Here is a 72,089-nt window from a genome sequence, read left to right as displayed (position 1 = left end):
TTTCTTCCCCCATCTCTCGTTCTTTCGTCCCTCCAGGCAATGAGGTTATAGATTTGGACAGGTGTGAATACTGATGATGAATAGTAACGTAGTTAGTCTGAATGGAGAGCTGAGAACAATGGAGCAGGAGCTGGCTTTAAATTATGACCATGGCATGAGGATCAGCCATCCCCAAGGCACGTTATGAGGCGTAATTTGGTGTAATGGGTGAAATAAATGGCAAAAACTAGAGTGTATATCTTGTCGTGTTGATCTGTTTATTTTTGTATGTCTCACCCATATTGTAGTACTACATATGGTGCCCATCTTAGTGTCAGAGGGCCCATTTTCTAAATAATGGGCCTTCTGACAATGGGTGCCTCCCCTACATATTACTTACATCATGTGTTTAGATGAACAAAAGCATCAGACACATGTATGAGACCAACACAGCAGACTCAATTACAGCAATGTCAGAACATACAGGAAAGAAAAGGAAAATGCACTTTTGGTAACACATGTAATGACATCCAGTTCATTACAAACATCATGAATAGGTGCCATAAATAGGAGAGTAAGTAGTCACATGTAATAGAGTTTTATTATTAATAATTGTAAAGTCTTAGTTTAGTGATTTATAGAGGACATACTTGTTTAATTGTAAAGTGTTTTTATAGGTCTCAAAGTGTTAAATATTTCTAGAATATCAATTCCATGTTTTCAGAGGTCTTCATGAATTGTTAAGTCCTTTTTGCACATGATTTGTATTTACCTGTAGACCTCCGCTAAATGTGATGATGTGATGTTAACACATGTAAATCTAATATGTCTGTCAATGTACTTCCTACGAATAGTAAAAACACAGAGATCCTGTAGTTCTATTGAATCTCAGTGATTGGTGAAATGTTCAACATTTTTTGCTTGCTCCACACAGTTATTTAGCTTATTTTGTGGCCAAGGACTAGAGAGGCTGCGCTGGTGATGTTAAACCAGAAGTTTCCCATGTGTTTTGATGGAAATCCAAGGGGATCATAACACAATATAGCATGGGTGTTCACTGAATGACAAAACTTAAATTCTTCAGAAAAAGATGATGAGATGGATGACATGATTTTCTGTCCTTCCACAGGTATCTGTTAGATATTATCCTGGTTTTGACATTAGAATAAAATGAGTAAATTTGAACAAAAACATACTTGACTTATCCTGTGTGAATGCATTGCATGAAATACTGATGTGGGTATTTGATTTATTAATGTCTAAATCATCAGAAATCACAGGTTAATCCCATGGAACTAAGATGTTATTTTAACATGTTTTGATTAAAACTATAATTTAAATGTAATGATTAAAATATGGTTATAATTATACATTTAATGTTTGTTAAGTGTTAACTTATTGTCTCTAAAGCATTAATTTATGAATTAACCCAGTATTTGGAAAGTGGCAAAGTTTAAAGGTTTAAAAAAAAAAAAAAACACTAACAAATTAGTTTAACATATAAATTCATTATTTTTCTGAATTGTTTAATCCTTGAGAGGGTTGGGGAAACAATTACAGCTTCCAAGAGGCAAAGGTAGACATCGCCAGTTCATGACAGCATCATCATCATCTGATGTCAACACATGAACAACATTTACTCTCACATTCACACCTATGGACATTTAGACCAGGTAAGTTTATGTCATTGGACAGAGGGCAGAAACTGGAGACAACCCACAGACAGAGAGAGAACATTCAAGGTAAATTTTAAATAAATATAACAAAGACGTAAGTAAAACTATAACAGACTCAAACACCTCTGCAGCAGCAGATTAATTCCATACAACATCATCACCAGGGGCCTCATGTATAAAGACTTGCGTGGATTTCATACTGAAACCTGGCGTACACCCAAATCCAGAAAAGTCCGAACGCACAAAAAAATCCAGATGTATAAAACTGTGGGTACACCCGAATCCAAGTACACTTCCTTTATACATTCCAATCGGCGAGGAATTGAGCGCATATGTTGAACTACCTGACTCCTCCCTCTCCACGACCACATTTAAATATGCAAATTAGTATAAAGAGGGTCCGCAGGTGGGATTCCCTCTGGGATTCCCCTGTCTGCAGGATCAGACGATGACGTCAAGGTGGACGAGAAGCGGAGGCCGAAACAGGCGGAAGAAGAAAAGAGACGAACTCAGACCGTTTGAGGAAAGAGTCGCCGATATTGTGACACTTTTCTTACAGGGCTGACGCGGATCACCCCCAAGATAAATATATATTTAGTATTTGTGTAACTCACACATTAGTTCATTCTACGGGTCATACACAGTCTGATCACAGCCAAACAGAATAAAGGTTCATGCGTAATCATGTCAGGATATCAAAGAGGACATCAATGACTTTGACTCATGTTTAATTACTCAAATTATTATTTTCCAACAATGAGACAGAAGACACAGTATCATCCTCCTGTCACAAAGGCTTCTGTTGACTCCTCGGCGTTAGCTGGTCCTCCGGTCTGCCACAGCCCACTGCTGATGCCTGTCCAACCGGCATGGGTCCGTGCTGACCCGAGTCACAAGAGGACAACATGAGAACAATCAGCGGAGTCAATGAGCGACTGGACCGACGAATAAATGTTCTCACAGACATGAACACTATATTCATCAACCAATGAATTTTGTGTCCTTGTCTCTTTATGTGGTTGTTGCTTAATGTCCTCCCGAGCAGGATTGGCATTGATGGGTCCAGGTTTTGTCTGGTTCTGGTGGTGGATGTGCTGCTCTGGCAGTAGGATGATGTGCCGGTGTGTTCATTGTTCTTCTGTGTATCTCTGATGTGCACATCAATCGGAGGAATGACCTTTTTCACATTATTAACAGTATCTCAGTGTCACCTCTAAGTGTCGCCAATGGTTCCAAAGCACTAGAAACGTGCATACGGCAGTTATGGAGTTGGCGTGAAGGGCCGCACATTTCCACGGTCATTTCACTCTTTATACATCTGAACGTGAGCGTGGAAAAGGACGTACGCCAGGTTTTTGTGCGTACGCACGCTTTATACATGAGGCCCCAGGACCACAGATGAGGCTGTTTTCATGCACATAATGATATTTAGGATAATTCACTTCAGATTTGTATGTTTCACCCTGGAAGACAATGGTCCATCTATACATTTGTTAAAATATAAAAGAAACCTGTGGTTAAAACCTTGAGATATCATCATCTATATGAATTCAACTGTGTCTTTGACCTTTGAACTTTCAAGGTCAAAGTTTTGTGGTACTGGGTTTTGGAATTTACAGGGATGTGTATGATTTTTACTTGAAAAAAACATGCACAATAAATAAAATTAGAAAATGTAGGTGGTGTTAATCTCATTTGATGAGGATATAACATTGTACATTTCAAAAACCTTCCTAACACTGTTCATTGCTGAGTCGATGCATTACGCTTCACTTGATGTCTGTTGAACACCTGCAGCTTCCAGAATGCTAAAAAACATTTAATACAAATTTATTCTGATGGACTGTATTTCTGTTTTTTTTTGTTTTTTTTTTTACATTATAGCTATTGCATTTCACTCAGGAGTCTTAAAATATTTATGATTTATATATTTCAGTGTGTACTGTTATAGGATTTTAACTAGATTAGAAGCTAATAACCCGATAGATATGTAGAATTAATGCTTTTAAAATAAAGCAAATAATCTCAGATAAACACAACCAATAAAATGTTAACAGTGAACAAATTACCTCCAAAACATTTGAATCAGCTGTTATTTATTAGCAAAGTCAAAATTCAATTAGCAGAGGTCGACCATTCAGCTCTAACTCAAACTACATAACCTCAGAATGGGGGTGTTGAGGGGAGTTTGGTTTTCTGCACATGATGAAGCGTTACATGGTCTGGTTCTGCAGCCGTTCTGTTCTTCAACACCAAACCCCTCCCTGTGACCTTTGACCCCCCCAGAGGTCAAAGAACGAGATGCCCCATTGTCGGGAGGTCCACATATTTCACACCTCAACAGACGAGAGTGGGCTTTGAAGGCTAGCGTTTCCAAATTGCCACTGGTGTTTGTCCATGACAGGGTTTAAATCATTCCGATAAGGAAACCGAGGTTTTCTGACTCCAAATGCAGTTGGAAAGAAACTGGAGACAAGTCACATTGCTCCTCAAAAACAGTCTGCAATGGTTCCAGGTCACTCCAACTCATTAAATACTCCTGAGTTATGAAGTATCACCGATTACATTTACATGCACTAAATAGTCAGGGTTTTTGTGTCTTTTTGTCCATTTTTCCCTTTAATTCATTTAAACCATAATGACTCACTCATCCAGATGTTTGACTGTAGGTTTTCTATATTTCTTCTGATCAGAAATATGGACTTTTCTTTGGATTCATCCATTCTACCAGAGAGAAAACCTACCAATTTTTTTTTTTTTTTTCCAGTTGCATCTGAACCAAAATTCTGAGTTAAGAAGATGAAGGTTTCACTAGATTAGATTAGATTTGACTTTATTGATCCCACAACAGGGAAATTCAATGGTCAAGGCAGCAGCAGAATAAACTGCAAGAAAAAAGTGCACATGCATAGATAGTGCAAAAAAAAGATATTGCAAAAGCAAACAATATAAAATAAGAATAACAGTAATAAAAAACTATACAGACTATACATATTTCATATTCTATAACATATTCTTTCAGTCACAGCATCATCACTTGGAGACATCTCAGACATTTATAAATCAAAATCAACTATGTATGTGTGCAGAAATGTTTCTTTCTATATGAACTGTAATGTAATATTGTAAGCTGTGCATGATCAGAGTCATCTTAAACTGAAAATCATCATTATCATGATAACCAGTGGGATATTTGGGTTCACGTTCCACCTCTGTGACATGTTAAATGATCTGCAGGAGAGAATTCACACGATACAACCGTACAGTGAAACTGAAACTTAAGATGCTTTACTAATTCACCCCCACCCCCAGAACCAGGCCCGAATGACACCCTGGTGTTTGCTCTGCCGCTAGATTCACAAGCGTCACTAAGTAGTATATCAAACGAGACATTCCTGCAAATGAATTGCATGCTGTGTGGACAAATGTTGTAGCATATTGGAGGGATTCCCCCCCCCCCCTTTTGAAGAAATGGAAGCTTTGCAAGTGTTACAAGTGGCCCTAGTGTCATCTTTTTGCGTGAAATATAGCCATACTTTGGAGCATTTCTGCCTTAACACCATGTTGGTTATGTTTTAAATCAAAACAATGCAGCATACGTGTGACATCATCACACATGCGCAAAAGGCAAAATTGATGAGCAGAATCTTTAAGCAGGCAGGTTAACAATTCCAAGAAACTGAGCTACTGGGAACCAGTTCTCAAAAAGAACCAGTTCTTGATTCCTATACCTACATGTGGGTGACTCAGATCACCCCTAATGTAAATATATATTTGTATTTGTGTAACTCACAAATTTGTTCATTATATAGGTCATACAATAGTCTGATCACAGCCAAACAAGATAAAGGTTCATGCGTAATCATGCCAGGATATCAAAGAGGAAATCAAAGACTTTGACTCATGTTTAATTACTCAATTGATTATTTTCCAACAGACAATGAGGCAGGAGAAGATGGTGAGACGCAGTCCCACTGGGACAGTCTAAAATGCTAAAGGTCAGTGATCAGTCATCACCAAATTATGTATGGACATCTCTAATCATTTCCACTTTCACCTCTCCAAAAATCAAAACGATGAGATAGGTGATGATTGATTGCAGTTTTCGGTCATTAAGCCATGTTAAGCTTTTTCTCTATAATGTGCACCTACAACAAGGAAAAATCTTAACATGGACAGCATCCGTAATTCTGGGGGTTTTGTTTCGATTTCTGGAGAGGTGAAAGTGGACATGATTAGAGATGTAAATGCATAATTTGGTGAAGATTGATCGCAGTTTTTGGGCATGAAGCTATGTTAAGCTTTTATACGAAAAAAAAACCTGGAACAGCCGCTGATTCCAGTCTGACCAGTCACATCTTCACCCGTGCTCACCCAAGTCACAAGAGGACATCGTGAGGGCAATCGGCCAGGGGCACAGAATTGCGTAGGGACACTAGGGACACGTCCCTACCAATATCCATCCACTACTGTGTAGTCACTATCAATACTACCGCTGTCTACAGTGTTTAGTCAATGATTATGGCACACAAAGGGTTAACAGTCACTGCTAGAAGTCCCGCCTCTAACGTAAATATCGCTCTCTGATTGACTCTTTGGTTTTGCTAACGTACATGCGATTGGCCGTCCCCACTGTCACTCCATCTACTTGTAAAAGGAGCCTGCTAGTTGGACTGCTAACGTAAGTTGTCAATATGTTTGGCATTTGTTCTGCCTGAGTAAAGTTAGCTAGACGGATTTGAATATCAGTGGTGTCGTTTACATGTACATGTGTTTGTTTGTGTGCATGCACGCGCCCGTGTGTCTGTGCTTGGTAATTAGGATTTGAAGAATGTCAAAGAAAAGAAAACTGGACAGAAGACACTTCTTTCAGAGTCAAAGTGTAAGTTAGTTCAAGGGTATAGAACTGTAGGGGCTCAACAACACAGATATTGAGTAAAAGACAATATATAATGCCAAACAAACTTTTTTAAAGTTATTTTACTTATCATTTTAATATATTTCTATGGAAGAGAGCAACTGCTTAAAAAACACAAATAAAGAAAATTTGTGGGGAAAATACAATGAAACCTCAGACTGTAAATGTGATTCTAGATATGATTTTATCCATATTTTAAATTACATGTAATAATTCACAGTAAAAGCCTTTTTTTGCTCAGGCAATAACTGTACCATCAAACTTTACAATCACTGCATCCCTAATCTGTTCATATGTCATGCATCAACATATTTATGTCAAGTGATAAACAGTAAAGAGGCAGGAGGAGGTAGAGGAGGAGAAGAAGAAGGAGGTAGAAGAGGAAAAGGAGGGGGTAGAGGAGGAGGCTGGAAATTCACAGGTGAGGTTAAATAATAATGGGTATGTTAGTCATGTGAAGAACATTGCAGAATGCATTAAATTCTTGTATTGTCTTTAGATATTCAGATATGCATTAGAAACATGTCAACTGCTGATTTTTTTTACTGACTATGATTGTCCATTTGATCAGCTCTACATGATGTGAAATTATGATTGCAAATGCAAAACATCAACTTGCTGCCTTCGAGCACATTTGTGTTCCCACCAATGTCAAAATCAAACCTACTACCTTGCAAATCCTAACCCTAACCCAGTGAATATATGCGTAATCTACTGGTACTGAGGATATTTACATCTAGTTAATATCAAGCACTTTACAGAGCTACAACTACTGTGGACGAGCAGGGTACAACTTCATTCTTGTAAATTACGATATTTTTCCCACCTGTTCTTAAATTTTGATATTATTCTTGTAATATTATGGCTTTATTGTCAGAATGTGACAACTTTAATCTCATAAACGAATGACATTTTTGTTAAATTATGATTTTTTTATAACTACGACTTTATTCTCATAACATTGTGATTCTTTTTGTATTCGACTTTATTATCACAAAATTACGGGTTTTATATCGATATTTTATGGCTGTATACTCGTAGTGACAAGCGTTTTTATTTTTTGATGTGGCCCTAATACACTGTTGTAGCTTTGTGCTGGAGTACCCCCCTATTTGGAAAAACTAGGTTAGCCTTAGTTTAAGTTAGTTTACAAATCATGTACGAGCACAAGATTCATAATCACAAAATGAAGACAAAAACCATGAAAGGTCGGATCATGAAATGAGGAGCTTTACTAAGAAGTATCATTTGCCAAAACAATATGTAATTTAAGGTATGATTTTACCCAGGGGTGTAGAATTGTGTAGGGACGCTAGGGACACGTCCCTACCAATATCCAGCCACTACTGTTTTGTCCCTACCAATACAACTGCTGTCCGAAGTGTTTAGTCAACGATTATGGCACACAAAGGGTTAATAGTCGGTCTCTGCTAGAAGTTCCGCCTCTAACCTACTTATCACTCTCCAGTTGGCTCTGTGGTTTTGCTATCGTACATGTGATTGGCTGTCCCCGCTGTTACTCAATCTACTTGTAAAAGCTACAGTTACCCGCTAGTTGGACAGGACAGGAAAAAAAAAAGTTGTATCAGACAGGAGGCAGTCCATATGTATCTCCAACCGCTTAACGTAAGTTGTCAACATGTTTGCATTTGTTCTGCCTGGGTCACATCAGCTAGACGGATTTGAATATCAGAGGTGTCATTTACATTTGTACATACAGTATGTCTGTTTGCCTGCATGCGTGTGTGCGTATGCTTGTCCGTGCGTGCAGGGCCGGTTCGTGGCATAGGTCGATGACTGATAACATGATAATTTCTCATTAAGTGTCTTAAAAATAAAGAAATGAAAGGAAAAAAAAAAACAAAACAACAATCCCCCTGTAATTTCTCAGATGAGCTCTCCCAGACCGGTGCTCACTGTGTGTGTGAGTGACATAGACAGAACGGAGCTGAATGACAGTCAGACAGGTGTAGAACTAAGCATCTAGGTAAAGGCTGGAGAGTTTATCACCATGAAAAGGCCTTCCAAGGCCTTAGCTGCACAGTTTAAAAGAGGAGGCAGAAAAATAATCCAATTATAGACGTATGGAACCTTTTATAATGTTAAATGTTTGATGTTATTAGTAACAGCTAGCTGAATTGAAATGAAACAAAGTTGGCGGTAACATTTTATAATAAGTACACACTTTCGAGCATTACTTAAGCATTAACAAATACTGAATTCATCATTTATAAAGCATATTTCTGACATTAATAGTCATTAGTAGATGGTTTATAAGAACAGTTATAAATGTTTTAGTCATCATTCATAAGCACATTAGTTAAGCATTAACAAATACTGAATTCATCATTTATAGCGCATATTTCTGACATGAATATTCATTAGTAGATGGTTTATAAGCACAGTTATAATTGATTTACTAATCATTCATAAGCACATTTGTTAAGCGTTAACAAATACTGAATTCATCATTTATAAAGCATATTTCTGACATGAATATTCATTAGTACATGGTTTATAAGCACAGTTATAAATGATTTACTAATCATTCATAAGCACATCTACAGTGTGCTTAATGACTGTATTTTCTAAAATTAAGGATTCAGCATTTAAAAATTTAGTCCTGCATCACTTACCATCCAGTTATGATGTGCATTTATGCTCGCACATACACTATTCAGACATGTAGTAATGGTTAGTGAATATGTTAGTAGGTATTTTATACTAACTCACAAATTCATTTTCCAATAGATGTCCTATAAACAGTTATTAATACAGGAATCCATTATTTCAGGTAGTTATAAAGCACTTACTACTCATTAATTAAGTATATGGTGTGAGCTCATCTAAAGTGTGCACTATCTATGCCCTCTAAAGCATTTACAGATGAGATCTAAAGATTGGCAATGTCTAAAAACTCACAAAAGTCTGTTATTCTAACAAAGCAAAGACACAGCACATGGGATTATCAAACAAACTGTATTAATATTTATTGTAATTTCTCACAAAACATGGCTCAATAAAAACTCGCCAACACCAACAGCAGATCAGAGTTTTAAGTACCAAATACAAAAAGTACTACGTAAATAAAATCTTTAATTAAAAAAGTATATTTTTCAGTATCAAAAAATAGTCAGAAAATATGTCAGTGTTATATTTCAACATCATTCTAAACCTCAGAAGTCTCACTATTATGAAACAGATAAAATAAACTAAACACGTGATAAAACAATACAAATTAAATCTTTATGAAAAACTGAAATAAAATCTTCCAAGATGTCAAAATTCAACAATGAACTTCTTTTTCTGTCTTTTAAACATTTCGGATCAGTGATCTAACATTATAACTATCGGTGTTTCAGGGGAAGCAGCTTTCCTTACCTTGCAGGATTCAACTTTGTCTAAATTTCCTGGATCTTCCTGCACTGAAGTGGCACACTGGGCAGCAAACTCACTGAGTTTCACCTGAGGATTGTATTTCTTAAGGAGTTCCTCATAGTTGCAGGGTGCAGCAATGAACAGCTCCGCAATTGGAGCTGTGACAACAACCGTGTTCCGGTCCACCCCAACATGCTTGAAAGCAGAAGACATGGTCTCTCCTCAACTGAACAGCCTGAGAATTTTTTTGTACCGGGACACCACCTGATACGGATTTTGGACTGCAATTCAGAGGACCAAGAATTACTGTTATCCATAGTAAAATGGTTGCCTTTGCTCACATTTGCATGTTAAAACAAACAAACAAACACAAATATTTTTGGTTAACGCGACCTCTGAACAGGATGTCATCATAGAATCACCAGTTGAATTATTTTGTGTGCATAAACGATGAGCAGATTCACCTGACTGAAGAAACTTATTGATGAGGAAAGCTCGAAAAGAAACGCCCTGATATTGATAAAGTGGCTTCAGAGGAGGAAACTGCTAAAAAGAAAAGTCACATGCATAATATGCCATCAGGACATGAAACTGAAAAGGAGAACGAACAGTGGAGATCAATATGCTCGGTAAGAATATGTAATAAATAGGTAACTTTAAATGAATGTGCAGTTATGTGTTGAATTGTGTGCAGGTCTGGGTCAGATTACTGTGAGATGAAATCAGGCTACACAATACAAATTAAATGCAATTAATGTACAACAAAATCTAATCTAAATCCTTCTGGATCAACCATTGAAAATATTGCACAATTTACCTGCAGCTGTACTGTACAGTTTTATAATTTTAAAACTGACCTATTTTAAATATACAGTAACATTTTTTTTAGTAATCTTTATAACTGACTACAGTATAATTAAAATTTGATTCTGATTATGCCATCTCAGTTGCATTTACTGTTATTACTACTACTGTGTTTACATTACTACCCAAACCTGTGTGTGTAAATAAGTGAGATATTAGTAGAGTACATCATATTGTACAAAGTCATGTCCTCAGTATTGTTATGGAAATGTTCAACTGATAACCCACACACAAAGAGGAGGAGAGAAAGTTAGAGTTAAAATAAATAAATGCATTTATTGAGAAGTCAGTCACAGAGAAACTCTGTAAGTGAAGTCTGATTAAACAAGAGAAAACTAAAGATTATATAGAACCAAATCCAACCCCCTCAAACTATGATGTCATTCCTTACGTACATCATACCACTCCCTACTACTCCTTCTCTGCTCCGTGAAGAGGTCATGATGACCTCTTCACTCTAACCTTGCTTGGATCATATCTGGAGTGCAGGCGCCATCCTCTATCTACACATTCAGACATTTAGGTGTTTGGGTTTTAACTCAAGGCAAGAACTCCGTTCCTGGGTTGGGGGTGTTACAGAGTGGTAAACATCACACATAATGAATAATGACTCAGCATTAAAAGAAGATGTACTAACAGTATAAAATATAAAGAGTATAAAATATAAAAAGTAAATTTTTCCACCACATTTCCTCCCTTTTGATTATTCAACCGAATCAATTATGCAAAAACATAAAATTTACGTACGAGTATCAATAAATGATTATAAATGATTATCAACCCATAGACAACCTAATTAAGCCATATTTCTCCAGATATAAATTATATGTAGCCAAATTTCCAGACTTTGTTTCTTTTTTCTTTTTAGATCAGGTTTGACATTGGAGGACAAATAGCAAAATCCTATGGAAAAAAAAATACTATAAACATCCACCCATGATCTATCTGCTTTTGGACATCAGTCAGACACGTTGCTTTCTTCATACACCATCAAATCATCATCAAGATCATCTAAGTCATCAAAATCATAATTATCATCGTCATCATCAATCACTTCATGCTATACCATACTAAAAGTAATGATGCAACAGGATAATACAAGGAGTAATACAAACACACCAAAAATCACAACAATAATTTTCATCAACATTGCCTTCCATCCCCCAGACAGCAGCCAGCCCCAAAAATCCCAGCCTGTTGTAGTGTATGCAGTGTTTTCCTCATGTAGGACTCGTCTAAGGTGATCAAGCTGATTGTGGAAACATCAGGTACATAGGTACAACACTAAGCCAATAAGATGACAGACACCTCCCTTTTTGGCCAATAGGAGATCTAAAGCTGCCCTATTCTGTAATGCGACAGTGTAAAGAGCTTTCATCTCACTGGTCATTAAACCCCTGTTCAACAGACGCAGTGAGATTCTCTAGCTCCACAGAAAGTTCTTCTATGTACGAGGCTAAACAAGCAGGGCAGTACATGGGAATAATACTGATTACAAACTTATGGCCACCTGAAATCCGATCCCGTTTTACACAGGTGTGAGGCGGTGACATACCTGGGCTGATGGTCAATTTGGAGATAGCTGGAACCAAATAAGAGAGGTGACATGTACCTGCCCATCATGCTGGGAGATACAAATAAGAATGTTGACCACACGTCCACACCATATCTGTAGGACAGCCATACCCATAATCAGAAGGAGTTAGAGCTACGGTGGCATTATATGTGGTAGTAAAAATAAAATAAAATAAAATAAAAATATGAGGTCTTAGCATCATAATGTGTCAGTGGGGATGGTGTACCTAGTAATGCCGTGAGATTGTAAAGGACTATAACTGGAGAAAAGTAAATTTATCAGCCCTGTTTTCACAATTTGCTAACCCGCATGCTACCTTGAAAGTAATGTTACACCCAGATGTGTGTCCCAAATTATACTGTGTGTTCTGTGACTGGGGAATGGAAGCACAACTGTGAAATGAAAAAAAGATTAGACAGATCTCTGAGCCGAAAAACAACATTTTTCTGTACCATAGTAGTATTAGTGTCTCTAGAGAAATTTCTTGGATTTCTGAAGGAAGGTCACATTGGGTCTCAACCCCAGCCAGGGGTACGCCGTGACAGACGGCCACTGTCCACTTTATCATTGTCAATAGTGTGTGATTGATCGAGAGAGGATAAGGAGCGAACAGAGTATCTTCATGTGAGCTGTGTGGCATCAAACTACACACATAGCACGATTGATTAGTGACACGTCGTGTCAGATCACGTGTCACTCGCCACCATGTGTTCATCAATCAATAAGGTGGAGGTCACGTCCGTGACGTCCCCGAAGCTCCTCTGACCCTGGCTGTCCTACGACAGACCAGGGCGCAACAGGAATGTGATGCGGTGGTGAAGGATCAGATACCTGATAGAATGTGTCCATGTACCACATGTACAGGCACAGGAGGGTGATGCAGATGATAGCTGACCCTTTGATCACCTCCATCGTCGTCGAATCAGTGTATGTGTGGGGCAGGGGGTCTTCAGTCACTCGCCAGTGACCAGGCAAAGGATAAGTGTATATGAGACGTCACTGGGGTCGTTACCACCGCTAGGTTTCAACCAGTGAGTCTTGTGAGTGTGGGTGCGTGATACAGCTGTGTCCAGCTCCGGTGTCCAGTCGTCCAGTCTACGCTGTCGATCGATGCTCCGGCCCGTCCTTGGCTGCAGCAGTCGGCGGTTCTCCCAGAAACCGCTTACAGTGGATCGCGTGGATCCACATGGCACGTTCAGCAACCTTGACCGCTGTGTGCGTTGTCAGGAGCACCTGGAAAGCCCTCGCCACCTGCGCTGTTTCCAGTGCTTTCGTCTGAAGTCCCGAACCAGGATCCAATCCCCCGGCTGCAGCGGATGGAGCAGCCCCTCTGCAGGAACCGGTAATGCTGATTTCACCAGGACCTGTACTTGAGAGAGTTCAGAGGAGAGTTTCCTACACTAAGACATGTCATGCTCCAACAATGATGTCAACCCGGTTGGTTGGGGGGCCTGGAGACCTGTATATGGGGGTCTCCCAAACATAATCTCAAAAGGACTCAGCCCACTTCGACTCCTACGTCTCATTCTCATTTGCATGAGAACCAGAGGTAGGGCCTTGACCCAGTTAAGGCCTGTTTCCTCACAACATTTAGCCAGTTTTGATTTTAGGGTGCTATTTTCCCTTTCAACAGCACCCCCTGATTGTGGATGGTATGCACAGTGTGTTTTGAGGTCAAAACCTAGCATTTCTCCTAACTCAGTTAGTGCTGTGTTCACAAAGTGGGACCCATTGTCTGATGAGATCCTCTTTGGGATCCCCCAACAAAAACAAAACAAAATGTCAGTTACCAAAGCCTTAGCCACTGCAAAGCTGTCTGCATGTTTTACAGGAAACATTTATCTAACATTCCTCCCTTAGACACATGATCTACGCCATGTGTCAGCTTAGCAAACCAAGGGAAGAAATGTTTGGGCAGACAAGGTCGTCCATCAGCTGCCCCAGGTGAAACAAAAGACACAAGCCTGTGAAGAAGGACAACAAAGGAGAAGGTCGTCAACATACTGTAAAGGAGCAACACCTGGTGGGAGGTCAAGGTGGGACAGCGAGTCGGCCAAAATCGAATTGTAAATGGTTGGGGCCTCGCAATACCCCTGAGACATGCGCGTCCATGTGTACATTTTGTTTTTGAACTGAAACACGAACCAATACTGGCTATCTGCATGCACAAGCACGGATGTGCATGCGTTCGAAAGGTCAATAACAGAAAAGTGAGATGCAGACGGCGGAATTTGTGACAAAATCGTATGTGGATTTGGGACCGTGGGTATGCGTGGAACCATGGCTTTGTTTACCGCCTGTAGGTCTTGTATGAACTTCCATGTGTCTGGGTCAGGAGGGGTTCGCACTTTTTTTCACAGGAAAAATTGGGGTCCTGACCGGTGAATCAGGACATGGAACTATAATTCCCACATTCAAATAAGCTTCGAACTCGGACTGTTTTTGACATGGCCTGTAATCAGATCGCGGGGTAATGATGACCAGTGGGCAGTTCCGGACGAGACCCACATCATGTGGACCAGTAGCCCAGACACCAGGTGGGATATCAGCCAGTTCGGGTGGCACGGAGACGGGTGAGAGGCCTGTGGGAGATGTAGACATACAGGTGAGCTGAGCGCTTCATCATTTAACAACTGTACAGTTTTCTGACAGTGAAACACTGATATCATGCTCTGTCTGTATACCCCCAGTCGGGGAGCGAACATGATGGCAGGGTCAGAGGTGGGACACAAATCTGACACCTGCAAGGCCTTTTTCACAAACGGGCCCACGTCTTTCCAATCTGTATGGCATGGTTTGGAAAGAGCAATGCGTGGTGCAGCACCAAGCCTGTAAAAAGAATGTTGGTTATCAGTCAGTGACACAGACAATGCACAAAAAAATATGAATCCCAAAACATGTAACCAGTTGTGAGCTTATCAGACTCTGTGTGGAAAAACTTTTCCTCATATGTGGGGTCAGGGCCTCCAGGACTGAAATGAGAGGCACAATATAAATCATTTGGGGGTGAGACATAAGCGCCAGGCTGAAGTCTGCTGTCACTTAGCTCGACCCATTTTTCTGTAATTTGGGGGGAACAGACTTTCCACGGGTATACATAATCTGGTCACCCAGCAGCATACCTAACCATTGTGTGTGCGTACACAGAATGTGAGTGGAGATCTGTGCCTGCGACTGTGTTTCGTTGAGTTATCGTTAACCCCTCTGGACCCGATTCAAGTTTTACCCCCAATTTGCACATCAAATCCCGCCCACCCAAATTAATGGGACAGACGGGTGAGAGTAAAAAAGAATGTTAGAAAGTACATTCCTGTGAAACACATGTCAACGGAACAGTAAAGCTCTCTCTGTCCTGTTTACCACTAGCCGACACAGAAATAATAGTTTTTCCTCTCAAGTTTAGTGTAGGTGTTAAGTCTACATGTCTGATCACAGAGTATGTAGCTTCACTATCTACTAAAAACAATAACTTAAACCTGCTTATAGTAAGATCAACCACAGGGAGCTTCTGATAGGAGTCAGTACACAGCTGAGCATGTGTGTGTGTGTGTGTGTGTGTGTGTGTGTGTGTGTGTCACCTCCTCCTCCCTTGGGCAGTGCAGCAGAAGCTGTAGTGGGTGTGGAATCCGTGTCTGGAGACCCGCCCTCCAGGGCCGCGAGCCAATCCCCTGCCCCGTTCCCTCCACGTGGCTGTCTCCGCCCCGCCTTCTCTGTGGGCAGTCCCTTTTCCCATGTCCTGGTTGGCCACAGAGGTGGGCCACCCCTCCACATGTCGGACCACCCCTTTCCGGGTGTAGGTGGGCCTCGACTGTTCTCCGGTCCCCTCCCCCGCCCACGCTGTTCCCCGGGGGGGGGGCGGGGTCGGGCGGACCAGTCCGGAGTGTCTGATGAAAGTGACCCCTGCCCTGCGTATGGAATCTTCCACTGTCTCATCAGGCCTCTGTTTCAGGTTTCTCCATGCAGACAGAAAGCCTCAGGTGGGAAAAAACGTCCGGCAGAGGCTAGGGGTCATCTGTGCAGCCAGAAGCCGCCTGAGTTCGGACCCGGTGGGTCTGTGTTCATTGCAGAAAGTCCCTCGGATGGATCAGGTAGATGTTTCAGTGAATGTCCATGCCCTGAACACCACAACAGGACTGTCTGGTCCGCTGACTTGCACCATGGGCATTTGTGCAGCTGTGCCAGAAGTCAGTCCTCCCCCCTGCCTGCAGCATCAGCAGCGGGGGTGGAGTCGGGTTGTGTGGAGTCCGGCTCCGGTGGTGGAGCAGGCCGGGGGTCAGCAGACCTGGGGGGCCTGCTGGGGCCCGTTGACGTTTGGCCGGTTCTGGAATTACGGCTGAGTGTTCCGGGAGGGGGGGCGGGTTCTTGCAGCGTCTTTTTGGGCAGGCGTCCAGACCTGGACACCAACTTCGCTGCCTGCACAGAAACACAAGGGGGGGCACATGGTATATGGTGAAGTGGCGGAGCTCAAGCTCCTTGACAATCGAAAATATAACTGTTTAATCTGTATAATCTGTTTTATATCTGTTTTTATAACCAGCAGCATAATTTACCAGATCTTACAGACGTAGCACAGACGTCGCACAAAAATACAAGGGAAGTATAAAGTTATGAATACAAAGAAGTGGTTTAAATATTCTAACAAATTAGGCATAAAAGGGAAAAAACACAGCTAGATGGTGTCATCTACGGTTACAAATGCCTCAGTTTGTTTTTGCCTCATTCAGCTTCCTTCAACCACATCTCAAAACATTTGTTACAAGTTTCCTATTGTTTAAATTCCCTGACCTTGTTTTTTCTCTCTTAGCCTCCCTTTAACTCATTCAGTTTTTGCACACTCAAAGTTGGCGTTTTAGAAAAAATACCCATGTTTACCCAGTAATCAGCACATTCAAGCACAATTTCCCCATATTTTCTTTTTACCCATGGGTTTTGGAATAGGGGCCTCTCTGTCCACACCCCCGTCACTGTGCCCTGGCCGGTTTCCCATTTTTACACTTAGAACGTCTTCTAAGTGGTTTTTGTTCCTTGGCGAACAAAATACTAAAAAACCCTGATTTTTCTTTTCAGTTGTCAGCGAAAAAATCACCTAAAACGCTTTCAAGTTTGTTATAAACTTTACTCTACTGTATTTACATACAGTAGCAACCTTATACGATTTTTCTTTTTGGTTGAAGGCAGGTGAAAAAATCTCCCAAAAACGCCTGTACTCTATTGCATTTGCATACAATAGCAACCTTATACGATTTTCTTTTTGGTTGATGGCGCAAAAATCTCCCAAAAACGCCTGTACTCTATTGTATTTGTATACAATAGCAACCCGACTCAGGTCTATATATATATATCTATATATATATATCTATATATATATATATATATATATATATATATATATATATATATATATACTTTTTTTAATTTTTTTTTTTTTTTATTTATTTTTTATATATATAAACCCGAATCGCACGCCACTATTGTTTCAGTGACGTGCCCAGTGACGTGAGTTTGGAACACAGAGAGTACCAGCCAGACACACCCCAAACTGTAACTTTCTCACCATGTGTGGCGTTGAACTCAGTTCTGATTCCAGTGGTGAGATGGGCGGGGCTCGGGGCCAGTCCCCCGTCTGCGGTGTCGTTTTACCACGGGGCTACAGCCGCTTTTTGGCCCGTAGGATGATCAGTCCACCAACCTCCGTTCCCCGCCCGACAGCACACATGGAATCCTGCCGACAACGCCAATTTGTTATGGAAATGTTCAACTGATAACCCACACACAAAGAGGAGGAGAGAAAGTTAGAGTTAAAATAAATAAATGCATTTATTGAGAAGTCAATCACAGAGAAACTCTGTAAGTGAAGTCTGATTAAACAAGAGAAAACTAAAGATTATATAGAACCAAATCCAACCCCCTCAAACTATGATGTCATTCCTTACGTACATCATACCACTCCCTACTACTCCTTCTCTGCTCCGTGAAGAGGTCATGATGACCTCTTCACTCTAACCTTGCTTGGATCATATCTGGAGTGCAGGCGCCATCCTCTATCTACACATTCAGACATTTAGGTGTTTGGGTTTTAACTCAAGGCAAGAACTCCGTTCCTGGGTTGGGGGTGTTACAGAGTGGTAAACATCACACATAATGAATAATGACTCAGCATTAAAAGAAGATGTACTAACAGTATAAAATATAAAGAGTATAAAATATAAAAAGTACATTTTTCCACCACAGTATACAGTATTTTATGTAACTGTTCTTTTTAGGACCTGTCGTCAAGCAGCACATATGGGAAAGGAAAAATAAATATCTGTCAGGCACAAGTCAATCTTCAGTCATTCAAAGGTCTCTCTCAGCAACTGGATGCAGTTCATGGGCAAGCACAGTTATAAATGATTTACTACATAATAACACAGACTCACAATATTGCTGCTCTCTCTAATTACATATAACATACAATATACAAAATAATGCATAACCTGTTTTATCAGTGATCTTAGAGACACATAAACGTTCCCTTTTTTGTCTTTCAAGATTTTTTCAGGGTCTCTGGTTACGACAGATTGATATGATGGATGACACAATTGCAGCGAGTTCAGCAACTCTAACTAAAATGGCAAAAAAAATTAAGGGATGTCTGCGTCACAGCAGTTGAAAGGATGAGAAGGCATAGAGGCCAGCTGATTAGTAGAAGAAGGGAGTGTGTTGTGATTGATGAGTGCCATTTTCGGCACAAAAGAAAGGTGTGTTACAGTAGTAGTGACTTTAAATTAGTGTCAAATAGTCAAACAAGTTATTGTTAATACAATGAACATCTGTGTTTGTTGTTCTGTTTCTGCATCAGTATGGGAGAGGAAGAATGGCTGGCGGACGGAAAAGAAAGAAGAGGGTCTTTGGGATGTTGGGTGTGAGGCATCATCAAGGACGAAGAAAGCCTATTCTGCATCTTGTGGAGAGAAGATCTTGAAGACATCTAGTCCCTTTGATTGCCCATCATGTGAGGCCTGGATCTTCAGTTATCAGTGACGAGTGGCGTGCTTATCGCGTACTCTCTGCTCTAGGATATAACCATCACACTGTCAACCACAGCAGATGGTATGTAGATCCCCAAACTGGTGCCCATACTCAACATCTGGAGGGCCTGGAGATCCTATAAGGAGCAGATCTGGAGGCTTAGGGGAAATCGCAATGACAGTTTGCTTTTTGACCACCTTTCTCTGATTGAGTGGAATGAATTGCTTGCAAAGAAACACCGTGATGGTGCATCTGGGAGACTGATTCATGACATTTCCAGAAAGTACAAGTAGTCATATGCAGTCACTGTGGCCATTGTTAAAAAGTTTACCTTTCTATGAGAGATGGCTGTGACAGCTCAGTGTGTCCTGTATTGCAGAACATGACCGTTATGGAGGAGGCAGCATCATGGTGTGGGGAGGCATCGCCTATGGCAACCGTACTCGTCTCTACGTGGTCCCTGGGGAGCAATGCAATACAGGGGTCGGCAAATCTCTCTCCTGGTCGCCTCCAGACTCTCACACGTCCATCATTGTGGTCAAGGGAGAATCTGCTCTCATCTGTGAACAGAACTCGGCGCCATTGCTGTTGGGTCCATCTGACATGCTCCTGAGCCCAGTTGAGACGGATTCTTTTGTGAGCAGGGGTGAGTGGGACACACTGAGCTGGCCTTCTGGCATGCATATTGGCTCGGTGAAGTCGGTTACAGATTGTTTGAGTGGAAACAATCACTCCAGTTGCTGCAGCGAAGTCATTATTGAGGCGACGTGCACTGTGAAAGCGGTTGCGGAGGCTGAGATCCGTCAAGTAGCGATCATCTCTAGGGGTTGTTGCAACTGGTCGGCCACTGCGGGCTCTCTTGGAGTATAGCCCTGTCTCTCGGTGTCTTTGGTTTGCTCTGCTGATGACACTGTGTGACACACCCATCATTTCGGCTACTCTTCGCTGACTGAGGCCAGCTTCCAGCATCCCTAGGGCTCTGGCAACTTCTGGTTCACTCAGGTGGCGTCTCGGCATTGCTGTTGTCACCACGTTGTCTGATTGTGGAGACTAAAGACAGAAAATGCTTTTGCACCCACTTTTGTACCACTTCACGTAGTCAGCTGATACCCCTATAGGCCCAGTTTTCAGGATGTGCGATGATGCCAGAGACATTATGCAACAATTGAATCCAAACATGTGTGAAATTGATTACAGTGTGTTTGAGGACATCCAGGACAGTTGTATTGGGGTATTTCCAGAAGTAGAATACCTCATATAAAAAACTTATACACAAATTAAAAAGTGGTCCTTAACTTTTTTTTGAGTAGTGTATATATACTTATTTATTTTTACAAAACCATATTTTAAACTATTTCTTGATTATGCATTGAGCAGCCTCTGCAAGTTAAGTTTCTTTAAATCATTATTACACAAAGTAAAAGCCCATTTTCTAACAGTTTTCAGTATTGACTTTTTCCCCCCATGTAGCCAGCAAACACGTCTTGGTGCCTTGATGAACTGGTTAGCTTAGCAACTTTTACTTTCTGGGCTGCAAAGTTAGCCTAACTATTGCCCATGCTACATGTTAACATGGTATAATGCATGTGTGTGTTCATATCTCGCCTAGGGCACCAAAATGGCTAGAACCGGCCCTGCGTGCGTGCTTGGTAATTAGGATTTGACGAATGTCAAAGACAAGAAAACTGGATATAAGACACTTCTTTAGGAGTCAAAGTTTAAGTTAGTTCAAGGGTATAGAACTGTAGAGGCTCATCAATACAGATGTTGAAATAAAGACACTATTTAATCCCAAACAGATACACTTTCTTAAAGTTATTTTTTACTTATTTTCATATATTTTTCTGGAAGACAACTGTTTAAAAAACACAAATAGAGAAAATTTGTAGGGAAAATACAATCAAACCTCAGATTCTACAAGGGTTGGACAAAATAATGGAAACACCTTCACCTCAAGATGATAATGCCCCAATCCATACAGCTAGAATTGTTAAAGAATGGCATGAGGAACATTCTAATGAAGTTGAGCATCTTGTATGGCCAGCACAGTCCCCAGACCTCAACATTATTGAGCATTTATGGTCAGTTTTAGAGATTCAAGTAAGGCGTCGATTTCCACCGCCATCGTCTCTAAAAGAGTTGGAGGGTATTCTAACTGAAGAATGGCTTAAAATTCCTTTGGAAACAACTCACAAGTTGTACACTGTAAAAAGAGTTTAGTTGAACCAACTTAAAAAAAGTGTTTCAATTGGTAACAACTAATAAAATAAGTATTTTCAACTTATATTTTTTGGTTGAACCAAACTTATATTTTTAGTCAGATTAAAGCTAAATATTCATTCAATGTTTACTAATGTATTACCGTCTTTTAACTTAAAAAGATATATAAAATCTAATTAACATTTTCAGAAAGTTATACTTATAACTCAGCTGTATTCTAAAGTTAAATTTTACACAAAAACAACTTACTATTTTGGACTTTTTTCTAACAAAACCATTGTGCATTCTAATGTGCATTTATACTTTAGTTCAACTTAATATTTTGCAATTTCCCCACTCTACATTCTAATTTAAACTTTTACATTAGATCACCTTGTTTTTTAACATTCATCTGCCAAATATACAATAGATAAGTTTATATACCATTTCCTACTAAATAATAGTATTTACAGAAAATAAGCATGAAAAGTGCTCTAAACCAGTGGTTCTCAAACTCTGGTACGTGTGCCACTAGTGGTATTTGGGCTTCTTCAGGTGGTACTTTGAGTCATTTCCATTTTGGACCATTATTTTGAAATTTTTGGGCATTCTGATTTATTTTGATCTAGCACCGAAAAAAAGATTGTACTTGGTGTGGAGTTTGAGAACCACAGTTCTAAAAAGTATAAACTTGTTTGTAAGTGTACTAATCATGTGAAGACGTAAGATAAAGGTCGTAGCTGCTGCAAATTGTTTATTTGTAACAGTAACATCAAATTATCTCACAGCAGAACATTTCAATTTACAGTGTACAGTTGTACAGCCTCCATGACTATAATCACATGCAAGAGTTGCAGTTCAGTTCAGATTGCCCTGTGCCAGCAATAAACGATCCAATCTAAAGAAGAGAGAAAAAAAACAAAACAGGAGACTTCTGTCCTGTTACGTTCTGGAGGATTATAAAGTGCTTCTTTTTTCAAACTTCTTAAACACTTTCAGCTTTATAAAACTTTTAAACTTTTAAAACACTGAATGCACCAAGATGTAGACAAGCTTAAGATGAACCATTAATCTGCATTTAGCAATTTCTAAAGAGGATATGCACTTTTGAGGGCATTTTATAAAAAATCTAGCTCCATAAACAGTGAAAGCACAGTTCCAGCAGGTAGCAAAAAGAAAACAAAAACAAACAAACAAAAAAAAAAATGGAAACTTTTATTCTGTTATATTCTGAAGGATTATAAAGTGCTTCTTTTCTCAAACTTTTTAAACACTGTCAACTTTATAAAACGTTTTTTAACACTGAATGCAAAAATATGTACATAGGCTTAAGATGACCATTAATCTGCACTTTGCAGTTTTCCTAAGAGTGTATGAACTTTTGGGGACATTTTCTGAGAATCTAGCTCCATAAAAACTTTCTGGAAAACCTCGAAAGTGTAACGGAGGCTTTTAGGGTAGGCAAGATTGAGAATGTAGATCAAGCCGAGCAGCAGGGCACAAGCAGATGGGACAGAGCTGAGTCCATTTAAGACTGTTACGCCTTCGATAACGATACCAATGTCCTCCGGAGGAAGTTCGACACATCCTTCTTGTCGAATGGAAAATACCGCCATGGTCACCTGCTCCAAATCAACCTGAAGGTCGTCTTCCCGACTGTCCTATAGAGAGCAGAAAACAATAGTGTTAGTCTTATGACATGCATTGGTATCCTACCAGTTGGAATTTAAACTTAACCCCTAAGTTTACATTGGGTCAATGCTTTTGAAAAAAATAACACTTTGGAGAAAAGAAAAAGTTACACGCTGTCATTGCTCCCAACCCCACCCTCCACCTGGACACTAGGTGTCCCTGTGTTTCTCTCTTTTTGAAAATGGGACAAAGCAGAGGTGGGTACATTTATGTTTTTTCAAACTATCAATACTTTCAATACTTTTGCATTCATTTTTTTTTTTTTTTTTTTTTTTTTTAAAGGAACAGTTCCACAGCACTGAGTTACATTTTGTGTTAATGCACTTTTCAGTCTCAACACTTAAATAAATGTCAAATGGCATTTGGTTTATGAATTTCGACATAGCTGTTTGCTTTTAACACATTTTAAGGTACATATATTACTTTTTATTGTAACTTGCTGTATCGGCCCCTGGACATTGCAATATGAATCAGATCGTGACAAAACTGTATCGTCCCAGCCCTACTGAACACATGGAGAAATGCTATTACTACAAAAATGAAAACAGTAATTTAAAGTACTACAAAATAGATATTTCAAAAAAACACTATTCTGACTAAAATACTAACACTTGCCATCAATACCAGGAATCACCAACAATTACTTTGTCTGACATTATGTGACATTTGCTCCAGCTTTTGCATGAGTGGATATTAAGATTTAACTTAACTGGCCAGTGACAAGTTGCCCGCCACATAGGCCACAGCAGTAAGCGTCATTTCCTTTCTAGTGTTTTTTACATTTCTATGGGCACCTTCAGAAACCCCCAGTGTCAAAAGTTTTGTCAAGTGCACTGCACAGAGGCCACACACACATAGAAAACAAGTCATGAGCGCGCAGATCAGAAGGACACACTAGCGCGTCTGTTCTATTGGAGCTTGTATTGAATCTGTTCGTCTGTGTGTGTGTGGTTTAAGTGTGTGTGAAAAAACCTGAACTGCTCGTATATGCATTTCTTTGTAACATTTAACCCTCATTCAAGCGCCATACAAAACGGCCTATTTCTGTTTTTATCCCCTCCCCATTTGTTGTTGCACATTGAAGCTTCACTTTGAAACCCTGTTAAGATCAATCAATGCACAAAGAACTTTTTCCCTTTTTCCACTGGTCTTAAATGTTTGATTGGAACTGTAGGTTCAAAGCAGGTTTTCCTCTGTTGAAGCTATAATTGATGATTTTTTTTTTTCAATAATTGGTGGAAACACTTTGTTTTTCTCACAAAAGTGCAAAAATGATTATTATATTAAAGTAATAAGTTAAAAAATAAAGTTAGTTTCGGCTGGATCACGCAAGTGATTGGTTCTCCAAAATGTCAATCATTGAGTCAACCTGCTACAAATTGCCATCGTACGTCCTCATGTCATGTTTGGCGTTTTGGCATGCACACGTTGGTCCAGAAATGGTGCCAGCGCAGCCAGTGCGGTCCCTGAGCGCCGCTATGGTCCATTGTTGGGTGATACTGTAAAAATAAGTGAGTGAGGTCGGTAACAGAGAAGGTGAACGGAGCTCTGTTTGCTGAGGAAAGCATGAGCTCGCGCCTCAGGGCCCACGCACACACGCCGACCCGGAAAAACAGAGCAGGTAGGAGGGTTCCGAAACAAACTTTATTTTTTAACTTGTTTTTTAAATATAATAATCACTTATGCAGTTTTCTAGGTGAGAAAAAAGTGCTGCCACCAGTTTTGGAAAAAAAAAAAAGTAAATTATACCTTTTAACTATTGCAGATAGGAACTAATTCTGTGGCAAAGGCAAGGCAAATTTATTTATAGAGCACAATTCATACATAAGGCAATTCAAAGTGCTGTACAGTTACATAAAAACACAAGAGGCAGGCTGTGAGGAAAAAAATGTTACCTACCACAAACTCCTTGACAAGATCACAAGTATCCTCCCCAAGAACAATGATAAGAGCCTTTAGGAGACATTCTCTCTTCAGATTGATGTCTTCGGCCTGGAGTATAAATATAAGAATTAATATCAAGCAGCTATATTCGTCTTGTGGGCTCATATTTGGACGAGAAAGTCCACCACGACTGCCTCTTACTAGGACAGACTAAGGCTGACTCAGTGCAGCTAAAAAACATGACTAAAATTGCACCAAAAAAAGTCACTTAGTATGTGCACCGCTTAAATCAGGACTGAATCAGGACTAAAGCAGCTAATTACCCGATTAAACGTGTGTAGGATGGGAGAGATTTTGTCCCCTGCAGTTCCTCTCTTGGATCTTGCCAATGCCAACAGTCTGCTGGAGTAGTGGTCAAGTTGTTCAAAAATCTTGGACTCGAGAGGGAGGGCCACAACCCTGTGGAACTCTTCATTAACCTGAGGCAAAAGGTGTGTTAACGTACAAATTTGACAACTGCCAAACTAAGCGGTTATAAAAGACATTACCTCTCGTTGACTGAAAAGGGCAGGCAATCTGTCCTTGAAGTCTCCAATCCTAGGCTGCTGGTCAACCACTTCTTGTCGTCTATAGGCAAATGTTCGGGCCATTTTGTCACGGACAACTTGATCATTGTTTCGTTTCTGCATTTCCATCAATATATCAAGTCTTTCTCTTTCAAGAGAAGTGCTTGTCTCTCCTAGAGGTAACGTCGGGTAAAAGTTGGCCTCTGCCCTTCTTGCTCATTTCATCTTCCTGGCAGCAGATGTGTCATCTTTGGACTTGGCATTAATGGACAACTCAGGACATCCAAGAACTTTCAGCTGAGTTCTGTAATTCCCCATTTTGTATTTAAGTCTCTGCTTCCATCCGTAAGCACCATTAAATGACCCAGGTTCTTTCAAGCAAGGATGTTTTTCAATCAGCGCTATTGCCACTTCACTGAAATGAGCATCTGTTGGGTAAGGGGTGTACTTGTAAATGTCCTCAGTGAGAACATTCAAGATGTCAGACTTCGGCTTTGTGTTTAGGGTTAACACTTTGTTATAGGCCTGGTATGCCAAATTTCCTCTTGCCAACTGAAGTTCTGTGTCATATGAAAACTGTCTTATGAGAAACTTTCTTGGCCACTGCTCTTTACGGGTCGTACTGGACTCGGGAGATGAGAAAAGGTAGGTGTCATTTGATGCCACAGAGCTACTCTCATCTGATTCACGTGAGGTACCTGGTGTAGCAACATCGGCAACCGTGATGACAAGTGGCGTTATTTCCAGTTTTATAACCTTGATTGTTCCCATATCCGTCAGGTCATTAGTTGAACTCAGATTGAAAAAATCATTACCAAAGTCTTTATCCATGTACTGCAGACGAATGTCAGTCAGTCCAAAGGTGTTCTGAACCACATCAATCAGTTCCTCAACGGACTTGGGAATTCCATTTTGAAGAGTCAATTTCTCAATATTGTTGTCACCAAGGATGACTTTCAGTCATGCAGGTTTGGAAGTCTGCATCGCCATGGAAATCTGAAAAGAATTGATGCAAAAAGATATTGCAAAAGTACAGTGAACTGACATGACATTTATAACCAGTCACAATGTGTGTGTGTGTGTAAGAAAAACCTAATGTCTTCATGTGATGATCAAGCCATTCATGCAGGACATCAAAATGATTGGTGTAATAAAAAACATTTAAAAAAAAAAAAGCTATTTATATATTTAATAAATTGCTGAATCAATTCATTGTCTTCTTGTTGCACAATGTGGCTAAGCCACGTCCACTAACCCGAGTGTGCGAGTTAGAGCTGAACAATTAATTGAAATGTAATCAAAATAGAGATCTCAAATTGGGTCAATTTCAATTGTCACGGGCTTAAAAATTGTCAGTTTGCTGATCATTTTTTGTCTTTTACTTAAGTGAGGGTCATTTTAATAAAAATTTGCAAATAGCATTGTGTAATATCACAAAAAATATATATACACAATTGTAATTGAATAAACTGTTCACCTGTACTTTGTAACCATTACATACAGAACAGAGCAAGTTTAAAGCAAAAGTTTCCCAAACTTTTCAGGCAACAATCCTCACTTAAAACTGATTACTAGTCCAACCCAATAAATATATTTATACTGGATACTAAATTTACTGGCATTGTGAGCAACACTTTGAGAACTCCTGGATAGGGATGTCATGATTTTAAATTTTTGAGTCACGATTATTGTGAGAGAAAATATTGCGATTTTACGATTATTGACATTTAAGAAATTGAGATTTTCTCAAAATTAAACATCTTATACAAATACTTTTAAAAAAAAATTTTATTTTAATTGACAACTCTGTTGAAATTTCTGCCTATATTTTATATTCATGCATTTACCCCTCAAGTAGAACATAAAATAAAATACTGATTTTTAAATAAAACAATAACTTGCCCATATTAAACCTATTGGAAGCAAATGGGTGTGAATGCTTTCCAAAGATATTTTAACAAGGCTCACCTTTTTTGCTTTGTTCTCTCTTAGTGTTACTATACTTTTGAATAAAAGAGTGTACTAAACATATAGCAAATGATCCTGAAGTGGCCAAACAGCTGATTTCCTAAGTTTCAGTTTAACTTTTACCGTTCATGGGTGACATAAGAGCACATGTTTCTGAGACTTCTCCTGGACAACGTTAGAATACAATTTGCCTCTACATCTTGGATTACCGAACCTTGTATGAACTTCCTGTGTTTTTGAGGGCTGCCCTGCTCTCTCCTCCACGTCTGCTTTCAGTGAGTGACAAAAACACACACGCTCATGACAAAACAGCAATTACCGTGGGCTCTAAAGATTGCTACGATTATCCCACGGTGGGCTTTTATAACCACGATTATTGTAAAACCGGTTAATCTTGACATCCCTACTCCTGGGGTATAAATGATGTCTAAAAGATTCTACAATTGAAATAAAAATGTAACAATCCATTTTGAGTTTCATACCCTTTAAACATGAATGTATCGTTTTAATGAGACAAGATGCATTCCTCCAACTCTGTAGTCTGCCAGTGGATATGGATCCAAGAGTTCTTCTAGCTCTAGCAGTTCAAGTTCCTTGAGTGGAGACCTTTTTAGATCAAATGATCGAAAATGTTCAATATACCATCCACTCATCCTTTTGACAATGAAAAATAAAGTGTTTTGAAGTATGGCCATCTCAGTGATCTCACAGAAGTCAGGGAGTCCTCCTATTGCACCATGGACAAGGATCATTCCACACTGGTATCTAGCTCCATTGCATGTCACAGTTTTTGCAAATGGAACAGTGTCTACATGTATAGACTTTTATCTGAGAAACAGCAAGATGCTATTGTTCAAAATGTCTGCCCGAACATTGGAAACTTTAGACACGACTATTGAAGGTTTCAAATTCAAACCGGACTGCAAGTTGTGGGCCATGTGAAGCTGATGTTTTCCTGCTAGCGACAGGAGAATGTTCTTGAAACATTTGATGTTCCTTGTTACCCTCTTGAAAAAACTGTGTTTTGACTCGAAGCGCATTGACCACAAAGCAACTAATGGTCCAAACTGCCGGATCAGGTGTGGGTAGTGTTCAAGATAATGATGTTTGGGCTTCAGATTATGCTCAGGAAAGACTTCTTTGAATAGCACTCTGTGTTCTGAAATCTTGAATTGTAGATAGGAAATTGATTCCTCGGTTTGAATGGGACACACAATAATTTCAATAATGTCCTTCAGGTCCATAAGAAGTTGCCATGCTGGCTCTTCAGGGGGTACTCTTTGTCCAATCAGCAAAGGCAAAAACCTTATTAGTGCCCAATTCTCATGAGCGTTGCCTCCAACTGTCTTTTTTGATGTAAATGTTTGAGGCACAGGATGAGGTTTGTTAGTCTTGTCCGACCACTTGAAGCTGAATGATGAGATAGCTTCATTGAGTACCACAAGTGTGAAGTACTTCTTTTTAATGAAAAGTCCAAGGCACAATGCTAACTCTAACGGAAGTATTCCTTCAAAAATATCATGAGCAAGGTCTGGGGGAAAGGATCTCGTGATATCAAAATATGACAGCCGTTTAGGGAAAACACAGTTTGATTTGACACCACAATATTGTGGAAGTTCACCCTCCTCTCTTCTCTTCAGGTGATCTGCATGAATGCTTTCATTTCGTAAAGTGAATTCACCACTTCGAACCTCTGTAGTTTGAATTTCAGATGTTTTTGCAGTGCAAAACCTGCAAATGTGATCACCTACAAAATTTTCAACAAAGCCTGCAATGCCGTGTGCGGCAAGGTTGTCGGCAACAACACACTGAACTGTACCCCTTATAGTTTTACCCAGCTTTGACACGTATAAACCACTTTCCTCCAACACTACAAGATCACTAATTAAAGGCTCCAACACTTTTTCATAACCATACAACTTTAGATCATTTGTTTTAATTAAACAGCTAAATATATGGAGGATAATGCAGAGTTAACACTGGGGCGCAGATTGCCAAGAGTCCAATACAAACCACAGATTTTGTGGGGTTTTTTTGACGTCCCAAGGGGATTACATATTTCGAAGTCATCAACATACAATATTAGTGATACGCTTTCCTCTTTAGACAGAAGCCTATTTTCTTTAAATAAGGTACCATCAAAATATGATTTGTAAATGCCCACAGTACTGTCTCTATGCAAATTTTCCAAATTTGTAGTTTGATTCAAAATCTCTTGACAATCTAGGATATGTTGCAGTGTCTTCAAAATTGGTATGTATTGGAAAGACCGTCTCTTCTTTGAATCAAGGCAAAATTCAACAGGTTCAACTACACTAAAATGTCTTCTGAAATAAGTTTTTTGCCTCCAAGCAGTAGACAGAGGTCCGTTGGTTGTTATGGCTCTCAGAATAGGATTTTGACAGCAAAAAGCTGTCACTAAAGTTTCTACAAGGGAATTGTCAAACTCACAGTTATTTTGTTGTAGTATCTGAACAACTGTATTTCTTGTGATTGGTTGGGACAAATCCTCAATCAAGTAGCTGAGCTCTTGCAGGAGCTCATCAATAGCTGTGTTTGATATCAAAAATACACTTTCTAACTTGAGAAGAACAGCAGCTAATTTGTGCTCCAGATTCTTTTCCAGGTGTTGAGAATCATCACTGTTTGATAAAACGTTCAAATCCTCTTGACAGTCAATATCGCTTTCCACATCTGACAGCTTTCCATCTAATTCTTCAGGATTTTCATGTATTTGAACAATGCCTGGTTTAAAATCACAAGCATTACTTGAATGTTTTCTGTATTTATGAGTTTTGTACCGTTCATAGACGTTTGTTTTGTATTCACAGTTTCTGAAGATGCACGTGAGAGTTTCACTGTTTTTGAGGTGGGCAAATATGTGCTTGAAAAAATCCGCTGGTATAGATTCCTGATTGCAACCACAAATGGGACATATGAATGTTGAGATGTTTTCTTGCAATTTAAAGGTGGAGTGATTTCGTGACAGGTGGCTCAAAAGGCTATTCCATGTTTTGAATCTGCACACACAATCAGGGTAAGTGCAGGGATAAGAGTAGCCTCGTCCGTAATGTCCATGCAAAAGTTTGTAGTGCTTCAGTAGCAGTGATCTTCTTTGACAGGTGTGGTTACAGTCTTTACATTTCCACATTCAATGTCCACTTAAAAAAAAAAAAAGAAAAGAAAAAAGTGGAACCCATTGTACTAACAACACATTGATTAATTTAATTCTACAAGAGTTAAAGTAGCAGATTAAATAACTCACCTCAGATATTCCTGTCCAAAGTCCTCGAAGATATGATGTTGAAGCAACTTCTTTACCGCTGCATAATTGTTTTGCAGGGTCAATATCAATAACACATTATCTGTAAGAGAAAGAAAATTTAAATATGCACACCATGACTTTATGTGTTTTATCAAACAGCCTTTGGTTAAATATGTGTGAAAATCAGATGTGGGGTCATGCCATCAGATTTACATATGCAAAATTAAGTTATGTGCAAATAGAAATGAAAAAAAAAGTATTTCCAAGTGGAATAAAATAAATGCACAATGTCAGGTGTGTTTAAATTAGGCAATGTAAAAATAAAATCGGCTAAAACTAAATCTAAAATTAGTAGTAAGTAGTAAAATTACTTCATTAATCCTTAATACTTAGCCAATAATACCAACTAAATGTCAATTTATAAAATTAACTTTACATTTACTTTACTCACTTTAAAGCACTGCGAAATAATACATATAGTGAAATAAATTAGCAAACAAATTAATAAATCTGCACATAAGATGAGCTTTACTTTGTTTTCATTAATTACATGTGCCTCAGTTATGTTTAGTGTGATTTTTCTTCCTATACTATTTTTTAAGTAATTAAACATGTGCAAATTTTTATAACACATCTGATGTTGATCACAAAAATGATTGGAGCAATAATATCTTAATAGAATGAACACCCAGGCAGAGCCTCCTTTCAGACTGCGGCGAGAGCAGTGAAACCTTCCTTCTTCCCCGTCTCACACACATCCGGTCTGACTTTCATTACTCCCCTGACTGGATATAGATGTGAAATGCTTTGTTTTTTTTCCCTCCATGCGTTCCTATGTTAGTGCTCTCCTTTCAACGCGGATATTGATAAGTAGCGGCAACAAACAGTGAAACCCAGTGAATTACACACGAAAGCCATCTCATTGAAACTTTCAGGGCTGTGTTTTAGGTAATTGAGTCGGAGCACAGACTCTGTCATGGCGACAGGTGCCCGTCCGTCTGCTCCACCCCGATGACTGCAGCTAAGCGGGGATTGGGGAACACTTTTTATACACAAAGTCGTCGAGAATAAGTAAATTATTATTCTGTGGAATACAGCCAACAGGCCTCTGTGGTAAAATTATCTGACATGTATAGAAAAAAGGTAATCTCACTGGAAATATATTGCATTTGAAATAGTGCTGTGGGATATATAGAATATACTCGATATATCGATATATGTTCCACTGAGATGTATGAGGCGACCATCAAGTACAAACTGTAGCTAAATGTTTTAAGACGTTGGGATGTAATTCTCTCAGGAGTTTCGCTCCTCTGGCTCTCTCCTGGGCCAAAGCTAAGCACAGAGTACGTCAGGGGCTGGGTTATCGTGTCCCGATCAGCAGCGTTTCCCACCGCAAATTGGGACATACAAGCGTGTAAATGTGTAATTTTTCGCCAGGACATCCCTGGTCCGATCGCACATGTATTGGAATGATTCCCGGGACACACAGAAGTTTTGCAAAGACTGCTGCCCGCTGAAATCCGGTACTATTGTGTCCCACCAGTAGCATGATCGCAGATGTGCCCAGGCAACAGGCGACTTGTGTGATCACGCTAGTAGCGAGACACAATACAGGATTTCAGCGCAAAACAGTGTGTGTAAAACTCACAGAACTGCCCGGTCAACAGGCGACATCCTCCTCACAATCAGCTCTAAAACCATATATAAACATAAGCATAGTTATTATCATCAGCTTACTGCGTTTGTTTAACTGCTATGTAATCGATGGTAGCGTAGTCGTTTTACGGTGACCAATGGCGTGGCTCCATCTTGCCTCCTTGTCAGTGGAAACGCAATCAGGTTCTTAGGATGAACCAGATTTGAACCAACTAAGCACCGAACTAGCAATAGCTCCGAAGTCGCAATAGCTCTGAACTAGCACTAGCTCCGAAGTAGCAATACCTCCGAACTCGTAGTAGCTCCGAACTAGCATTAGCTCCGAGTGCCGCAAAACCGTAGCCACCAAAGGTAGCAGTGCCACAAATTTGTTTCACGAGATACATATCGTGCAGCTCTAATTTGAAACCTAAATCAGGTTGGTTTATTGTCTGGGGAGAGCGCCAGCATCGTTAATGCAGCGACATAAAATGCATAAAATAAACCAATTTAGAACGCGGTAGCAAGATATCCATTTATCCACACAACCTTTCACAGTGCAAAGAAAACAGCAAGTCGTCTAGAATAAAAGTTATACTATTTTAACAAACTCACCTACGTTGTTTATGTTCAAACTGACCGCTCCGGTAATGGCGTCTCTTCAGCTGCAGAGTGAAGTGGGGGAGGGAAGGAATACAGAGGAAAGAGGAGGCAAAACACGGTGCATTATGGGTGTTGGAGTTTTCCAACTCAATGCATGGCCGTTTTAAACGGCAGAATCCTTGAATTAATGCCTAACTTCTTAAAATTATAAATGCGATATCAAAACTCTGTTTTTTATAACATAAAAGAATGTAGAATTTTGATATGTTAAAGGAAAAACTTACCAAAATATGTAAAAAACCGATGATATTCACAAGTAGGGTTTCAGAGGGCGTGGAGATAATGCGTCACACACTTGGCGCACATTTGACTGCGTCACACCACATGCTGGGAAAGAACTTAATTTTGAACTTTGGATCAAAGTAATAAATTACTTTGGTATTAAGTCAAGCATTTTTAAGTTGTTTGAAACCACATATTACCTTTGCAGTCAGAACATGAGAAATTTACTTTGCCTTTGTGTAAGTTTGTACCTTGCTTCAACTGGGGCCTAAATACGCTTTTTACAGTGTATGAATCAATACCTCGGAGAATTGAGGCTGTAATTGCCGCACAAGGTGGACCTACACCATATTAAATTATATTTTGTTGATTTTTTTAAGGTGTTTCCATTATTTTGTCCAACCCCTGTAGATACTCATGGGATTTTATCCATATTTTTGGGGCATAAATTGCAATAATAATAATAATTGAAAGTAAAAGCCTTTTTTGCTCAGGCAGTAACTGTACCATCGAACTCTACGATCATTGTATCCCTAATCTGTTCATATGTCATGCATCAACATTTATGTCAGGTGACAGACAGTAAAGAGGCAGGAGGAGGAGAAGCTGGAGGAGGTAGAGGAGGAGACACTGTAAATTCACAGGTGAGGTTAAATAATGATGGCTATGTTAGTCATTAGAATAAAATTGCAGAATGCATTAAATTCTTGTATTGTCTGTAGATATACAGATATGCATTCTAAACATGTCAGTTACGGAATTTTCTTCTGACTTTGATTGTTTGCTTGTTTGATCAGCTCTACATGACGTGAAATAATGATCACGAATGCAAAAAAACATCAACTTTCAGGAGTGCTGCCTTGGACCACTTTTTTGTCCCCACCAATGGCAGAATCAAACCTATTCCCATCTTCACATGTACAACAGAATAGCGTGTTGCTTTTACCCTCCATTATACTTATTGAGAGTGAGCCATGTCAGCCACTGAACTGAAAAGTGAAAGGGAAAAATAAATAAATGAATAAATACAGGGGCTGAAAGTGGGTCAAGTGGAACCTGCTGGGGACACATCAGATGTGTGTGTGGGGGGGTGCCTCAGGTTTTGTCCTTACAGGCACAAGTTGACCCTGCAGCATGTAACTCCAATTACAACCATGTGTAGCCATGTGAGCCCCCCCCACAAAAACCAGATGTGCACCCACTCAGGTGTCACTCACATTGTAATGTATTGAGCTGTCGGCTTGATTCATAGCCAAGTATTTGACAATCTACACTGACAACGCTGAAAGCCAACTGTCTGCCTCACTACTAATGCCACAAGTCAAATTACTGTACTTCTGACTGAGCAAATACATTATTTAGGACCATGTAACGACTTCATAACTCTGCTCCCATTTATGGTATGTGGAGCACTGACTCAACGTATATGTACTCAACAAAAAAAGCGCTCCAGGGATGAGCAAGTAATGCATTTAATATGTTCAATTTACTTGGAATAAAACGAAAAGGACAGTGGTGGGATTACAAGTTGTATAGAAAAAGCCAACAAAAACTAAACCCTTGCACTAGCATTTCTGCTGGCATCAATACATCCACATGTACCTAAGTAATAAAATAGACTGAGGGTTTATAGTGTAGTCTGACTGAAGGATAAATGTTAACTTAAGGAGATTTGCACTTACTTGTATACATAGAATGTGTGTGTGGAGTCTGTAGCCCCTTTGACACAGCACTTCTGCTCTGGGAATATTTCACCTTTATTCCACAACGACATCTGTGTAAACGAAGGGGTGGGATCATTTGGTCCCACCTCTGTCACAGCTCTGTAGTGTTTCTGAAGGTAGTAAGAGTAGTTCCCCAACCAAAATGGGATGTTTTGATGACATATTGCATGTGCGACCCCCCCACACCAGGGTAATTTAAAAATGAGTGCGAGCCGTGTACAGTAAACAAACATATCAACGTGAACAGAAACATGTCGAACTGGGGAGACGCCGAGATCCGCGAGCTGTTGTCACTTTGGGTGGAGGACTCAATCAATCAGTTAATCAATCAATCCTATCCACCTGCCCTCCCACCCATCCCACCCACCCCACGTACTGGACCTTGGATAAATTTATATACAGCCTGACATAATACACTTACATATTAAAATATATAAACCCCTTTCAAACACATACAGACACATACACACACACACACACATATTGTATGTATGTAGATATTTACACATGCATATTTTGTAAGTTCACATACACTTAAATACATGTATAAGGGGAAAGACAATTAAAAAATAAATGAAGTAAAAATAAATAAATACAACAAAACAAAAAGGTACACAGGTATTGGAGTTACACAGATATGTTGGTAGTTTCCATACCTTCTACAAAGCTCATAAATGGCTGCCGATCTCATAACACTTTACATAAAGAGCCGGTCAAAATCAGACTCTCAGGCCAATTTATAGAACCCAACAGAATCCTACAGTAGCAAACACTTGTGACTGGTGACAGTGGCGAGGCAAAACTTCCTTGTAACAACCAGAAACCTCAAGCAGACCCTGACTCCTGGAGGATGGTCATCTGCCTTGACCAGTTGGGGTTAAAGATAGAGGGTAAAGGAAGAGAAAAAGAGAGAGAGGGGGAGAAAGGGAGACACATGGATGCAAAGAATGCACAGCAAACTGAACTTGAACTGTTAAAAAAGTAGAACAGCTGGCGCTAGTATAATTTCCAGTAGCTAGAACAGATGTCCATAACTGTTAATACAACTACTACTACAACTACTTCTACAAATACACGTATTAACAGTAGATATACTACTACTGTAACTGTTACTACAAATGATGGAAACTGCTACCATCTATGTAACTATATAATAGACACTATCACAACTATATGGATAAGTAAGCAATGACGATGAAGGCAGGAGAGAAGAGGGACCACAGCAGCATATCCAGGGATGATCCATGGAAAATCTGTGAGGCAATAAAGCACAGAGACTCCGGGGAAGAAGTCAATTCAGTAACACGTATTTGCTGGGGCATACGTAGTTGAGAGGATTTGGAGGGAGAAGGTCAGAGAATAGGAGGAGCAGAGGAGGGCAGAGAGGAGGAGGAGGAGCAGAGAGGAGGAGGAGGAGCAGAGAGGAGATCAGTGTATGATGAGTCTCCCAGCAGTCTAAGCCTATAGCAGCATAACTAAAAGCAGCCTGAGCCACCCTAACTATAGGATTCATCAAAAAGGAAAGTTTTTAGCCTACTCTTATACATAGAGAGGGTGTCTGTCTCTCAGACCAAGGCAGGGAGGGGGTTCCACAATTGTGGGGCTTGATAGCTGAAGGCTCTAGCTCCCATCCTTCTTTTGGAGATTCTAGGGACCACCAGAAAACCTGCATGTTGGGAGCATAGTGCTCTAGATCCATACTCCAAGTGTGGTCCCCCAGGTGGTCTGCGAGAAGATGTCATAAAAAAGTCACCTTTATATCAGTCTTTCTCAAAGCAAAGCAAAGCAAAAACCAAAGCAAAGTTACTAGTACAGATAATTGTTTGCTAAATGAAAAACAAATTAAATGCAGCCTAAATAAGTCTAAGCATTGTTGTGGAAATGTTCAACAGACCACTCACTCAAAGAAGAGGAGAGAAAGTTAGAGTTGAAATAAATGATCATTTATTTGAGAAGTCATTTACAGAGAAACTCTGTTTATGAGTCTGATTAAACATGGGAAAAACTAAAGATTATATAGAACCTGGTCCATCCCCTTCTACCTATTACATCACCCTATACGTGCATTGTACCACTCCATACAACTCCCTCTCTGTTCCATGAAGAGGTCACTGTGACCTCTTCACCCTAACCTTGCCTGGATCCTATCTAGAGTGTAGGCGCCATCATCTTATCTACACATCCAGACATTTAGGCGTTTGGGTTTTAAATCAAGGCAAGAACTCCCTTCCCGGGTCAGGGTGTCATGCAGTTGTAAATGTCACACACAAAGAACATATGGCATGAATAATGCACCATGTCATGACAGCAGTAAAGAAGTAAATTTTCCACCACAGCGAAGACTTTTATCAAATTTGTCTATGGAAACCCACGTTTTGTGTCACCATCTCTGTAAAATTAAGTTACCTCGGTTGCTTATTGTCATATCAAAGACCTCTCGTGACTTGTGAAATGTGGTGGAAATGAAGTAGAATAGCTAACTAATCAGAAATGAAGAGTGAAACAAGATGAAGAGTGACTTGAACAGTTCTAAAATACGACAATAGATCAGTGACTGAAGAGAAAAGCTCGAGAAACCATGACCATAGTTAGCAACAAGGTGCAAAGCCATTCTGTTAGCATTGAGCTGTTAGCACCATCTGTAATATACTGCAGACTTAATTTGTAAAACACAAAATACAATAATATTGTAGTATAGGCTGTTTAGAAAGTGGGGTTTTTCTAGGGCTGGAGTGGGAAACTGGCTGGCTGGTTAGATGGTCTGTGATTTTTTTTTTTTTTTTTTTTTTTTTTTAATGATAAAGTGGTCACTGATATGAATAAGTTTGAGAACCCCTGTTCTAGATGGATTGTATAAAACTAAAAGCTCTTTCAGATAAGTAGGTGCCTGGCCACAAAGGGCTTTGTAAATGAGCAGAAGTATTGTAAAGCCTATCCTAGCTTTTAGAGGGAGCCAGTGCAGAGCAGTCAACACAGGAGAAATATGGTCTCTGAAACTGGTTCTAGTCAGTACACCAGCAGCACCATTCTGGACAGGAATGGAGAAAAGTGACTCATAATAATCTAGGCTGGATGTAATAAAAAGTTTTCTGCAACAGTCTGTTTTGAAACATGCTTAATTTTAGCTTTATTATGCAGATGACAAAAGGCAGTTCTAGAAATCTGTTTTATGTGTGAGTTAAAGGATAGACCCTGATTGAAATGCCTAGACTGGGATCCCAGGTAACACCATCCATGGTGACTACTTTGCTGGATACTATCCCTAAGAGCTTTTTGGCCAAGCACAATGACTTCAATTTTGTTTGAGTTTAACAGCAGAAAGTTATTGGTCATCCAATCTTTAATGTCTTTAATGCACTCCTGTAGTGTAGTTATCTGATTGACTTCATCAGGTTTAATAGTGTGAAGTGTAAGGATGAAGTGTCGTGCCCAAGGACACAACAGCACATGACTAGGAATTCAAACATCGAACCCTTCGGTTATTGGACAACTTGCTCTACTTCCTGAGCCACAGCTGCCTCAAATATTTAGAAAAATGTATTGCCTTTGATGTAACACAGATCATGTTTAGCTGAAAGGCTACAACATGTGATTTGTGGGATAGTAAAAGTGAACATAGGGGAGCACAGGTTTATTATCAGTTGCGCAAAGTAAAGTTCAGAAGGAGAGAGCTGAGCATAACATAGACAAGGGAAGGGGGTGAACAATAATAGGTAATTTCTTAAGTCAAAGATGTGTGCCGACCTAAAGATGACCAGTTACCAATCTTCAAAAACAATACATAGCAGCAAAGCAGGAGTATAACTGTGTGGGTTTGGATTATTAGTCCTGTAATTTCACTCTGTGGTGGATATGAAGTGTGTTTAAAACCAGGCCACTGCCAGATGGAAAATGTTATGTAACTTTCGGCCCAACGTTTCTCTCTTCTCTCCGTTCTTCTGGTCTATTTAAGAGTTGTTGTGGATGTTTCAAGTCATTACCTCTTGAGTCAAATAAAACATTTAATCACACTCGTAAACTCTACAGTCATCAGCAATGGACAACTGAAGGTGATGTCCAATATTCAATGAAAACACAACCTGCTGGATTTTTTTTTTTTTTTTTTGGTCTCAGTTTTTATGTAATATAGTATTTAACATGATCTATGGACAAATCAGGTATACAGCCTCCCATAACTGTTAGTGTTTTACCTTTACTGTATGTGATGTTTGTTTTACAAGGATACCTGGTCAGTCCTCAGCTGCACCAACAGTAGCAGCAGATACATGTATAAAAGAAGGAAGAAAAAAAGACAATATACTGATTCAAAAGAGTCCAGGCTCTGAAATGTCCCTAAAACACTAAAGTTGAAGTTTTGGTTTTCATTTCTATGAAATGGAAAGGGTCTTTTTTTATGACCTGCCCACACTAACACAGAGGTTTTTCTAAACAGTGTTTTCTTCTTCTGACCATGCAACCTCTATTTTACAAAATATATCTGTCCATTTTACTATTGTCCAATGTCTGGACACTGGACAATGTCTGGATAATACTGTCCATATTTGTCACCGTCCCACCTGTGGACGCCGTGGATAATACTGTCCACAGTTGTTTTTTCCAACCTGTGGACCCTGTAGATAATACTGATCCTAGTTTTTTGTCATCCAACCTATGGACACTGTGGGTAATACTGTCCATAGTTGTCATCGTCCAACCTGTGGATGCCATAGATAATGCTGTCCATAGTGGTCATCGTCCAAACTCTAGATGCCATGTCTAATACTGTCCATAGTTTTTGTTGTCCAACCTGTGGACACCGTGTCTAATACTGTCCATAGTATTGTTATTATTATTTTAGTTTTTAATTTTTTGTTTACATGACTGGAGGATTCAGTTAAACACAAATATCAAAATATGTCGGGCATGATGAACGGATGACTCATGATCTCTGACTTTTTACTATTTGTGCATCAAATATAATTTGCCTTTGGAATGACCTGCAAAACTAAAGACATCCTCCACTGAAGTTGTAAAAGTATTATAAAACTAGAAAAAAAACAAATGAAAATAATACGAGTGAGTTCATTTAAAGCCTGACTGGTTGTAACTGAGTTTTAATTTCTGTTATAAATTCCTGTTTTCACTTTATTTCAAAGGAGTATTTATAAAAGCTGAAAAAAGATAAGATGGAATAAAGATTGACTTAAAAATAAAAAAACAACAACATTGTGACATTAACCAAAACAAAAAAGAATTTTACCAGCAATTATGTTACATTAGAATTTCCAAAAAGTAAAAAAAAAACTTGTTTCTGTTTTCTATTTTCTAGTTCTAGATAGTTTTCCCTATTTTTTGAACAAAAATATTTTAAGAAAAAATAAATATATCTATGGTCTTTTGAGGCTTTTATTATAGTTGTAAGAGAAGTAGTCAAGTGAAATGTTCTTAATCCATTAGTTTTACCTGTATATTAATACAATTTAGTTGTATTTTAAAGGTGCCCAGCCACACAAAACCATTTTTACTTATATTTTTTGAAATATGTTAAGTCCATTGGTGTTCATGTAGTGTAGTGAATTTGAAACTGAACCACCACCTCCTCTGTCTGCTATTGTCACTGAAAAGAAATAAGGTCAGGTCAATTAGAAAAACTGGTCAGTGTGACGCGTTAATGTCTGAGCTCATTACCATTCGTGAGCTCGCCCGGGTGAGACCACGCCCACAGAATTCATCTAGCTCAGTGATAGTTTCTGTATACAGCAAGCTGGGGCTGTCATTGGCTAGCTGTTTGTCAGTCAGAGTTTATGATTAGCATGTTGAATATTCATGAGAACTGGCGCAAATTGAGCTGAGTCTTTCAGCACACTTTCTATATCATGTTAGAATGGCTTGAAACTTATTAATCATTTTTATTTTTACTTACAAAATCACAACAACAAGAATCTACAAGTCATCAGAAATAAAAAAAAGCAATATGCAAAAACCAAACCAAACAAACAAACAAAAAAAAAGACAGTAGCCACGAGGAAAAAAAAAAAAAATGATAGATGACATGGCTTGATAAAATAGCTAGAAATTTGGATACCAAGGCATTTTTTCTGCAAAAAATATTACAGAGTCCATGGATAGAACTTCAGACATAACCACAAAAGTAGTGAAATACACGTGGCAGGGCACCTTTAAGAGTGTTTGGCTTCTTTCTAGTACAGATGTGTTTCCACTAAACATAGAAAATGGAAAGAGTGGATTGATAAAACATCAACAACAAAGTGCAATACTAACCACCATTACTAACAGATGAAAACACTGAGGACAAGTCCTTGGTAATGCAACAGATTTATGTCCAGACATGTATTAAGAAAAGCTTGTTATGGGAAAAAAAAAAAAAAAAAAATACTCTGCTCATTTGTCCTCAAAATAAGAAATGGTCATTCAGATGATCAGTGTCTTTTTAGTGTAATTTTAATTGGAGCTCCAGGTACAGATTGTACAGAGGCAAGCCGTAGTGTAATTTTAATTGGAGCTCCAGGTACAGATCGTACAGAGGCAAGCCATCTGCATGAGTGTACAAGAAATTACACTGGGTCTTTTTCTCTTACATGAAAACTAATAAAAAAAAAGTTGTGTCAGGCTGGTGTCTGGGAGTACAGGAAAGAGATAAGGTGGTCATGATAAATGTCTGTGAGAATGCACCTCTCCTCCACACAGGTGTCCATGTGTCCTTCATCATTCGACAAAACACAAAGTACAATATGACCATTTTGTCTAACAAGTCTAGCCAGTCTCATATAATACAAATTCAAACAATCTTATACGAAATATGTAATATATGTGAACTTGCCATTACAAGCTTAAAGGGCCTTAAAGGTTACTGAGATGATGGGTCAGTCACACATCACTTACCTGCCGGTGTGGTTCAACATCCAGCAGATCAGACGTCATAATCAGATGTGATGTGAGACAGACAGCGGGACAGACAGAAGGCTACACAAACTGTCAGTCCATCTGTCTGTTCATCTCTGTCTGTCTGTCCGTTTCTCTGTCTGTCCATCTGTCTCCAGCTGTGTCTATTCATCTGTCTGTGTACCCATCTGTCTGTCTGTTCTCCCTTAAGTTTTTATTAATCTACGTCCTTTTTTCCTCTTTGCCTACTTAATCAGCCACAGCCTTCCTTCTCTCCACTCTACTCCAGACCCAAGGCATAAGTTGTATAAAAATTTTCTTTGCGAGTGTCAGCTGATGTAGTTCAGGTGTGTGTATGAGTGTGTGTATGACCCTGTTGCATAATCCATCTGCAGCAGGTTACAACAGAACAGGCTTCAGCTCTGTTCACACCTGTGCCAAGCACCAGCTCTTTTTATGCCTGTTTTAGGCTCAATTAATTATTGGTTCTTGAAATGGCTTCAAGCTTTCTGCAGAAACATAGAAAACATCAGGCCTTTAATACATTTTTAGGGGATTGTGTTGTAATTCATGACATTTAATTACATGCAAAGGACAATATGATCCACAATCATTCCTTAAGTTCACTGCGGCTGTTTAATAAAGTGATTAGCTGTCAAGCATTAAAATAACCTCCAACTATTTTCATTGTCAGTGAGTTTGTCTGAGTCATTTTGGTCAACGTATACATTTACATGGAAAACAACAAACCTTTTAAGGATGTCTTCTTGGGTCTTGGAAAACACGGGAAACACCATTTCCTGGCATAGATCAAAAAAATTAATCAAGGAATTAATCAAAAGATCTACAGTTAAAAATAATCATTCATTGTAGACCTGTCAGAGCCCATTCTGTTCTATTAATGACTTTAAATATTAGAAAAGACAATGGAAATTGTAAAATTCCAACTGTTTTTATACTCGCTTTAGACAATTTCATGCAGCGAACACATCTGACTGAATATTTCTTTTAGGTATGAAAGCATGGATATACAGTATGAGGAGACCAAATTTAGCCTCATTTTGTTTTTATCTTTTATATTCACTTATCAACCTGTACTTCTTGTGCTTTGATTATTTCTCATGTTAGATGCTCTTTTAACTCTCCTACCTCTTTACTGGTTTTGCTTTGTGGTCGAGAGGGAATGAATTTGTACAGAAGTGTAAAAGAACATTGAAATCCTCCTGGAATGTTATAGTATGCAGAACGTTAGAACATTAGCCCAGAGTCCTGTGCAGTCCTGTACAGTTGGAACTCTGTCCTGATCATCAGACATGTTGAATTGTGTTTTGCCTCAGATGTGTCTTAACTTTTCTATTGTCATTCTGGATCCAGAACTTGTTCTGGAGTGCACAAGTGTTACTGAGGGTTCCTGTGTGGAATGTGAACCATGTAGAAGCATGTTGGATTTTTAAGACTCAAGTGAAAGTGGGTGGAGGGTGGGGTGAGGTTCCATTTTTCATCTGCTGTAGCACATTCCTTCTCCCTGTTTGTTGCATAATATGGTGTCTCAAATGAAAACACAGTTTGCCTTGCAGTGTTGATTTACTGTGACTATGGAAACCATATGGCACCACTACTGAAGCTGTTTGTTTGGTGGCATTGTCAGGATGCACAGATGGGACTCATCTCTGGGAGCACCGTGGCTTTAACATGTGAGAATGAAAAGCAGAGGTGGAGGTCACAGCTGAGGAACTGAAGTGTCTGCTAACAAGCCAGAAATGGACATGAGGCTGACAGTGTTATCTGGAATTGCCAGGGGTGAATTCAGAAAAACTTAAACACTATGACTGTTACTGGACAGATGGACTGTTGTCTGAACCCGTGACCTCAGAATGTCACAACTTCAAGAGTACAGCTCAACACGTAAATGCTGATATAGGTAAAATAGTCACAAGAAGGAAAAAGACAATAAAAGCCATTAATCGACTATTATTACCAACCCCTTTGTCCTTGAGGAGAATAACAATGTTAGAATTTAGGCTGTTCCCATGTGTCTTTTTCAGTTATAAAGTATAACAGATTCCCAAACTTTGGGTATGAGCAGATAACTGATGTGAAACCAGTGTTTTATGAATAAACAGCGTATGTCATTGTGGAAGAGACTGGCTGAAACATCAGACTTTATGTTAAGTACTGCTCTCTAACTTGTCACCAATAGAGGGTATGCACATGACATCACCGCTAGCGGAAGTCACAGTGGTTACGCCCACTGAGTGGCAGAAAGAGGGAGATGAGTGGCAGCTTTGGCTTCAGTACTGTCGAAACTTCTGAACAATATTTAATAAAAAAAATGGGGAAGAGCTGTTGTGCGATTGATTGTATGAACAGGTTTGAAAAGCAGTCGGAGCTATCGTTTTACAGTCACCGAAAGCAATAGAAAAGAGACGTAAATGGATCCACAAATCCAGGCAACCAAACCTAGATGTGTGGTTCCTGTTTCATGTCAGGTAACATTAATTTATACTGCATTTTTGGGTAAAATCAAGGGAGTAGGTTTGATTCTGACATTGGTGGGGACACAAAAGTGCTCCAAGGCAGCACTACTAAAAGTTGATGTTTTTTGGCATTTGCAATCATAATTTCACGTCATGTAGAGCTGGTCAAAGAAGCAAACAGTCATAGTCAGTCGGTTCTAGCCATTTTGCCCCCCCCCCCCCCCTTAAAAAAACACACACATGTGATAGGTTGTAGTAACATTATGTGCCTTATAAAGGATTGCAGCGATTCAGTCTATTACAAGATTAAGATGTAAAAACAGTAAAATAGCTAAAATGTTTGCAATAAATATTAATTCATATTAATTCACATAAGTCTTAAAACAATAGGAATTTAGTTAAAATGTTCATGTTATAATAATATCTTTGCCATTTCAGATGAGGTAATCTGATCCACTTAGCATGCCTGAAACGATCTGGGTTGATTAGTTGTGTCTTTATTCACCTCTAGAGGGCTCGCGCCGTTTCTCCTCATTGCATTAAAGTGCACACTGAGGAAAAGCAACGCTAAATCACTCGTGTGATTATATCTCCCCTGTTTTCAGGTAATTGTGGTCAGCTGTGATTATAATGTGAAATGTACTTTACTGAAGCATAAAACTGTGTTTGTTATAGTTTTTGCAATGCTAAAATAAGTTTTATTGTTGTTAACTGTAGCTGAACGTTGTCATGCAGTGCGTCATGAGTGCACGCCGCCATCTTATGTCCGAACACGTTTGTGGCGCTAATATATAAGGCTAAAGCTACATAAGTTTTGATTTTGTATTACGTAACCATAATTTTATTTGTTATATGTCACTATTGGCATTGCATTAAAGTGCACACTGAGGAAAAGCAACGCTAAATCACTCGTGTGATTATATCTCCCCTGTTTTCAGGGGTGCAACATTTTGAGGCACCGCTGGGATTGCTGCTTAGATGTCCGGTGTCCATAGTCTGTGCATCGTAGTCCAAGCCAGCTAAATCCCCCCAATACGACTCAGGTAGACTACAGTGAGGACAACATTGCTGTTCAAGGAGTACTGGCAGCTGTGGCAGAGCATGCGTTTCCTGAGGCCAGACTGAGATCGTCAGGGACTGCAAAGACCACCCAGCCCAGTGTCACCTGTGTCTGCAGAAGTTCCTTCTGTCTGCTGCCATCATGTCAACATCAGAAGAACTACGAGAAGCAATTGTGGGTGAAATGCACACCCTGTGCAAAGAAGACTTAGTGACAATTTGTGACTTTCTCAGCATATCAGACAAAATAAATGTGAGTGTAAAAACACGTTTATCATTGCTGACACACATTTTGAACTATCTTGAAAGAGAAGAAATATTAGAATTAGAGGATGAAGGAATGGCTGAACTGTTGTCACTTAAAGACAAAATAACTTCCATAGTAAAAGGCACTGATGGTGAAACTGTAACACCTGAACAAAATGTGAATAAACAAGACAATCAAGGGCACACAGATGAACCAAGAACTGTAACACAACTGACAACAGAGACAGTGAATGCACCCAACAGCACTGTGCCTAGTGCTCCACATCAGTTACCTAACCATCGTATGAGTAACCTGCATATGTCAAATGTGCACCAGCAAGCAAGCCCTTATTGGCAGAAAGACTTGAAGATATCAGGCCAAATTGGCGAACCAGGCCAAAAAGATAAACTGACATTTTCCAGTCTAGCTCATCAGATTGAGAATGGACTAAGCAGAGGTTACTCAGAGCTTGACATTGTAGATGCTGTCATCAGAGCCATCTTACCAGGTCTACAACTACGCAGCTACTTGGAAGGAAAGGCCCAGCTTACCCTCCCCATGCTATGCCGCATCCTACGCTCTCATTTTCAGGAGAAGAGTGCCACTGAGCTCTACAAGCAACTTGCTTCAGAGGTACAGCAACCTAAAGAGACTGCCCAAAGCTTCCTTATGAGAGTTCTAGACTTAAAGCAAAAAGTCCTTTTTGCATCCCAAGAATCAGATTCAGGGTTTAAATATGATCCAGCTCTAGTCCAGCGCATGTCTTTGCACACTATACTCACAGGCTTGCAGTGTGACAGTGTCAGAATAGATATGCAGCCCCTCTTGTTAGACTCTGAGACCCCTGATGAACTCCTTTTAGAAAGATTAAACATAGCTTGCGCTAATGAGACAGAAAGGAGTAAGAAAAGGTGTTTAGCCTCACGGTCTGCTACAAGTGTGAGTACAGTTCAGTCAGAAAATACATCACCTGCAAAGAATACAGTAAAAGAAGTAAAGGCTAAAATACCACCTGAACTGTTAACTGAGCTAGCAGAGCTTAAGACAGGTGTAGCATCCCTTAAAGGTCTCAGTGCAGAGATAGCTCAGATCAAAGAGAAGTTACAGCAGCCAGTGTCCAGTCTGCAACTGCATGCCCAGCCACCAGTCATGCAGCAGGAAAGGGGCCAGCAGCAGCAGTATTATGGCTACCAGACCCCTCATCAAAGACCACCGCCCCCTCACTATCCGGTGCAATACTACTCCGGTCGCCCAGCTCATCGTGAGAGGAGATGCCACGTCTGCCAGCAAACTGGAGCCAACGAGCGTTGCACACACTGCTACCTCTGCGGGAGCAGAGAACATTTCCAGGCTGGATGTAAAGTAAGAGGTAACAAACCACCAAATGACAGACATTTAAACAGGCAATGGTTACCACTGAGGGACGAGTGTTAACCATCACAGACATGTCCCAACAGTGTGCAAATTGTAAAAAAATGAATCCAGATAAGACTCTGAGACAATGTTCAGCTTGTAAAAAGACACTTTACTGCACAAGAGCATGTCAGAAACAACACTGGACTGAACATAAGAAACAATGCACTGAGCTAAAGAATAAAAGTAAAAATGAGACTGTCCATGCACCACTGCCATCAGCCCAGGTAAACACCCCACACAGTGTCACCTCACTAGTGGGCAGGCAGTGTCTTGTTGAGTGTCATCTGGGTGGTCACAGACTCCAGGCCCTGTGGGATTCAGGCTCGCAAGTATCAATCGTTGATGAGAAATGGAAAGAGGACTATTTGCCGCACACACAGCTAAGAGATGTTAAAGAGATGATGGACTCACCTTCGCAGCTGACCCTAACTGCAGCAAATGGGACCAACATGCCTTACCTCGGATGAATTGAGACAACTTTCCAACTTGTTTCCAAACCTGATGAAACTGAGCAACTGATCATTCCTATGCTGGTGATGAAAGGTCAGCACCTGTCACATCCCATTATAGGTTATAATGTCATTGAATACATCTTGAATAAAACTGAAAAAGCAAACCAATACAACACAGTTAGAAAAGCATTCCCCAGCCTTAAAAGACACAAGGTGAAAGCTTTTATACAGGCTGTAAGTACAGACACAGTAGATGAGTTTGAAGTCAAAACAAAGAAAGACTGTATTACTGTACCTAAGCGAAGTCACATGCAAGTAGCGTGCCGCATAGCCACACAGCCATTTAAACAGGACATGACCATGTTATTTGAGCCACATTTAAATCCTCAATGGCCAGATAACCTAGAGTTTTTTGACACTTTGGTTAAGATTAAAAGGGGTTCTGTACCAGTCATAACTATAGATGTTTCCAATCCAACTGACCATGATATTGTCCTTTTAGGTCGTACAGTAGTTGGTACAGTTCAGACTATAACAGCTGTGTTACCTGCTCAGATATTTGAGAAAGCCACACCTGCAGCTACTGTTAACCACATAAGCACACAAGTCCCATGTAGTTCCAGTGAAAAATGGGACCCACCTGTAGATCTCAGCCACCTTGATGAAGAGCAGAGAGAAGTAGTCAAACAAATGCTCAGAGAAGAATGTCAGTCTTTCTCTACAACAGATAATGACATAGGCTGCATAGAAAAGCTGAAAATGACAATTTCACTTAAAGACAACGAACCAGTTAAACGTACATATATGTCAGTGCCACGCCCACTTTATCAGGAGATGAAAAGTTACTTGCATGATCTAATAGCTCAAGGCTGGGTTAGAAAATCAACTTCATCATACTCCTCACCAGTTGTGTGCGTTAGAAAAAAGGATGGTACGTTGAGATTGTGCATAGATTACAGAGACTTAAACAGAAAGACCCATCCTGACCGCCAGCCCATACCTCGTGTCCAGGACATTATGGACAGCTTAGGTGGCAATTCCTGGTTTTCCCTTTTAGACCAGGGGAAAGCATACCACCAGGGGTTCATGTCAGAGGAAAGTCGTGTACTCACCGCCTTCGTGACCCCCCTGGGGTTTGTATGAATGGATACGAATCCCCTTTGGACTAATGAATGCCCCTGCAGCCTTTCAACGCTGTATGGAAGAGTGCTTGGAGGGACTGCGCGACAACATCTGCATCCCTTACCTGGACGACACATTGGTCTACAGCAAGACATTCAAAGACCATGTGGAGGATGTTAGAAAAGTACTCCAACGCTTGAGAGACTTTGGCATAAAACTTAAGCCCACTAAGTGTGACATATTTAAACCTGAAGTGCGCTACCTAGGCAGAATAGTGTCAGCAGAGGGCAGTAGAGTTGATCCTGCAGATTTTGAAGCAGTCAGAGCACTTAAAGATATCAGACCACAAAATGTTGGCCAGCTCAGAAAAATGTTAGGCCTTCTTTCATACTACAGACAATACATAAAGGACTTTTCCAGAAAAGCAAGCTCTCTGTATGAACTGTTACAAACAGACAAAGATGCTGAGAACCCTCACACCAAAAAAGGGACAAGAATAAAATCAAAGAAAGTGAGTCAAGTTGTGCCCTCAACAAAACAAATAGAGTGGACTAACAAGCATCAAAGTGCACTGGATGACCTAATAGACTGTTTGCTCCATCCACCAGTGCTTGGATTTCCAGATTTTACACAGCCATTCATTGTACACACTGACGCTTCACACAAAGGACTAGGTGCAGTGCTGTACCAAAGACAAGACGGTAAACTGCGAGTTATTGCTTATGGCTCGCGTACATTAACAGCAGCTGAAAAGAACTACCACTTCCACGCAGGCAAGCTAGAGTTTTTAGCTTTGAAGTGGGCTATCACAGACAAATTCAGAGACTATTTGTATTACGCCCCAACATTTACTGTGTACAGTGATAACAACCCGCTAACATACATTTTGTCAACTGCCAAATTGAATGCAACAACTTCCAGATGGGTTGCAGAGCTTGCTGATTTCCACTTCACTATTAAGTACAAACCAGGAAAAGAAAACAGCGATGCTGATGCATTATCAAGAATGCCCCTTGATGTAGAGACATTAATGAGAGAGTGTTCTGAGGAGCTGCCACCAGACACCATTGCAGCTGCCATACAGGCTGTAGAGGTCCAGCAAGAGACCCCTGGTACGTGGACGTCGACAGCAGCAGCTATGTCAGTCACAGTACTAGAAGCATCCGCCGAAGCATCACTCAAAGCCATTCCGAGAGAACAGTTAATGGAAGCACAAAAATCTGACCCTGTTATAATCCTGTATTACAGTGTAAAATGTGTGACTCCAAACCACCAACTAAAGAGTTAAGAACATTCAGCCCAAAAACAAAATGTTTATTTAGAGAATGGGATAAACTGCTTGATAGAGATGGCATCCTGTACAGAGTCACTTCTAGAAACAGAAACAGCTAGTCCTGCCAGAACAATTTAAACAGATGGTTTTTGAAGAACTGCACAATAATATGGGTCATCAAGGTGTTGACCGCACAGTGTCCCTGATAAGAGATCGCTTCTTTTGGCCATATATGCAATCTGACATTGAACATTATGTGACTAAAGTATGTTCGTGTGTCAAACAGAAAAAGCCCCATCATGAAACAAGAGCCCGCTGACAAACATCATATCAAAGCAGCCTTTTGAACACGTTTGTATAGACTTTCTCCATCTTGACAAATGCAAGGGTGGATACGAATACATCTTAGTGATTGGTGATCACTTCACACGCTTTGCGCAGGCCTACGCCACCACTTCAAAATCAGGTAAAACTGCTGCCAATTTGATATTCAGTGACTATGCCCTGAAATTTGGCTTCCCTTGTCGTATTCACCATGACCAAGGAGGTGAATTTGAAAATCAGTTGTTCAGTCAGTTACAGAAACTTAGTGGCATGACCAGATCCAGAACCACACCCTATCACCCGATGGGGAATGGTCAAGTTGAGCGTATGAACAGGACACTGGTACAAATGCTAAAGACACTCACTGACACACAAAAGTCAAACTGGAAGGACTCTATCAACAAACTGATATATGCATATAATTGCACACGCTGTGAAGTGACTGGCTATTCTCCATTTTATCTGCTGTATGGAAGGTCACCCAGACTCCCAGTTGATATGCTTTTTGGACTGTACCCTGAAACAACTTTTAGTGACCACAGACAGTATGTTGACAAATGGAAGATAGGGATGGAAGAAGCATATGCCATAGCAAACAAAAATGCAAAGAAAGCTGCTGACAAGTCCAAAAGACATTATGACACAAAAGTCAGAAGTTCTGTGTTACAACCTGGCGAGAGAGTTCTGGTCAAAAACCTGACACCTAGAGGAGGACCAGGTAAATTACGTGATTATTGGGAAGACATTATTCACACAGTAGTCAGACAAATGAGCCCTGACCTCCCAATCTATGAGGTGAGACCAGAGAGAGGCAAAGGACGTTTTAGAGTGCTACACAGAAACTTGCTCATGTCATGTGACCACTTACCTTTTGAAAAAGAACCAGAAAAAGACAATCCAGTAAGAAAGAAACATCACAACAACAAACCTGCCCTTGTCCAAGAATCTGATGAGGAGGAGAGTGGTGATGAATGCTGCCTTTATTATGCAACACCCCCTGTGCCCAAACCATCTGAAGCAACCACGGAACTGAGAAATTCAGAGCCCCAAGCAGTGAGACAACAGCCTCCAGCACCAGCCCCTGCTGCACAGCCATCAGAAACCCCTGGTGGAGACAACCTGGAAGCGCCAGATCCACCTGCTGAGGTTGCCGGCTCATGAGGACATGGATTCAGCTGCTGGTGATCCTCCTGCCCCTCCATCACCTGCTGCACCGGTGGGACTTGAGGAGCAGACACCCCAGCGACCACAACGAGAGAGACAACCGCCGAGACGCCTGGTGTATGATCAGCTAGGCATCCCATCCTGCTATAGTGTACAGCCCGTACCGCAATTGTATCCTGCCTACCCAGGACTTGTTCCATGGTTACCAGCCGTACAGCCATACTATGTCCAGTCCCCAGGTATGTGTGTACTCCAACAGATATAAGTTGACACTTTCCAAGGATGATTTGAGAACTGTACTTAGAGACTGTCATCAGTAACAGACAATGACCCTTTTTCCTATGGATCCTAACCACACATGACAGACTATTTTTGTGAAAATTCACATATGGACTGATTATGGACTCTTTATATTGTCTTCAGTCTATGGCTTTGGATTGTGATATTATTGTCTGTCTTGGACTTCTTGAGTTATGATAATGTGGTTCACCCTCATGTTTATGGACTATTGAGTGAACAGGAACTATGAAGATTTATGTTTTGACTTGGTTGAATGTCGGGACGACATTTTTCAAGTGGGGGAGAGTGTGATAGGTTGTAGTAACATTATGTGCCTTATAAAGGATTGCAGCGATTCAGTCTATTACAAGATTAAGATGTAAAAACAGTAAAATAGCTAAAATGTTTGCAATAAATATTAATTCATATTAATTCACATAAGTCTTAAAACAATAGGAATTTAGTTAAAATGTTCATGTTATAATAATATCTTTGCCATTTCAGATGAGGTAATCTGATCCACTTAGCATGCCTGAAACGATCTGGGGTTGATTAGTTGTGTCTTTATTCACCTCTAGAGGGCTCGCGCCGTTTCTCCTCATTGCATTAAAGTGCACACTGAGGAAAAGCAACGCTCAATCACTCGTGTGATTATATCTCCCCTGTTTTCAGGTAATTGTGGTCAACTGTGATTATAATGTGAAATGTACTTTACTGAAGCATAAAACTGTGTTTGTTATAGTTTTTGCAATGCTAAAATAAGTTTTATTGTTGTTAACTGTAGCTGAACGTTGTCATGCAGTGTGTCATGAGTGCACGCCGCCATCTTATGTCCGAACACGTTTGTGGCGCTAATATATAAGGCTAAAGCTACATAAGTTTTGATTTTGTATTACGTAACCATAATTTTATTTGTTATATGTCACTATTGGCATTGCATTAAAGTGCACACTGAGGAAAAGCAACGCTAAATCACTCGTGTGATTATATCTCCCCTGTTTTCAGGGGTGCAACACACACACACATACATACACACACACAAACACACATACATATGGGGGGGGGGGGGGCACGAAGAAGAGATACATGAAGCATGAGAGGAGGCACACAAAGCAGCCAGCAGTAAACCACATAGAAACATATATAAAACAGCTAACTAGCAGTAAATGATATAGAAACATAAATAAATCTGATAGAAACATTTATAAACCAGCCAACCAGCAGTAAACCATACAGAAACATATAAAAACCACATAGAACAGTGGTTCCCAACCTTTTTCGGCTCGTGACCCCATTTTATCATCGCAAATTTCTAGCGGCCCCAGACATTCAAAACGAGACATATTTTTTTGCTAAAATTAATTTGTTTTTGATCATGTAATAGTTTGCTATACTATGTTGCAAATAAACATTAATTTTAGATGATATTTAGTCTATATAATGTACATTATTGAGGACGGAGGCAGAAAAGCCAGGTGTAGATTACTGCACAAAGGGAGAATTTTATTTTCTTTGGTCAGGATATGTACAGTCAGTCCAGCTTGGATTTACAAGGCTGCAAATTAATACTGAACAAACAATAACTCAAACTATGAATTATGAAAGAGCTGCAGCATCTGAAACCGACCACAATGAACATTTGAAAGATAAACAGTACCACAGTGCTTCAGTTTCAGCTTCAGAGTTTGTCATGTCTCTTATGTCTCTGTCATTTTCTCTGTCAACTCACCATCTATTTTTTATTAGTAAGTTTTTATTTTTATCAACTACTAAAAATTTCAGGCAACCCCATTTGAATTCCAGGCAACCCAACCTGGGGTCCTGACCCCAAGGTTGAAAAACACTGATATAGAAACATTTATAAACCAGCCAACCAGCAGTAAACCAGATAGAAACATATAGAAACCAAACAGAAACATATGTAAACCAGCCAACCAGCAGTAAACCAGATGTTAACATATATAAATGAGTTCAGCAGCAGTAAACCAGATGGAAACATAACATATACAAACCAGTTCAGCAGCAGAAAACCAGATAGAAACATAACATATATAAACCAGTTCAGCAGCAGTAAACCAGATAGAAACATATATAACCCAGTTCAGCAGTAAACCAGACACCTTAGCAGAAATCTCATATCTTTATCATCTACAGTATCATTATTAGCCAACTTGGTAACACTTTATAAGAAGTACACACTTTCGAGCATTAGTTAAGCATTAACAAATACTGAATTCATCATTTATAAAGCATATTTCTGACATGAATATTCATTAGTACATGGTTTATAAGCACAGTTATAAATGATTTACTAATCATTCATAAGCACATCTACAACATGCTTAATGACTGTATTTTCTAAAATTAAGGATTCAGCATTTAAAAATTTAGTATTGCATCACTTACCATCCAGTTATGATGTGCATTTATGCTCGCACATACACTATTCAGACATGTAGTAATGGTTAGTGAATATGTTAGTAGGTATTTTATACTAACTCACAAATTCATTTTCCAATAGATGTCCTATAAACAGTTATTAATACAGGAATCCATTATTTCAGGTAGTTATAAAGCACTTACTACTCATTAATTAAGTATATGGTGTGAGCTCATCTAAAGTGTGCACTACCTATGCCCTCTAAAGCATTTACAGATGAGATCTAAAGATTGGCAATGTCTAAAAACTCACAAAAGTCTGTTATTCTAACAAAGCAAAGACACAGCACATGGGATTATCAAACAAACTGTATTAATATTTATTGTAACTTCTCACAAAACATGGCTCAATAAAAACTCGCCAACACCAACAGCAGATCAGAGTTTTTAAGTACTAAATACAAAAAGTACTACGTAAATAAAATCTTTAATTAAAAAAATATATTTTTCAGTATTTTTTTCTGAGAAGCAGAGGCTGGATAGTGTTGAAGGCGCTGGAGAAATCCAAAAATGTAATTCTCACAGCCCTGCTGCTCCTATCCAGGTGCGAGAGGGATCGGTGTAGCATGTAGACTGTCGCATCCTTCACTCCCACCTTTTCCTGATATGCAAACTGCAGAGGGTCGAGGGCATGACGGACCTGTGGCCTCAGGTGGTGTAGCAGCACCCACTCTATGTTGCAGCTTCTCTGCAAAAGGAAAAAACCTACCTTATTTGTTTTCTTTTAAAAGTAATTAAGATGTTACAAAAATCCTACTCAGTCACAAATGTGTTTCTTCTGTTTTGAATTGTGAGAGCAGATAATTAGAATTGTTAAAGGTGCGGGAGACTTTCGTCACCAATTTTTCATCAAATCTGTGAAATCCCAGTCATAGCCTAAGTATCACGAATCCGCAAGTTTTTCTGTGATTACTCATCTGAACCTCTTCACGATGAACAATTTTGAAGTGTACTCCCCCATAAACAGTCCATTTATTTACAAACAGAGCTGATAGGTAACTCTGGCATCTTCAGAATAGTCGCGATGTGCATTGTGGGAAGTGAAGGCTCACGCAGCCCCCTGGCAGCGGCAGCCGCATCAAACACGATGCGGAAATGGCTGGAGCTCCACTTCCCACCAGCCGTTTCCGCCTTTCAGCCGTTTCCGCGTTGTGTTTGTTGCAGCCACATGATATCATATGGTTGTGCTGCAGCTGCTGCTGCCAGGCAGCTGCGTGAGCATCTGCTTCCCACAATGCATGTCGCGCCTAAATTTCTGAAGATGCCCGAGTTACCTACCAGCTCTGTTTGTAAACAAATGATTTGTTTATGGTGGAGTACGCTTCGAAATTGTTCACCATGAGGGAAGAGATTCAGGTGAGTAATCACAGAAAGACTTACGGATTTGTGATTATTGGGCTATGACTGGATTTGATGAAAAATTGGTGACGAAAGTCTCCCGCAGCTTTAACAAAGCTTGCCACTGGGAGGAAAAAAAAAAGTGTTAAATCATAGTGCATCTTCAAGGTTTTTCACCTGGGAAGGGGTCAGTTCAGCCTGTAAATCTCTGTTGATCTCTGTTATCTGCAAATCTCTGCAAGTCCCAAATGTTGGTTGAATAAAATTTGGAATTTTTCTCATTTCTACTCAAGTTGCTGTGGTTGATTTTATTGCCCAAGATAGAATGATGTAATGAGACATGTATCTACAAAACACACATGCAATGACCTTATTTTGAAGTTCTAAAGTAGAAAATCTAAGATTGTTAGATATTACAGAACCAAAAAACACACTTACCTATGACAAGATGATAGAAAGGCTGTATGCAAGTCAGTTATGTTAATTTGACATGAAATAATTAAATACAGTTAACACGAAAAATATTATCAATAGTAGCAAGAGTCATTTTTGACTAACAAAAACAAATTTTTCATATAAACATAACAAAATGATGCTTATTTAACAGAAAAGAATTTGTTATATTTAACATGACTTAATTTGTTTTTTTTATGTTAATTCAACATCCCATTATTTTCAGTAGGGAAACACGTCACGTCATGTGACTGCTCACTTGCCTTAAACGACCGAAAAACATTTTTAAATAACATTTGAATGTAGATATTGCATGGTACTGATGGGCTGTATCAGGTATAATTATTTTTTTTTTTAAATATTCATCCATTCATTCATTCATTATCTGAACCCACTTTATCCTCACTAGGGTCCCTGAAGCCTATACCAGCTACTTATGGGAGAAGGCAGGCTTTACCCTGGACATATCACCAGATCTTCTCCATGTGAGACCGGTGGGGCAGCGCCCTCTATTGACAAGCCATCACTGGGTCAAAGGTCACTGAAACCCACACATAACATAACATGAGTAAAGTGTACAAAACCCTGTTCCAGGGTGACACTTCCAAACGACACTGAACAAACCAAGTTAGAAAAAAATCTGACAACACAGGCCTCGTCCAGACAGACTGCTGAGGAGGAAACAATTTGGATTTCCATTTTAAGTTTTCTTACCTTATCAACAGAAAGAACCTGGTTCCTACATTTATACCATGTCCCAAATTTGATTAAACCTTCAGACTTGTCCTTGTAGAAGATTCAACAGGAATGATGAGTTTCTGTGCATTTCTGTTTAAGAATAGCAGTTGTCTTATGTGAATGTTAATGTGAATGTACAGTTTATTAATGTACACCTGCATTAAATGTGTTCACTGTCATTTTATTCAGGTTTGTTTCAATGTGTATTTCCAGTGCTGGTTTAGTTAACCTAAATGTAGTAATTTGATGGTGTAAAATTTCAGAATAATAGCAGAGGGAATATTTTATTTCAGCTTTCATTTATTTCATCATATTAGAAGATTGAAAAAAAAATGTATTCACACATTCACCATAAGTGTGAAATCCTAACACCTAAACATATTGCAGCATAACACTCACATCGGGTAGCTAATGTTACCCAAGAAAGCAGTCCATTACTTTTGTGTCAAAACAAATTAAGATCAATTCACAGAACACAGAAATGTTTTGTTCATGTGTTTAAACAGCCCCTGGACTGACATGTATGTAGCTCTATGCATACTACATATAACAGAAATTAGTGATTGTACACAGTAAACCCTGATGTAGTACAATCAGGATCTGGAATGACTGGAATGACAATAAAATGCAAATAACACACACACCAGTTCCAAAGTCACTTTGATTAAACACTTATCATGGAAAATATTGTTATACAAATAATTTAGATTAATTATGAAGCATGTCATTAGGTGAATTTATCATCACTCGACAGCCCTAATTATATTATTAAATAGTATTAATATTTGTGAAAAGAAGAAAGTAGAAATCTTAAGAGAAAGACTTGATACCAGTGACAGTGGATGTGAACAGGACTCTTTAAATTGATCCATATACTGATGGATATGGATGCATCCAAACCTCCAATCGATTCCCAGAACTGAAGTGCTGGTATAATCACATCTATTTGTAAAAGCTGCTTCCAGGCTGTGTAAAGCCAGTTTCTGACCAAAGTTTTTTGACAAGACTTGTGACTTCTAAATATAATGTCCTGAAAATCTGCAAGTTCAGACCAATGTAGGGACACGAAACAGATACAATTTCCATTACATCCATTCTAAGAGCCAGTGTTTCAGGCTGCTTCATAACATTTTTGTCATGTCGGCTTTTGGACTTTGTCTGGATTTGTCTGTCTTTTCTGTTTTGTTTGTCATTTCCTGTTTTATTTTGTTAAGTTTCCCTCATGTGTCTTGTCTGTTGTCTTTACTTCCTCTTCCTGATCGTGTTCACCTTTTCCCTGATTACCTGGCTCCTCCCTGATTATCTCCACCTGTGTCCAATTGTCTTCCCGCCCTCCTGTGTATTTAAACCCTCAGTCTTCCCCTGTTTAGTTGCCAGTTTGTGTTCTACAACTTGTTGTGCTCACTTACCAGCGTTTTTGGATCCTGTTCGTTTGTCTGCCGTGTTTGACCCGTTTGCGTCCTTCGACCACTGATTCAGCCTGTTCCTATCCTGCCTGCTCGTCATCGACCTGGTTCGTGTACCCGACTCTGTCTCTGCCTTCTCCCTTTAATACCTCAGCCTCCACCGATTACCTGTGCTTCGACCTTCGCCTGGATTACTACCGTGAGTCTGCCTGTCCCCCATGTACCCTTGCTCGTTTGATTGCGTCTCCGTGTATGACCTGGCTTGTTTTTTGACCACCCTCTGTTTGTCCCTAGTGGGGATTCCGTTGGGGTTTTCCCGGCTCGGCCAAGCCAGTCGTCAGCCGTATTCACCCGCAGCCCAGACGTTTACCCCCGGATCCGGTGGCTTCACAGAAGTTACTTTATCTCTGTGTTGTATATTTTCACCTGTGAAAGTGTTTAATGAAAACACTCAACCTTACTGGTTTTTCGTGGTCTTGCTTTTGGGTTCAGCCTTTGTACTTTGCCCATCACAGTACAAACTGGCCACGAAAATGAACCCAGCAGACCTAGACCAGGTCCGGGAAGCAGTCCGCTCTCAGGGGCAACGACTGGGAGGACATGAGCAGATCCTGCAGTCCCTTATGGACAGAATGTCTCAGCTGTCCACCCAGATCTCCCAACTCACCAGTAATCAGGCGTCCGCTCAGATTCCACCGAGTGAACCTGAACCCACTGATCCACCTGTGAGAGCCCCGGAGGAACCCAACATCCCTCCTCCCTCTAAGTACTCAGGTAACCCGGATACATGTCCAAGCTTTTGCACCCAGATACGTCTCATTTTTGATTCCCAACCCCGACGTTTTTCTTGTGAGTCAGCTAAGATTGCATATGTAGTGAGTTTGTTGGAAGGACCTCCGTTAAGTTTTTTTCAATTCCCTTATGGAGCAAAATTCCCCCCTAGCTCAGTCGGCGTCTTGCCTGTTGACCGAACTTAAAAGAATATATGATCATTCTGTTCGAGGACAGCAGGCTGGACTGAGGCTTATGAGGCTGAGGCAGGGAGACCGTTCTATCAGACAGTATGTGAGTGAGTTTCGCTCTTTGGCAGTAGAGTCGGGGTGGAACGAGACAGGATTAATTACTGCTTTTCAGACAGGACTGAACCGCACTATTGGACGTGAGATGGCGCTCCGTCAGGAACTGCACACTCTAGAGGACGTCATCTCAGCTGCCATTCTGGTCTCGGACCAATGGGGCATCTGGCAGTCAGAACCGTCTGGGGTCCATCAGTCACATACAGCTGGTCGTGACAAGAAGTTTGTAGATCCTCCATTACCCGTACCGGAATCTGGCCAAGCCTCGAGGGAGGAGCCGATGCAGTTGGGCCGCACACGTGTGTCAGCGGAAGAGCATCGCCGTCGTCTGACGTCCGGATTGTGTCTGTACTGTGGGCAAGAGGGACATCGGGTCGCCAGCTGTCCGCTGAGGCCCAAGACCCCGGCAGGTGAGGGCTCACTGTTGAGCCAGACAGTGTGTATGCTGAACACATCTCGGGTGCAGCCATTGGTCTTTTTGTCCTCTGATTCTGTGTCTCTTCAGCACCCCGTCCTGATAGATTCCGGCTCGGACGCTAATCTCATGGATGAGAGACTGGCTAAGCAGCTCAACCTGACTCTGGTGCAGCGCCCCCTGGAGGCACGGGCCATAGACGATCACATCATCTGTCGTGTGGTGCTGCGCACTCAACCAGTCTCTCTCCTGTTCGATGATGGCCATTCAGAGAAACTTTGTTTCCATATTTATCACTCTGACTCCCAACCTCTCATTCTGGGTCATCCGTGGCATAACCCACAATGCATAACCCGCGGGTCGATTGGAAGACAGGAGAGATTCTGTCTTGGGGTGAGGGTTGTGCAACCCACAGGGAAGAGACCCGGTCCCGGGATCTCCTGTCCGATCCCGTCCAGTCGGTTGTGGCTTCAGTGGTGGCCGTGAAGGAACCAGAGACTGATTTTCCTGCTCTGAATAAGGTACCTGAATGTTATCATGATCTCAAGGAAGTTTTCAATAAGGCCCGTGCTACTTCTTTGCCTCCCCACATACCCTATGATTGCGCCATAGACCTGCGCCCTGGTACCAGTCCCCCTAAGGGAAGGTTGTATTCCCTGTCGGGCCCGGAAACAGCTGCCATGAAAAAATACATCGACGAGTCATTAGCGGCTGGTTTAATTCGACCCTTGTCGTCTCCAGCAGTAGCGGGTTTTTTCTTTGTGGACAAAAAGGATAAGAGTCTCCGCCCCTGTATAGACTACCATGGCTTAAATGATATAACTGTCCGTAATAGATACCCATTACCACTCATGTCATCGGCATTTGAACTTTTACATGGCGCCAAAGTTTTTACCAAATTAGACCTCCGTAATGCCTATCATCTGGTCAGAATTAGAGAAGGAGACGAGTGGAAGACGGCATTTAACACACCCAGCGGCCACTATGAGTATTTGGTTATGCCGTTTGGTCTCACCAACGCCCCCGCCGTCTTCCAAGCCCTAGTGAATGACGTGTTGCGTGACATGCTCAATGTTTTGGTATTTGTCTATTTAGACGACATTCTGATTTTTTCCCCGGATGAGGTATCACATGTCCAACACGTCTGCCAAGTACTCCAGAGACTCCTTCAAAATCAGTTATTTGTAAAAGCAGAAAAATGTGAATTCCACCGGCCGTCTGTGTCTTTTCTGGGGTTCATCATTGCAGAGGGAAGTGTGCAGATGGACCCGGATAAGGTTAGTGCTGTCAGGGATTGGCCTACTCCTAGCTGTCGAAAAGATGTCCAGAGATTCCTTGGTTTCGCCAACTTCTACAGGAAGTTCATTAGGGGGTTCAGCAGCGTGGCTGCCCCCTTGCATGCTCTAACATCTCCAAAGTCTGTTTTTAGATGGAGTCCCGAAGCTGATACAGCCTTTAGAAGGCTGAAGGAAGCCTTCACTTCGGCCCCTGTTCTGTCAGTCCCGGACCCAGCTCTCCAGTTCGTCGTGGAAGTGGACGCCTCTAACCTGGGGGTTGGAGCGGTCATCTCGCAATGGTCACCTAAGGATAACAGGCTCCACCCTTGTGCATTCCTGTCCACAAGACTGACTAAGGCTGAAAGTAACTATGACATCGGCAACAAGGAGCTGTTAGCCATAAAGGTTGCTCTGGAGGAATGGCGCCATTGGCTGGAGGGTACAGAGGTGCCATTTCTAATATGGACGGACCATAAGAATCTTGAATACCTGCGGACCGCCAAACGTCTCAACTCTCGTCAGGCCAGGTGGGCATTATTCTTTACTCGATTTAATTTCTCATTTTCCTATCGGCCGGGCTCTAAAAATGTGAAGCCTGATGCCCTGTCTAGACTGTTTGCTCCTGACTCTGCCAGTGTTGAGCCTGAAGCTATTTTGCCTAAGTCCTGTGTGGTGGGGGCGGTGCATTGGGAGATTGAAAGAACCGTGTCTGATGCCTTAAAGGATTGTGTCATCCCGGCTGGCGTCCCGCCAGACCGTCTGTTTGTTCCCCCTAACCTCCGCCCACAGGTTATTCACTGGGCCCATTCCTCTAAGCTGTCCTGTCACCCGGGAGTCCAGCGGACCATGTTCGTCATTAAACAACGCTTCTGGTGACCGGCCATGGAAAAGCCGGTGGCGGAGTACGTCGCGTCCTGCCCCGTCTGTGCAACATGCAAGACCTCCAATAAGCCCCCGGTTGGTCAATTACTTCCACTTTCTGTCCCCAGTAGACCCTGGTCTGATGTGTCACTGGATTTTGTAACTGGACTACCCCCGTCTGAAGGTAATACTACTGTTCTAACTATTGTGGACCGTTTCTCTAAGATGGCACATTTTGTCCCATTAGCTAAGCTCCCCTCTGCTGAGGAGACCGCAGAGGCGGTTTTGTTTCATGTTTGTCGTCTGCATGGGTTCCCTAAGGACATTGTTTCTGATAGGGGCCCTCAGTTTGTCGCACGTTTTTGGCGTGCTTTTTGCTCCCTCATAGGGGCTTCTGTCAGTTTGTCCTCGGGCTACCACCCTCAATCTAATGTTCAGACTGAGCGGCTTAATCAGGTGTTGGAGGCCGGCCTTAGAGTTTTGGCCTCTCACAACCCCTCGTCCTGGAGCCGCCAGCTGATCTGGGTGGAATACGCCCACAATTCTTTACCCTGTGCTTCCTCTGGTCTGTCTCCATTTCATGTAGTTTTTGGTTATCAACCCCCTTTGTTTCTGGCTCTGGAAAAGGACGTCAGTGTCCCGTCAGCCCTGGCTCTGATAAGGAGGTGCAAGAGGACCTGGATTCATGCCAGACAGGCTCTGTTAAAGGCGTCGGGAACCTATAAGGCAGCGGCGGATCGACACAGGACCCCGGCTCCGGTCTACCAGCGGGACCAGCGTGTGTGGCTGTCTACCCGTCATCTCCCTTTGAGGGTGGAGAGCCGGAAACTGGCACCCAGGTTCGTGGGCCCTTTCCCTATATCAAAGGTTATTAATCCTGTCTCTGTGTGCCTCAAATTACCCAGGACTATGAGAATCCACCCATCGTTTCATGTCAGTCAAGTCAAGCCCGCAAAGGAGAGTCCACTAGTCCCTCCCACCCAGCCACCGCCTCCGCCCCGGATCATCGATGGGGACCCAGCCTACACAGTGCGCCAGCTCATGGCAGCTCGCCGTCGAGGGAGAGGGTTCCAATACCTGGTGGACTGGGAAGGATACGGCCCTGAAGAGCGTTCCTGGGTGCCCGCCTCCTACATATTGGACCCGGACCTGATTCGGGAGTTCCATCAGCGCCACCCGGAGGTTCCTGGGCCGTCCGGTGCCATCCCCTAGAGGGGGGGGTACTGTCATGTCGGCTTTTGGACTTTGTCTGGATTTGTCTGTCTTTTCTGTTTTGTTTGTCATTTCCTGTTTTATTTTGTTAAGTTTCCCTCATGTGTCTTGTCTGTTGTCTGTACTTCCTCTTCCCGATCGTGTTCACCTTTTCCCTGATTACCTGGCTCCTCCCTGATTATCTCCACCTGTGTCCAATTGTCTTCCCGCCCTCCTGTGTATTTAAACCCTCAGTCTTCCCCTGTTTAGTTGCCAGTTTGTGTTCTACAACTTGTTGTGCTCACTTACCAGTGTTTTTGGATCCTGTTTGTTTGTCTGCCGTGTTTGACCCGTTTGCGTCCTTTGACCACTGATTCAGCCTGTTCCTATCCTGCCTGCTCGTCATCGACCTGGTTCGTGTACCCGACTCTGTCTCTGCCTTCTCCCTTTAATACCTCAGCCTCCACCGATTAACGGATAGATTTGTGACCGAAGGAGCGACTGATGGAGCAACATCACAAGAGGAAAGGTAAAGTTCACCCAGTTCCATTTAGTGGACTGTCTACATGACTGAAGCACTCTGCTTTTTTCTACGTAGTTTTAACTTGTTTTACTTTATTGTATGTGCAAATTGACGCTTATACTGCATGGTGGTTTTATAGAATAAAGTACGAACCATGTAGAATATGTGTTAATTTGTAGTATGTAGTACTTTCTGTATGTAAAAGTGCACATGACGCTCTACAAAATAAGAGCGCATATGCTGATTTTCGGTGACTTTTTTTCTTCAATAGTACAATTTTACCCTGTTTTGTTTGTCTAATACATTGTTCTATGTGTGTTATTTTTCCATGTGTCCACCGTTAGTCACATTCAAGGATGAAGAGGGAGAAGCCACGGTGATGCCTAAAGGCTCTGGTGATACGAGCAGATACTAAAGATCTGATATTTGGATCCAGATCTGACTGGATTTGGTACGACTTTGAAAAATTTCCCCATTATAATAGATAGGAAGTGGATCGATGCAATAACTCAGTACATATGAATGATATCAAACTGAAATTTCTACAGTACAGCCCTGATGGGGAGATGACTAAAACGTAATGGCAACATGCTGATCAGGATCTTCTTCTGGATTGGGGAACTTACGGAAAATTTAACATGGGCTCTTATGGGGAAAACATTTCAATCGTCTTCTTCTCCGAAACTACAGTTCTGATTGACTTCAAACTTGGTATACAGCTTCTTTATGATGATGTCAACACAAGGTATTGCAATTATTTCGATCCAGATCTGATTCTGGATTTGGTGCGACTTTGAAAAATTTTCCCATTATAACAGATAGGAAGTGGATTGATACAATAAATCAGTAAGTGTCAATGATATCAAGTTGGAATTAGAATTTTTTACAGATCTGATTGGAATATGACCAAAACATGGGCTATTTCTGTAATATAATAAATACACATAACTGGGTGATAATAAATGGCATCTGGATACATTTCCCAAAGCTTTTAATTTGGCCGGTAAGCTACAGGGCCATTGGTCCTATTCTTTAGCTTACCGGTCAACAGGTTGTAAGTGATTGTCGTCATGCAGCATCAGTCGTCGTCTGTCGTCGTCGTCTGTTACAAAACTTTCAATTGTCTTCTTCTCCAAAACTACAATTCCGATTGACTTCAAACTTGGTATACAGCTTTCTGACCACGTCTCTCAGCCTGATCCCCAGATGGCCGACCTGCCTTCCGCCCCTGACCACGTCTCCTGTCTTCACCCCTTTGGCTTCGTCTGGCTTTCTTGGTTACTGACCCTTCACCCATCCCTGACCCACCTGCTGCCCGCTCCTTGTCTGTTGCTTGTCTGCCTGATAATAAAGACAGTTCGCATTGAGCACCTGTATCTGCATTTGGGTCCTCTCTTGTACTTGTTTCAGTACAATTTGGCCACTATGGACCCAGCAGATGCCAGTTGCTTCTGTCAGGCGCTGGTTAACCAGGGCGCTCTTGTGGACCAACATGACCACACTCTCCAGGAGATAATGAACTCTTTAAAGACCCTCTCCGGGGATGTGGTTTGGATTGCGGATTGAGTCTTCAATCCCTCAACTGCTCCAGCTCAGGTCCTGGCTCCAGACCCAGTTTTGGTCCCTGTTCCGGGTCAGTTCTCCAGCCCTACCACAGAGCCTCAGGTAGGGGAACCTGAGCATTACTCCAGTGATCCAGAGGGATGTAACCCTTTCCTGATAAACTGTTCTATTCTGTTTACTCTTCAACCCCACACATATGCTTCTGAAGCAGCCAAGGTTGCCGTCACAATTAATCACCTGACTGGAAGAGCCCGTGGGGAACAGCAGAGTGGGAGAAGGGTACACCCACCTGCTCCTCTTTTCAGGCATTCTCTGATGAACTACACAAGGTTTTGGGCCCGTGTCACAGGGTCCTGATGCCATCGGAGGACTTATGAATTTAAAACGGGGGAATCGCTCTGTCGCAGATTATGCAATAGACTTTCACACCAGGGCCCGACTCAGCTCCTGGAACCCAGACACCCAGTGTGACGCCTTCCACATTAAACACCATCTGGTCTCTTTTGACCTGCCACCCTCTCTCGATGGCTTCATTGAACTGACTACAAGGCTGGACAGATGCATGCAGGTGTGGAGAGGGGAGCAACACCAGAAAGGGACAGTTCGCTGCTCATCCGCTTGCCTTCATGGGTTGTCTGTCTCCCCCAACCCTCTCTCAGAACCTTCTGTCCTGGAAAGGGTGGAACCCATGCAGGTGGGTCACACCAGTCTGACTCTGGAGGAATGGGAGCATCAATGCCGTGAGAATCTTTGCTTGTACTGTGGTCATGCTGGACATTTCGTCTCCGGATGTCCAGCAAAAGGGAAGGGTTCGGCGGTCATGAGGGGCTTGTGGGTGAGACGGTACCAGATATCCACCCCTAACTCCTGACCTTTGTTTCACGTTCAGCTCCTGTTGACAGGAGGTCCTCTCACCCTCACTGCCTTCATATACTCAGGGGCGGATGTAAATCTGATCGACAAGGATCTCATCAGGCAGTTGGGTGTAGACCAGATTCCTTTGTCCTGCCCTGTGTCAGGCAGTGCCTTGAATGGACACCTCCTGGGAACTGTCACACACCAAACGAAGCCCATCCAGATGCTTCTATCTGGAGATCACCATGAGACCATTCAGTTCCATGTCCTAAAATCCCCTGATCTCCCGTCGGTCCTTGGTTTTCCCTGGCTTTGGAGTCATAATCCTCACATTGACTGGTCCACGGGGTCCATTCTGGGATGGAGTCCCACCTGTTAATCCATTTGCCTCCAGCAGAACCGTGGTCTGAAACCCCCTGTCAGCTCCTGTTCCACCATTGGTTTGTCCCATGTTCCGTCAGAGTACCACAACTTCAAGGAGGTCTTCAGTAAAGCCAGGGCCACCTCTCTGCCTCTGCATTGTCCATATGACTGTGCCATCGACCTCCTGCCTGGCACAACTCCTCCTAAGGGATGCCTCTACTCTCTGTCAGCTCCTGAGAGAGAGGCTATGGAGAGTTATATTAATGAAGCCTTGGCCACAGTCATCATTCGGCCATCCTCATCCCCCGCTGGAGCAGGATTCTTCTTTGTAGATGAGAAAGACACAACCGTCTGACCCTGTATTGATTACCGGGGATTAAATGACATCACAGTTTAGAATCGTTACCCTCTCCCCCTCATTTCCTCTGTGTTTGAGCTGGTGCAGGGGGCATCAGAACCTGCCTGATCCCCGGATGACCGACCTGCCTTCCACCCCTGACCACGTCTCCTGTCTTCACCCCTTTAGCTTCGTCTGGCTTTCTTGGTTACCGACCCTTTGCCCGTCCCCAACCCACCTGCTGCCTGCTCCTTGTCTGTTGCTTGTCTGCCTGATAATAAAGACTGTTCACATTGAGCACCTGTATCTGCTGTTATGGAAAAAATAATACTCTACTAATTCGTCTAAAATAAAGAAGGGTCAGTTCAAGCAATCAGTGTCTTCAAGGAAGAAACTTTATTGGAGCTCCAATAAAGGGGTACAGATCAGAAAGAGGCTGAGGCTGTCTGTCTGAGAGTCCCAAGAATCATCTGAGTTTCTGTGTCTTATACCAGAGCCAGAGAGACCCAGAACTCAGAGATAAGGCCTCTCTGAGAGTCTGTGAGATCTCAATTTTACCCCCCCCCCCCAAGTGTCACACTGGTCTGTGGCCTAAGCACAACAGATAAGTAAGGTCATAAAAGGTTAAGAATTTACAGGTGTCATAAACTACAAAGAAAGTCATCCACTCTTATGTGGTCTGTGTGAAGACACAGGGAATAGATGTAAAAGCCCATGTGACAAATAGAATGCATGCAAATATATACAGAATACATGTAACTTCCTCTACACTGCATTTGGGTCCTGTGTTGTACTTGTTTCAGGTTCGATTCCAACACCATCTGTGACTGGTGAGATGAAATAACAGGTCTCAGTCAACCAAACTAGGAACCCAGTGTCAACACGTTAACATTTCTAATCCATCTGAATTACATGTTTAAGTTCAAACAAGTACCTTAAGAGTTAAACTAACCAACAAATCTGTGTCCAAAAATCAAAGACAGAGGTACACATAAGGGATAGTTCATTGAGATAACATGATGTTTGTTAGCAGAACATGTTTGTTCATTTGACAGAAAAATTTTAGGCAGCCCTTTCACTCATATTTTTTTAAGTTGAAACAACATGTTATACTTTAGTGTACAATTAATATCCATGTGATGCTGTATTAGGTCAGGTATTGTAACTGTTTTTCAGACTAACTGGCCTCATTAGAATTCTGTTATGTAACAGACAATGTGGCTACATGATGCTACTTGCCCTTTCTTTTAGGAGCCCATTACAGCTTTTTTAGAGTATCCAGCACTGGCCTTAGACTTTAAGTTCCCTTTACTTTCACAGCGTCATTGTTTCCATCCCGGTATCCCTCTGTATATTTAGTTCTTCACATATAAACACATATACACATTAGAAGTGACTGTACATGTGCTTCCATCTGTGCAGGGCTGAGTGACTTACACTTAGCCTGTCCTCCAAACACCAAAAAAAAGCATCTTAAATGGTAAAATGGAGCTGAAACCATGCAATTTTGATGAAATACATATTCACAACCCAACGCTTTCTTTAAACAGCTCTCAGGGGTGATTTTGCCAATGATACACATTCAGTTGAGACCAGAGGGTTTGAGTGCATGTCGCCCTGTGTTGTGGCGCTCAGGCATTCTGCTGCCCCCCCCCCCCACTTCGATGGATCCACTGAACCAATGGATTCATTGTATCAAACCAGGCCAGATATGTGTGGAAGGAATTAATTACCATAATCTAAATTAAAATGCATTTGAAGAAATGCTTTATCATTTTAAGAATATGGCTGCATTATTTGACTCATAAATAAAATGATTAATAAATTATCCAATCTGCATTTTCATTTTCTTATTCAAGACCGCTCATTCTTTTACTTAATTGAAAGAAAAAGAAAAACACATTTGAGATTTAATTTTAAAAGATGCCCCAGCAAATAGTTACCAAAATTCAATTTGAAATCTAAAATTCACAAATTCTAAGGCATTAGTAAAAATGCCTTTTCATTTTAAGAATGTGGCTGCATTATTTGACTCATAAATAAAATGAGTAATGAATTATGCAGTCTGCATTTTCATTTTCTTATTCATGTTGCACATTTTATGACACAATCAAAAAGAAAACAGAGGACATTGCTTTTTCATTTTCGTGGTCTGCCTTGCAAAAAGCTACCATAATTTGAAAATGAATTTACAAAGCAGCACAGGAGAGTGACGTTGGCAGCTGCTCTTCACTTCCGTGCTGACTGTGGTGGATATGGTGGTATAATATGGTGGGGGGCGCTGTGTACATTTGATGCTACAGCACTCCCAAACTACCTGCAGTTTCCTGGGCACATTGACTTGAACATGGCACTCCCTGACCGCATTGGACAAACACCATTGGAATTAGCTGCCCAGGTGGAGTTGAATAATATATCAGTCTGTTGCTCGGGACCAAGTTGAGGAGGTGATCGAGACCTTGGCTGCACACTCTGCCATCACAGATGCAGATGTGAATAAGGTTACCTTGGCCAACCTGTGTTCAGTCAGGGAACAACTTGATGCTGTGGTGCCTCAAAGCGGACGACCAGCTGTCAACATCCCATTCAAAGCCATTGAAAGCTATTTGTTGCATGGATTGTAACTGAAGGAGATAGCGGAGCTGCTTGGCGTAAGCCACCAGACCATCCGTTGGAGGATGCGAAGCAACGGTTTGAGGTAACCGGCACTTTATAATAATATTAGTAGTAGTAGTAGAAGAAGTAGTAGTAGTGGTAGTAGTAGTAGTAGTAGTGCAACTGTGTACAATAGGGTTAGGGTTAGCTCAATCAGGGCCAGTTACCTCAATCCGTTGCTTCACATCCTCCAACGGACACACATAAACAAGACTAAAAGACTAAAAAAACTTAAGGACCACAACAGCCGAAGCGGATCTGACCGCTGTACAAATAAGTAGTACAGTCAGCTTGATGCTATTCTGGGCCACAGACTGGCATATGACAGAAACAAACGACTAGGCGACTTCATTGCTGGAAACCATTCAAGGAGCAATGGTGGGCCCGTGCATTGAAGGTAAATCACAGAAATATTCACTACTTAGTTTGTTACATACTGTAATAGTAGTCAGCAGCACACCAGTTTAGCCAAAAGTCGAGTTAACCCAGTGTTTTTCAACCTTGGGGTCAGGATCCCATGTGGGGTTGCCTGGAATTCAAATGGGGTTGCCTGAAATTTCTAGTAATTGGTAAAAATAAAAACTTACTAATAAAAAACATATGGTGAGTTGAGAGAGACAACCACAATACATAAACTCTGAAGCTGAAACTGATGCACTGTGGTACTGTTTATCTTTCAAATGTTCATTGTTTAAGATGTTGCAGCTCTTTCATAATTCATAGTAGAAATTATTGTTCATTCAGTATTAATTTGCAGCCTTGTAAATACCAGCTCAACTGACTGTCCATATCCTGACCAAGGAAAATAAAATTCTCACTTTGTGCAGTTATCTCAACCTGGCTTTTCTGCCTCCGTCCATGCCTCCGTGATGTTAAAATGGGGTCTGGGGCCAAAAAAGGTTGGGAACCACTGAGTTAACCTAACCAAAATTTACGGCTACGTTTATACATAGCTGGGTATTTTTTGTACACAAAGATTCCCCCTCTCTGTATTAAAAAAACCCTGAAAACTGCGTGGGAGTTTGTATGGTACAGTTTTTTTTTTTTTTTTTTTTTTTTTATTTAACTGACTTTTAAACATACAGACTTGCGTCAACCACAGACTGAATTAACTTTAGCTTCAAGGGGCTGTATAGTATGGCGATGTCCCAGAATGCACTGTGCAGTACCATTAACCAATCAAAATCCTGAAAAGAATCACAACAAAGCGTTACTTCCGCCATGAACCTATGGAGATATAGATATAGATATTCCCTGGTTCTGCATCCGAGACATGAAACGAATGCAATGCAAATGAATGAGCCGGTGACTTTTTTTTCCACAATCACAAAAATCAATACATGCTACATGTAAGCAGCCTCTTAGTGTCGTTGCCATGAGCTGAACACTTATTTTTTATTTATTTTGATTCCAGCTGAAATGGACCAGATGGACTCGCCGTTTTCTGATGCAGTATGCCTTCGGCTGCCAGTAGCCCTCGACCAGGGATATGCACAGGTAGACCTGAGGTGTCCCTCAAGACCTGCCCTTCAGGCCTCGGTGCCCTTCTGGCGATCTTTTTTTTTTTTTTTTTTTTTTTTTTAATTTAATTACTTTTTTCTTCATTCAAAGAAGACAATAAAGTCCGCATCAACATGACATTATAATCATATTTTAATATTAAGTTAAATCCAAATAATTCCCAGTGCCTCCTGTCCTTCCCTGAGTCCTCCTCTTCCTCTCACTGCCTCTCTCTCCTGCTCCACTCCTGTTCGAATGCAGTCGGAGCTCTGCTGTTGCTGATCACACATCGCATGGCCTCTACTTTTTGCAAGACACAAACTGGTAAGAATAGCGATGCCTTTGATTTACAACTGTTTAAGCAACTCTTTGTCCCATTCCCCACAAGTTTGGCTGGTTAGTGTAGCCAGTAGCCCAATACTAGCGTGTGTCGGGTGATTAGCTGTCGCAAGCGGAGAGGTCACAGAGAGGTCATGGCCCACAGCCCGGTGATGCTAATTCAGTGCATTTGATAATGTGAGGAGAGATGGAGGGGCAAACCAACAAATCGACAAAACTCCTCTGCTACTTATTTGCGTGAAAAGTTGTGAGTACCCGGTATATTTCCAGAGTCACAAATCTATAATAGCCTATTAATCCAAACTGTGTCTAAAAGTGTGTGTTGTTGTGGTGTCAGGCTGAACAGAGGCAGTGTAGTTTGTAGTTTGTGGGGAGTGGACCAGAGGAGCACCCAGACACTAGGATTCATGTTACATTTGCATTGATTGGAGTATTACACACAATATGAAAGTTAAATCAAATCCCCTTTTTTTGGAAATTATTGGGATGTGAAGTTTCAGATTATTGGATTATTGTCAAAGTCGTTGTTTATCATTATACTAAGTCATTATAATAAGTTACACAAGCATGAAAAAAAATCTGTATGTCTACAACACGGGTGTCCAACATGTGGCCCGGGGACCAAATCCGGCCCACCAGAAGGTCCAATCCAGCCCCTGGGATGAATTTGTGAAATGCAAAAATTACACTGAAGATATTACGAAACAAGGATGTTAAAATCATTTTAAGTCATTTCAGTCTAAAGTGGATCAGACCAGTGAAATACTATCTTAAATAATGAAAACTGTAAATTTGTCTCTTTGTTTTAACATAAAAAAAAGTAAAATTACACAAAAATGTTT

General features: G+C 40.9%; 2 protein-coding genes across 5 annotated transcripts; both read right to left on the bottom strand.

The window, feature by feature from the left end:
• Positions 1-16,056: 16,056 nt before the first annotated feature.
• Positions 16,057-42,395, bottom strand: LOC115436571 (translation initiation factor IF-2-like). Of its 2 annotated transcripts, XM_030159442.1 has the most exons (3): positions 42,106-42,395; positions 36,761-36,948; positions 16,057-16,804 (listed from the first exon to the last, which is right to left on the bottom strand). In XM_030159442.1, the coding sequence occupies exons 2-3, from the start codon at positions 36,920-36,922 to the stop codon at positions 16,577-16,579; spliced, it is 390 nt and encodes a 129-aa protein (XP_030015302.1). In that variant the 5' UTR covers positions 36,923-36,948; positions 42,106-42,395; the 3' UTR covers positions 16,057-16,576. The 2 variants fall into 2 exon arrangements, with proteins under 2 accessions (XP_030015302.1, XP_030015303.1); XM_030159443.1 differs by lacking the exon at positions 36,761-36,948.
• On the bottom strand, positions 22,272-33,495 carry LOC115436570 (uncharacterized). Of its 3 annotated transcripts, XM_030159439.1 has the most exons (7): positions 33,230-33,495; positions 30,977-31,076; positions 25,726-26,739; positions 25,501-25,656; positions 25,193-25,285; positions 22,893-23,262; positions 22,277-22,610 (listed from the first exon to the last, which is right to left on the bottom strand). In XM_030159439.1, the coding sequence occupies exons 3-6, from the start codon at positions 25,870-25,872 to the stop codon at positions 22,942-22,944; spliced, it is 717 nt and encodes a 238-aa protein (XP_030015299.1). In that variant the 5' UTR covers positions 25,873-26,739; positions 30,977-31,076; positions 33,230-33,495; the 3' UTR covers positions 22,277-22,610; positions 22,893-22,941. The 3 variants fall into 3 exon arrangements, with proteins under 3 accessions (XP_030015298.1, XP_030015300.1, XP_030015299.1); XM_030159438.1 differs by having other exon boundaries at positions 22,272-23,262; positions 33,230-33,494; XM_030159440.1 differs by lacking the exons at positions 30,977-31,076; positions 33,230-33,495 and adding an exon at positions 28,194-30,545 and having other exon boundaries at positions 22,272-23,262.
• Positions 42,396-72,089: the final 29,694 nt, after the last annotated feature.

The sequence above is a fragment of the Sphaeramia orbicularis genome, chromosome 17, assembly GCF_902148855.1.
Source record: "Sphaeramia orbicularis chromosome 17, fSphaOr1.1, whole genome shotgun sequence".
Taxonomy (NCBI): domain Eukaryota; kingdom Metazoa; phylum Chordata; class Actinopteri; order Kurtiformes; family Apogonidae; genus Sphaeramia; species Sphaeramia orbicularis.
This window is presented reverse-complemented; position numbering and strand designations above follow the sequence as displayed.

Bases quoted from the DNA above. Each gene is read 5' to 3' on its own strand.
- LOC115436570 (XM_030159439.1), bottom strand. From the start codon at position 25,872: ATGGAAATGCAGAAACGAAACAATGATCAAGTTGTCCGTGACAAAATG. The intron at 25,657-25,725 runs GTAATGTCTTTT...CTTTTGCCTCAG, and splicing joins CCCTTTTCAGTCAACGAGAG to GTTAATGAAGAGTTCCACAG. The intron at 25,286-25,500 runs GTAATTAGCTGC...TTTATACTCCAG, and splicing joins TCCTACACACGTTTAATCGG to GCCGAAGACATCAATCTGAA.
- LOC115436571 (XM_030159442.1), bottom strand. From the start codon at position 36,922: ATGGATCTAGAGCACTATGCTCCCAACATGCAGGTTTTCTGGTGGTCC. The intron at 16,805-36,760 runs GTAGGCTAAAAA...GTTTCTGTGCAG, and splicing joins CACCCTCTCTATGTATAAGA to GCAGCGAAGTTGGTGTCCAG.